Raw genomic sequence first — 71784 nt, 5'->3', positions numbered from 1 at the left:
GGAGATTTACGAGGATGTTGCCAGGACTGGAAAATTTTAGGTATGAGGAAAGATTGGATAGGCTGGGGTTGTTATCTTTGGAACAGAAGAGGCTGAGGGGAGATTTAATTGAGGTGTACAAAATGATGAGGGGCCTAGATAGAATAAGAACATAAGAAATAGGAGCAGGAGTAGGCCACATGGCTCCTCGAGCCTGCTCCGCCATTCAATAAGATCATGGCTAATCTTAGACCTCAACTTCACTTTCCCGCCCAATCCCCATATCCCTTGATTCCTCTAGAGTCCAAAAATTGATCTATCTCAGTCTTGAATATATTCAATGACTCAGCATCCACAGCCCTCTGGGGTAGAGAGTGAATAGGAAGGACCTATTTCCCTTCGCAAAGAGGTCAATAACCAGGGGCCATAGATTTAAAGTAATTGGTAGAAGGATTAGAGGGAAGTTGAGGAGAAATGTTTTCACCCAGAGGGTGGTGGGGGTCTGGAACTCACTGCCTGAAAGCGTGGTAGAGGCAGAAACCCTCAACTCATTTAAAAAGTACTTGGTTGTGCACTTGAAGTGCCTTAACCTACAGGGCTACGGACCAAGAGCTCGAAAGTGGGATTAGGTGGATAGCTCTTTGGCCGGCACAGATACGATGGGCCAAATGGCCTCCTTCTGTTCCGTAAATTTCTATGATTTCTATCTCATTGAAACAAACAAGATTCTGAGGGGGCTTGACAGGGTAGATGCTGAGAGATTGTTTCACCTGGCTAGAGAGTCTAGAACTAGGGGGCATAGTCTCAGGATAAGGGTCGGCCATTTAGGACTGAGATGAGGAGGAATTTCTTCACTCAGTGGGTTGTGAATCTTTGGAATTCTCTACTCCAGAGGGCAGTGGATGCTGAGTCGTTGAGTATATTCAAGGCTGAGATAAATAGATTTTTGGACTCTAGGGGAATCAAGGGATATGGGGATCGGGCGGGAAAGTGGAGTTGAGGTCAAAGATCAGCCATGATCTTTATGAATGTCGGAGCAGGCTCGAGGGGCCATACGGCCCACTCCTGCTCCTATTTCTTATGTTCTTATAGCAATAGATGCATTTAAGGGGAAGCTGGTTAAGCATATGAGGGAGAAAGGTATAGGAGGGATCCTGATAGGGTCAGATAAAGTAGGGAGGGAGGAGGCTCGTGTGACGTATATATGCAGGCATAGACCAGTTGGGCCGAATGGCCTGTTTTCTGTGCTATAGACTCGATGTAACATATTGTCTCGTTGGAGGCCTAACTGGGTAGCAGGTTCCTTTCCATGAAGGACATAAGTGAACATGTTTGGGTTTTTAAACAACCAAATGGCAGCTCATGCTCATTTTCCCTGATGCTCAACCCCATAAATTACGGGAATTACTGAATTTAATTTTGCACGTTTGCCGTGTCGGGATTCGAACCTGATCCTCTGTGGTGCATTCCGGTATCGAGACCGCTGCACTACTCTCTCCTCATTGGCGTCCTGTACGATGTGTTCACCCACCGAGCAGAATGGCCCTGGTTCTTTGGGGACATCCTTCTTTCTAATGGCTTCTTCCACCCACGCTCGATCTTGCTGAGCCCCCTCCTCCCGCCCGAGGACAACTGCCTCGACGGCTCACGATGTAACCTGGTGCGTGATTGGGGGGGGGGGGGGGGGGAGGTGGGTGGTTCGTGATTCAGGAACACACGTCCCACCAACCCTGTGTCCAGCTCATTGTCGAATTCCCCCTCCCCGCCCCCGGCACTCGCCCTCCCCGCCCCCGGCACTCGCCCTCCCCGCCCCCGGCACTCGCCCTCCCCGCCCCCGGCACTCGCCCTCCCCGCCCCCGGCACTCGCCCTCCCCGCCCCCGGCACTCGCCCTCCCCACCCCGAGATGTTGACTCTCGGTGGGGGAGTGTGGTCACCTTCTTGTACCTCTGCCGATTGTATGTTCCACACCTGTGAGCCCAGCTTCAGCCGTGGCTCAGTGGGTAGCACTCTTGCCTTTGAGTCAGAAGGTCGTGGGTTCAAAACCCACTCCAGAGACTTGAGCACATAATCTAGGCTGATACTCCAGTGCAGTACTGAGGGAGTGCTGCACTGGCATTGGTGCCGACTTTCGGATGAGACGTTAAACCGAGGCCCCATCTGCCCTCTCAGGTGGACTTAAAAGATCCCATGGCCACTATTTGGAAGAAGAGCAGGGGAGTTCTCCCCGTGTCTTGAACAATATTTATCCCTCAACCAACACCTAAAAAAACAGTGTAATCTGGTAATTTATCTCATTGCTGTTGTGGGATCTTGCTGTGCATAAATTGATTGCTGGATTTCGTACATTAAAACAGTGACTAGATTCAAAAGTACTTCATTGGATTTTCTTCGCTCCACCACTGGTGGCCGTGCCTTCAGCTGTCTCGGCCCAAGTCTCTGGAATTCCCTCCCTAAACATCTCCACCTCTCTCTCCTCCTTTTAAGACACTCCTTAAAACCTACCTCTTTGTCTAAGCTTTTGGTCACCTGTCCTAATATCTCCTCGGTGGCAAATTTTGTTTGATAATCGCTCCTGTGTAGCGCCATGGGACGTTTTACGACGTTAAAGGCGCTATATAAATGCAAATTCTTGTGGTTGAAATGTTTCAGGACATCCTGAGGTTGTGACGGGTGCTGTAATAATACGAGTCCTTTCTTTCTGGCCTTTTATGGTGCATCTGTCCAGCGGGCAGTGCCTTAACCCGCTGAGCTAGGGGCGGTGGGAGGGGGGGGGAGAATCTGCGGTTGAGTGTGATTAACAGATGTTAACACGATGTGCTCCGTTACACAGGACGAAGACAAAGGAATATCTGACGGAACCTGGCAGGGGAAGAGATACTTCGAGTGCGCTCCCAAAAGGGGAATATTCGTCCGTCTGGAATCCTGTCAGCCTGACACCCGGTTTCAGTCTCTAACCGAACCTCAGGAGAATTCGTCAGACCCAGAACGAACCAGTAAGACTGATGGGTTGGCCGACATCTCCCCGTTGAACTACTTAGTTACCGAGATACATTGGGGGGGGGGTCCCAAGGTCCATGCTGGGGGTCACACCACTGCGGGGGTGGGGGTGGGGCGGTTAAAAGTAAAGGACAATACGAGGTAGGTCAGGAAATAGTGATTAAGTAAAGTCAAACTTGGCTTTCAAAAGCCTTTAAATTGTGATTGGGGGAGAGGGAAGATAAGGTTTCCACAGGTTTGAAGTTCTGGGAAAGAATGGGTCAGAGGAGGAGATGTTGGAGGTGAGTTTCGATTTCAGCACAGAATTTAACACGAAGGTTCACTAGATTGATTCCTGGGATGAAAGGGTTGTCCTATGAGGAGAGGTCAAGTAGAATGGGCCTATATACTCTGGAGTTTAGAAGAATGAGAGGTGATCTCATTGAAACATATAAGATTCTGAGGGGGCTCGACAGGATAGATGCTGAGAGATTGTTTCCCTTGGCTAGAGAGTCTAGAACTAGGGGGCTTGGTCACAGGATAAGGGGTCGGCCATTTAAGACTGAGATGAGGAGGAATTTCTTCACTCAGAGGGTTGTGAATCTTTGGAATTCTCTACCCCAGAGGGCTGTGGATGCTGAGTCGTTGAATATATTCAAGGCTGAGATAGATAGACTTTGGACTCTAAGGGAATCAAGGGATATGGGGATCGGGCGGGAAAATGGAGTTGAGGTCAAAGATTAGCCATGATCTTATTGAATGGCGGAGCAGGCCTGAGGGGCCGTATGGCCTACTCCTGCTCCTATTTCTTATGTTCAGAGGGGATGAAGGGAGGAGAAGGATGGTGTAGGACAGGGTATCACGCCACATGCTAATAGAGGCTAGTGGAATATCAGCCTTTATCTCCAGGGGGCTGGAATACAAAGGGGAGGAAGTTATGCTTCAGGTGTATAAAGCCTTGGTCAGACCCCATCTGGAGCACGGTGTGTTCAGTTCTGAGCACCGCACCTCAGGAAGGACCTATTGACCTTGGATGGAGTGCAGATTCACCAGAATGATACTGGGGCTAAAAGGGTTAAATTATGAGGACAGGTTGCACAGACTAGGTTTGTATTCCCTCGAGTATAGAAGATTGAGGGGGGATCTAATTGAGGTGTTTAAAATGATTAAAGGATTTGATAGGGTAGATAGAGAGAGAAACTATTTCCTCTGGTGGGAGAGTCCAGAACAAGGGAGCGTAACCTTAAAATTAGAGCTCGGCCGTTCAGGGGTGATGTCAGGAAGCACTTCTTCACACAAAGGGGAGTGGAAATCTGGAACTCTTTCCCCCCCCCCCACCACCACCTCACCAAGGGGATCAGAAATACGGAGTGAGGGGGAGTTGGGCGTGGGGAGTGGGAGGGGAAAGCAGGGAGGGGGGATCGGTGTTTGGGGAGCATTGAGGGGGAGCATTGAGGGGGAGGGGGAGGGGGAGGGGGTGTGGAGTTGGGGAGCGTCGGGGGTGTGTGTGGGGCGTTTGGGGAGTGGCGAAGTTGGTGAGTGGAGAGTGAGGGAGCGTTGTGGGGGGTGGGGGGGTGTGGAGAGGGGAGTGGGGGAGCCTGTTGTTTGTACAACACTGCTTGGTCTTCACAATCCAAACTCTTCACTTTATTTCGACCGCAGACAATCGGGAAAGCTCGGTGGTCCCTCTGATCGTCCTCCCACCAAGGGGTGAAGATGCTGTCGGGATTCTGCAGGGAAGAATGCGAGGGATTCAGGGACACTGCAATTCCTGCTACATGGATTCTGCTCTCTTCAGGCAGGGGAGACTCCTAACCTTTATGATTCATCGTAATTTAATCCAAGCGAGTTTATATGCAGGGAAGGGCTGCGTCACCTGATATCAGACGCACGTCAGGAGAGGAGATAATGTTGGCCTCAGGACCCCTGGGATTCGGCTCACTGGGGTGTAGAGTCCCGGGCTCTAGTAAGGAGTCACCCGTTTCTCGGGGAAGGAGTGAGTTATTTTCCGGGAAAGAAAAAGTCACCTATTTATTTCTTGTGGGGAGAAATGAATAAATTTGGGAATTTCTTGCTCGTTTCCCTGGTTTGTGTGATACAGTTTGGACATTTATTATTGATTTTTTTTTTAAGAGGTTAATAAAGACAGAGGAGCAAATGCTGGATATCTAAAATAAAAATGGAAAATTCCAGAAAAACACCATTGGCCAATTGGTTCACTGGATAAACTCCCTGAGATGCTCATTACCCTCTTAGCTCATTACAAGCAGCGGAAGCAGATACCGGGGGCTGGGCCTCACCCGTCCGCCCCCGGTGTGGGGGGGGGGGGCGGGGGCGGGGGCTGGGCCTCACCCGTCCGCCCCCGGTGGGGGGGGGGGGGGGCGGGGGCTGGGCCTCACCCGTCCGCCCCCGGTGTGGGGGGGGGGGGCGGGGGCTGGGCCTCACCCGTCCGCCCCCGGTGGGGGGCTGGGCCTCCCTCGTCTGCCCCCGGTGGCGGGGGGGCAGGGGCTGGGCCTCCCTCGTCCGCCCCCGGTGGGGGGCTGGGCCTCCCTCGTCTGCCCCCGGTGGCGGGGGGGCAGGGGCTGGGCCTCCCTCGTCCGCCCCCGGGGGCCGGGGCCGGGCCTCCCCTGTCTGAACTCACAGCCAGAGATGGTGGAAACTCATGTACATCAGTTGTAAAACAATAGAAGCAGGTCCCACCCCCTCCCTCCCTCCCCAGTGCCTGACTCTCTCTCTTGTGACGGTGATTGTGTTTGTTTGGTGTTTCCAGCCTCTTCTCCTGCACATTGGTGCTGGACTCCATGTTGCACAAGTCCACTTCCTGCCAGAACGGATCCATTCAGCGAATATTACGGGAGGAAATCGTGAATCCTCTGCGCAGGTTAGTACATGGGGGGGGGGGTGGGAGAGGGGGGGGGAGGAGGAGGAGGGAGGAGGAGAAGGAAGGGAGTTGAGGTGCACTGTATCACAGCAGCTCACGGTATCATAAGAACATAAGAACATAAGAACATAAGAAATTGGAGCAGGAGTAGGCCAATCGGCCCCTCGAGCCTGCTCCGCCATTCAATAAGATCATGGCTGATCTGATCCCAACCACAAATCTAAAGAACACAAGAAGTCGGAGCAGGACCCGGCCACACAGCCCCTGGGCCCGCTCCGCCACCCACAGGGCCTTGACCGATCCGAACTCAGCTTCATGTCCAATTTCCTGCCCGCTCCCCATAACCCCTAATTCCCTTTACTTCTAGGAAACTGTCTATTTCCGTTTTAAATTTATCTAATGATGTAGCTTCCACAGCTTCCTGGGGCAGCAAATTCCACAGACCTACCACCCTCTGAGTGAAGAAGTTTCTCCTCATCTCAGTTTTGAAAGAGCAGCCCCTTATTCTAAGATTATGCCCCCTAGTTCTAGTTTCACCCATCTTTGGGAACATCCTTACTGCATCCACCCGATCAAGACCCTTCACAATCTTATATGTTTCAATAAGATCGCCTCTCATTCTTCTGAACTCCAATGAGTAGAGTCCCAATCTACTCAACCTCTCCTCATATGTCCGCCCCCTCATCCCCGGGATTAACCGAGTGAACCTTCTTTGTACTGCCTCGAGAGCAAGTATGTCTTTTCTTAAGTATGGAGACCAAAACTGTATGCAGTATTCCAGGTGCGGTCTCACCAATACCTTATATAACTGCAGCAATACCTCCTTGTTTTTATATTCTATCCCCCTAGCAATAAAAGCCAACATTCCGTTGGCTTTCTTGATCACCTGCTGCACCTGCATACCAACTTTTTGATTTTCTTGCACTAGGACCCCCAGATCCCTTTGTACTGCAGTACTTTCCAGTCTCTCGCCATTAAGAAAATAACTTGCTCTCTGATTTTTCCTGCCAAAGTGCATAACCTCACATTTTCCAATATTATATTGCATCTGCCAAATCTCCGCCCACTCACCCAGCCTGTCTATATCCCCTTGCAGGTTTTTTATGTCCTCCTCACTCTCTACTTTCCCTCCCATCTTTGTATCATCTGCAAATTTTGATATGTTGCACTCGGTCCCCTCCTCCAAATCGTTAATATAGATTGTAAAGAGTTGGGGACCCAGCACCGACCCCTGTGGAACACCACTGGTTACTGGTTGCCAGTCCGAAAATGAACCATTTATCCCAACTCTCTGCTTCCTGTTCGATAACCAATCCTCCCCCCATGCCAGAATATTACCCCCAATCCCGTGATTTTTTATCTTAAGTAATAATCTTTTATGTGGCACCTTGTCGAATGCCTTCTGGAAGTCTAAATACACTATGTCCACTGGTTCCCCTTTATCCACCCTATACGTTATATCCTCGAAGAACTCAAGCAAATTTGTCAGACATGACTTCCCCTTCATAAAGCCATGCTGACTTTGTCCTATTAAATTATGCTTATCTAAATGTTCCGTTACTGTCTCCTTAATAATAGACTCCAAAATTTTACCCACCACAGATGTTAAGCTAACTGGCCTATAATTTCCAGCCTTCTGCCTACTACCCTTTTTAAATAACGGTGTTACATTAGCAGTTTTCCAATCTGCCGGGACCTCTCCTGAGTCCAGGGAATTTTGGAAAACTATCACCAAAGCATCCACAATCCCTACTGCCACTTCCATCAAGACCCTAGGATGGAAGCCATCAGGTCCAGGGGATTTATCCGCCTTGAGTCCCATTATTTTACTGAGTACCATCTCCTGAGTGATTTTAATCGTATTTAGCTCCTCCCCCCCGAGAGTCCCCTGTTTGTCCAGTGTTGGGATATTCTTAGTGTCCTCTACTGTAAAGACTGAAACAAAATATTTGTTCAGCATTTTTGCCATCTCCATGTTTCCCACCATTAATTTCCGGTCTCATCCTCTAAGGGACCTATGTTTGCCTTAGCCACCCTTTTTCTTTTTATATAACTATAGAAACTCTTGCTATCTGTTTTTATATTTTTTGCTAATTTCTTTTCATAATCTAACTTCCCTTTCTTAATCAATCCTTTAGTTACTTTTTGCTGTCTTTTGAAGAATTCCCAATCTTCTATCCTCCCACTAAGTTTGGCTACCTTATATGTCCTTGTTTTTAGTCGGATACTATCCTTGATTTCTTTACTTAGCCACGGATGGCTGTCATTTCTTTTACACCCTTTTTTCCTCAGTGGAATATATTTATTTTGAAAGTTGTAAAATAACTCCCTAAATGAACACCACTGCTCATGTACCGTCTTACCCTTTAATCTATTTTCCCAGTCCACTTTAATCAATTCCGCTCTCATACCATCATAGTCTCCTTTATTCAAGCTCAGTACGCTTGTTTGAGAATCAACCTTCTCACCCTCTAATTGGATATGGAATTCAACCATGTTGTGGTCGCTCGTTCCAAGGGGATCCTTAACTAGGACATTATTAATTAATCCTGACTCATTACACAGGACCAGGTCCAAGGTTGCCTGCCCCCTTGTAGGATCAGTTACATACTGCTCAAGAAATCCATCCCTGATGCACTCAATGAACTCGTCCTCAAGGCTGCTCTGCCCAATTTGATTTGTCCAGTTAATATGATAATTAAAATCCCCCATAATTATGGCTGTTCCCTTATTACATGCCCCGACTATCTCCTGATTAATACTTCTTCCAGCAGAGTTGCAACTATTAGGAGGCCTATATACTACGCCCACTAATGTTTTTTTTTCCCTTATTATTCCTTATCTCCACCCAAACTGTTTCATTATCTTGATGCTTTGTCCCAATATTATTTCTCTGTATCACAGTGATTCCTTCCTTTATTAACATAGCCACCCCACCTCCCCTTCCTTCCTGCCTGTCCTTCCTGATTGTTAAATACCCTGGCATATTTAATTCCCATTACTCAGCTGTGTGTATATTCCTTCTAGCCCTCAGTGCTAATTTCCTCCTCCATTCCCCCTCCTCTCCTGAGTGGTGGGATCCATTTATTCCACCCCCACCCCCCACTCTCAGTACCTCTAACAAGTAAACATTCTTCATGAGCCCAGTCAGTGAGCTACTCAACTACAGGAGTAATTCATAACCTAGTTTTCACCCAATGTCCACATTGACCCTGGGGGGATATGGGGGAGGGGCAGTAGGAGAAGAGGGGGACATGTGCTCTTCCCCAACTGTGGTTTTTTTTGGGGGGGGTTTGTGTCCTCCTCCCTCCTTCTCCAAGTTCCAAAATACTGCAATGACTCATGAAGCTGGCAGGACAAAGTTGATAATAACTGTTAGAAACAGAAGATATAGGAGCAGGAGTAGGCCATACGGCCCCTCGAGCCTGCTCCACCATTCAATAAGATCATGGCTGATCTTCAACCTCAACTCCACTTTCCCGCCTGATCCCCATATCCTTTGATTCCCTTAGAGTCAAATTATCTATCGATCTCAGCCTTGAATATACTCAACGACTCAGCATCCACAGCCCTCTAGAGTAGAGAATTCCAAAGATTCACAACCCTCTGAGTGAAGAAATTCCTCCTCATCTCAGTCTTAAATGGCCGACCCCTTATCCTGTGACTATGCCCCCTAGTTCTAGACTCTCCAGCCAGGGGAAACAATCTCTCAGCCTCTACCCTGTCAAGCCCCCTCAGAATCTTATATGTTTCAATGAAATCACCTCTCATTCTTCTAAACTCCAGAGAGTATGGGCCCATTCTACTCAACCTCACCTCATAGAACAAGGCAAAAAGGCACACAGGATCGTGGGCTTTATAAACAGAGGCGTAGAGTACAAAAGCAAGGAAGTTATGCTAAACCTTTATAAAACACTGGTTAGGCCTCAGCTGGAGTATTGTGTTCAATTCTGGGCACCTCACTTTAGGAAGGAAGTCAAGGCCTTGGAGAGGATGTAGAAGAGAACTCAGATTTAATGTGATTGGCAAAAGAGCCAGAGGGGAGATGAGGAGACATTATTGACGCAGCGAGTTGTTATGATCTGGAATGCGCTGCCTGAAAGGGCGGTGGAAGCAGATTCTATAATAACTTTCAAAAGGGAATTGGATAAATACTTGAAAAGGAGAAACTTGCAGGGCTATGGGGAAAGAGCAGGGACGGCCTATAACGGTGTGATTGGGATGGATGAACATCGTTCTTCGTTCATAGGATGCATTCCCATTCCCCCAACACAGCAGGTCAATCGAGACGGGCAGAAAACAACCAGCGGACACTGTGCGTGAATCTGAAACAGACCTTCGCAGAACCTCGGGGAGAAACGTTTCAGCTCGGTTAATATCTGTGCTGTGATTCTCTTTCTCGATTTCTATACTAGGGACGGGTTCGTAGACTGCAAAAAGGTGATGAACCTGCGGAAGCAGCTGACGCAAGGCGGATATTGCATGGGTTTTACCAGCGAGGAGAAAGGTCAGCGATGAGGAGGGGCGTGGCGCTGTGATGTCACTGCGTGTACCGTGCGTTAGTGCGTTCAGTCTGCCTGTCACTGAAAGACAAGAACGAACTTGCATTTATCTGGCGCCTTTCGTGACCTCAGGATGCCCCAAAGCACTTTACAGCCAATGAAGTACTTTTGAAGTGTAGTCACTGTTGTAATGTAGGAAACGCAGCATCCAATTTGCGCACAGCAAGATCCCACACTGTGCTAATGACCAGATCATCTGTTCTTTATCCGTGATGTTGAGGGATAAGTATTGATCCAGGACACCTGGGAGAACTCCCCTGCTCTTCTTCCAAATCGTGCCGTGGGATCTTTTACATCCGCCTGAGAGATGGGGAGATGGGGAGGTGTGGCCTCAGTTTATCATGTCATTTGAAAGACGGCCCCTCTGACAGTGCAGCACTCCCTCGGTACTGCACTGGGAGTGTCCGCTTAGATTTTGTGCTCAAGTCTCTGGAGTGGGACTTGAACCCATGACCTTCTGACTCGGAGGAGAGAGTGCTACCCACTGAGCCACGGCTGACGCTCGATAGTATTGCTGCAGTCTGCCGTGGTCCAGGGGGAGGCGACGGTCGCAGGTTTCATTAGATTGGCCGAAATCCAGGTCTTCGGCCGAAGATTTCTTCCCAGAAGCGGCCGGTCGAACGTTCCCCCGATGCAGGGCAGCCCTGAAGGCTCAGCAGAGGAACACAAACCAGCAAGATCCCACAGCTCCCTCCCCGGCCTGTGCTAATCTTGGCCAGGGAGATTATTGTGGGTGGGGTTGGGGGCGGGGAGAGGGGGTTACACTTGGCCTCAGCATCCTTGCTTTAAGGAGGGGGAAATAATCGCAGCCCCCCCCCCCTTCCTCCTCCCCGCACCCCCTCCACTGCCACCACCCTTGGTTTATAATGATAAAATGTGATGCTCGTGTGGTGGAATAGCCTGTTTCACTCAGTGTCTGGGCTCGCACGAAGGGTGAGAGACTGAAGGAGGAGAGGGCGGGGAAATGGCACCCCAGCAAGGAGCCAACGTCTTCAGGGGTGGGAAGAATGAACCATCGCTGTCCGAGTAGTAATGAGCGTTCTGCTCTTCTGTTCCAGATCCTGAGGAGTTTCTGAATGTGATCATGCAGCGTGTTCTGGGACTGGAGCCCCTGCTCAAACTGAAGTGAGTCCCTGAACTGAGAGACAACTGAACGACATGAAAAACAATCGGTCCGTCACACTTAGCCCTGTCCACCATCTAACCCACCCTCTTTCCCCCGCCCCAAACGCCATGTCCCAACTCCCGACACACCATCACTCAATCTCCTGGGACAGCCAAAGAAAAATAAAAGAGAAAAGATAAATTCTGTGAAAATAAAAAACTTCTTACTTCAAATTTAATCCTCAAAATATTAGGCTTTGCAACATTAAATGTCAGACGTCGACAGGTTTATTAAGCAGACAATAATTAAACATACACTTAACAGGCAGCACTGATGACAAAACCTTGCAAGTTTCAGCCGGAGAATTCAAACACGTTCCAGTTCCGAGCTTGGTTTTATGTGTTGATTGGACCTTAATCGAATTTTGAAGTATCTGTTCCAACACCCACTTTTTATATCTTTATTCACCCCTTCTGCATTACCTAATACACCTCCCTACAAGGTGAACTTTAATGAGCCTCTTCCCTTGTCCCTTGTCAATAACCTTTTAGTTTTAACTTTTTCCGTAGACTGGCCCAACTCCCCAACACTCTTCCTCAGGCAGGTGCTTATCTTCAAGGCTATTCATGAACAAAGGAAGCTTCTCTGCCTGTATAAAGTCACTGGAATGTCTTTTAATTAGGTTTTATTGTCTAAACTGATCATTGATTTTAAGGTCAGTCTCAATTCAACAGTTCAGTGGTCACTGCACCTAAATTAACTTAAACTTCATCACTTAACAGAAAGAAGCTAAAGGTTACTATTACTACAATATCAAGAGAAATCTATTACTACAATATCAAGAGAAATCTATTTCTACAATATCAAGAGAAATCAGTCACAGTATAACATTAACAGATTTGTGGCTAGTCTGGTTAACCCTTTCCTTACAACAGGAACTAGCCTAGCTCCCCTTCTGAGCCCTTGTTTCGATGTCCCACTCACCGCCCGCACTGGTATCTGGTACCAGAAGTCACCGAGTCTCTGCCTGGTGTCTAACCTAACCTCATGCTTCTGCTGATGCCTCTTGGTTCTTCCGTCCTTGCCCAATTCAAGTAACCTGCCCAACTGCACAGAATCTACTCCCTTCAAAAATTTTAAAATCCCTCTTCACGGAAGAGGACACAAATAACTCCCCAGAAATGCTAGGGAACCAAGGGTCCAGTGAGAAGGAGGAATTAAAGGAAGTTAGTATTAGTAAAAAAATAGTGCTGGAGAAATTAATGGGACTGAAAGCCGATAAATCCCCAGGGCCTGATAATCTGCATCCCAGAGTACCAAAAGAGGTCGCCATGGAAATAGTGGATGCATTAGTTGTCATCTTCCAAAATTCTATAGATTATGGAACAGTTCCTGCAGATTGGAGGGAGGCAAATGTAACCCTACTATTTAAAAAAGGAGGGAGAGAGAAAACTGGGAACTACAAACCAGTTAGCCTAACATCAGTAGTAGGGAAAATACTAGAGTCTATTATAAAGGATGTTATAACAGGACACTTCGAAAATATCAACGGGATTAGACAAAGTGAACATGGATTTATGAAAGGGAAATCATGTTTGACAAACCTACTGGAGTGTTTTGAGGATGTAACTAGTAGAATAGATAAGGGAGAACCAGTGGATGTGGTTTATTTGGATTTTCAGAAGGCCTTTGATAAAGTCCCACATAAGAGGTTAGCGTGCAAAATTAAAGCACATGGGATTGGGGGGAATATACTGGCATGGATTGAAAATTGGTTAACAGACAGGAAACAGAGAGTAGGAATAAATGGGTCTTTTTCGGGGTGGCAGGCAGTGACTAGTGGGGTACCGCAGGGATCAGTGCTTGGGCCCCAGCTATTCACAATACATATCAATGATTTGGATGAGGGAACCAAATGTAATATTTCCAAGTTTGCTGACGACACAAAACTAGGTGGGATTGTGAGCTGTGAGGAGGATGCAAAGAGGCTTCAAGGCGATTTAGACAAGTTGAGTGAGTGGGCAAATACTTGGCAGATGCAGTATAACGTGGATAAATGTGAAGTTCTCCACTTCAGAAGGAAACACAGAAAGACAGAGTATTATTTAAATGGTGATAGATTGGGAAATGTTGATGTACAAGGGGACCTGGGTGTCCTTGTACACCAGTCACTGAAAGTAAACATGCAGGTGCAGCAAGCAGTTAGGAAGGCAAATGGTATGTTGGCCTTCATTGCAAGAGGATTTGAGTACAGGAGAAAGGATGTCTTACTGCAGTTATACAGGGCCTTGGTGAGACCAGACCTGGAGTATTGTGTGCAGTTTTGGTCTCCTTACCTAAGAAAGGATATACTTGCCATAGAGGGAGTGCAGCGAAGGTTCACCAGACTGATTCCTGGGATGGCAGGACTGTCATATGAGGAGAGATTGGGTTGACTTGAGTCGAGTTTAGAAGAATGACAGGGTATCTCATTGAAACATATAAAATTCTGACAGGGCTAGACAGACTGGATGCAGGGAGGATGTTTCCCCTGGCTGGGGGGGTCCAGAACGAGGGGTCACAGTCTCAGGATACAGGATAGGACATTTAGGACTGAGATGAGGGGAAATTTCTTCACTCAGAGGGTGTTGAACCTGTGGAATTCTCTACCACAGAAGGCTGTGGAGGCCAAGTCACTGAATATATTTAAGAAGGAGCTAGATAGATTTCTAGACACAAAAGGTATCAAGGGGTATGGGGAGAGGGCGGGAATATGGTATTGAGATAGAGGATCAGCCATGATAATATTGAGCAGGCTCGAAGGGCCGAATGGCCTACTCCTGCTCCTATTTTCTATGTTTCTATGTTTGTGCTTTTCCAATGTAAAAAAAAAATTCTCTAAGCCTGTTCCTGATCATTAAAACCCATGAGTGAGGTATTAATCTACTGTTGCTCCTCTGAACCTTTTCCAAGGATTCTACATCCCCCATTATGTGAGGGGACTGGCTGACACAGGGCCTTTGTATCAGACTGCTTGCTGCAGAGCTTAACTCATGTTGTACCTGCCCTGGGAGTGTTTGATGTGATCGTCCAGAGGAAGCTTTACTCTATATCTGACCCATGCTGTACCTGTCCTGGGAGTGTTTGACGTGACAGTCTAGAGGGAGCTTTACTCTGTATCTGACCCGTGCTGTACCTGAGCCTCTCTCACAGTTTGTTCTGTCTCCATGAGTAGCGGCTGTGTGTTGTTCATTTATTATATAAAGCTGCAACATCATACTCACCAGGCCTTCCGTCCGCTGGAACCCCTGTGACGTACTTGCTGCTCCGTAATCCAGTCCCGAGTGGCTGTTGACCGAGCTGCGATCCTGGGCTGTTCTCTTTCCCCCATTTCTTGCTTTCAATCAAAAAAACCTTTTTATTTAGGGAATGCCAGGGGGGAAAGAAAAGATTACCGATAGGGCCAACAGTTGTACTGACTAAATGATTCTATTCAATAGGGTCCTTCTCACTTCCACTCAGGGTCCTGTTGAAATAGAACCATTCGGTACGATATTCCCAGGAGATTACATGGCTGTGGGGGGGAGGGGGAGGGGGTGTTTAGTCACGATGCTCCGCCCATCGTGGGGTGGGGTGGGATTGATGGACCAGCTAGTCTGTTCCTGCCTGTCATTTTCGTACATTCGTAACGTTTGGGCCTGTGGTTTTTTCTTTCTGTGGCAGTTGGTTGGATCCCTCCGCCCGACCGAGCCCTGCAGCTTTCTTCGGACAAACGGTCGCTGAGTGACAGGAACGTGGGGGCCGTAGATACAAGGTTAAATGTAAGACATTTGGAGCAGAGGGCAGGAGAAAATTCTTCACACGCGAGAGCTGTGAGGCTGCGAAATTCAGTCCCAGGGTTAGTGGTTGAGGCAGAAACGATGTCAACGTTCAAGGATGAGATTGGGGAGGGTGGATGAAGGAGAAAGGGTTGAATGGATATGGGAACAGGGTGAGTAAATGGGATCGGAACTATTTTCTGGCGTGGGCGGGGGGGGGTAAACGGCGACAGGGACTGGTCGGAGGAACGGCCGGCTTGTGTGCCATTGCCTTCGACGTGTAACCAGTCTGTCTGATTGTTTCCCCAGGTCGGAAGGGCAGAAGGACCAGGAGTGTTACTGTCACCAGATATTTATCGACGAGGACGGAGATCTTCTTGTTCCCACCGTGCAGCAGCTGGTGGAACATTCCTTTCACAGCAACCACCTCAAGCTGGCCGAGGTGGGCAGGTCATGTCTCTCGGCTCCTCCAGACAGATTCCCCCGGGCCCCAGAATAATACTGGGCCTGAAAGGGTTAAATTATGAGGCCAGGTTGCATAATCTAAGCTTGTATTCCCTTGAATATAGAAGATTAAGGGGTGATCTACATAGAATTACATTGTGTCTACAACACAGAAACAGGCCATTCGGCCCAACTGGTCTATGCCGGTGTTTATGCTCCATACGAGCCTCCTCCCTCCCTACTTCATCTAACCCTATCAGCATTTCCTTCTATTCCTTTCTCCCTCGTGTGTTTATCTAGCTTCCCCTTAAATCCATCTCTGCTATTCACCTCAACTACTCCTTGTGGTAGCAAGTTCCACATTCTAATTGAGGTATTTAAGATGATTAAAGGATTTGATAGGGTCGATAGAGAGAAACTATTTCCTCTGGTGGGAGAGTCCAGAACAAGGAGGCAGAACCTTAAAATTAGAGCTAGGCCGTTCAGGGGTGGTGTCAGGAAGCAATTCTTCACACAAAGGGGAGTGGAAATCTAGAACTCTCTCCCCCAAAAAGCTGTTGGGGCTGGGGGCCAATTGAAAATTTCAAAACCGAGATTGATCGATTTTTGTTAGGCAAGGTTATTAAGGGTTACGGAACCAAGACGGGTAAATGGAGTTAAGATACAGATCAGCCATGATCTAATTGAATGGTGGAACAGGCTCGAGGGGCTGAATGGCCTCCTCCTGTTCCTATGTAACCAGTGACTTATAAAGGTTTAGCATTGCTCCCTTGCTTTTGTGCTCTATGCCTCTATTAATAAAGCCCAGGATCCCGTATGCTTTTTTAACCGCTTTCTCAACCTGCCCTGCCACCTTCAAAGATTTGTGTATGTGCACCCCCAGGCCCCTCTCTCTTCCTGCAAACCCCCTTTTAAACTTAATTCTTTTATTCCTCAGATTCCATCTTGCTTCATAATCCAGATGCCTCGTTTTGGGAAAAATTACAAAATGTTTGAGAAGATCGTCCCGTCGTTGGAGCTGGACATCACCGACCTGCTGTACGACAGTAGGTAAAAGCGGCCACGGTGCATGGCCACCTTTGTAGGGGGAGGGTGTTGGTTCACTGTCCCTTGTCTCTCAGTGCCGAGCACCCAGTCTCCGCACCGGTGCCCAGGAGCATGTCAGCCAGCGCTGTATGCCCTGTCACTCTCGGCGGCAACCGGCCGTGGGCCAGGTAAGAAATCACAAGAGAAGCAGGACAAGTTGAGAAGACTGTTTTTTAAAAAAAAAAGCATATGGGATCCTGGGCTTTATTAATAGAGGCATAGAGTACAAAAGCAAGGAAGTAATGCTAAACCTTTATAAAACACTGGTTCCATAGGAACAGGAGTAGGTCATTCAGCCCCTCGAGTCTGTTCCGCCATTCAATCAGATCATGGCTGATCTGTGTCTTAACTCCATTTACCCACCTTGGTTCCATAACAGAGGGAGAAACACTCTCAGTATAAAGTAGACCCCACCCCCACCACCGGTGAAGATGTATTTCCAGGAGTAAATTCTCAGCTTAGTGGAGAAAGCAAGTTGGTGACTGACAGGATTGACAACACTAATGCGTTACAGTGTCGCCCATTGATTTCAAACACGCTCTTAGGGACATAAGAACAAGAGTTGGCCTGTTATGCCATTCTATTAGATCATTGGCTGATCTGAACCTCTGTATCTCCTACCTCCCAGTCCTTTCTCTCCCTCTCTTTCACCTCACCCCTTGTTCTCTCTTTCCTCTTACATTCTATCTTAGTTTCTTTCACTTGTTCTCTCGCCCCTCGCGCCCGTCCCCTCGCGCCCGTCCCCTCGCGCCCGTCCCCTCGCGCCCGTCCCCTCGCGCCCGTCCCCTCGCGCCCGTCCCCTCGCGCCCGTCCCCTCGCGCCCGTCCCCTCGCGCCCGTCCCCTCGCGCCCGTCCCCTCGCGCCCGTCCCCTCCCTCGTCCTCTTTGTCTCTTTCTCTCCTTCCCTCCCGCCCTCGTTCCTTCCCTCCCGCCCTTCTCTTTTCTCTCCCATTTTACTGTGTATTTCTAGAGTTCTCCTGATTGTCCAGTGCTTAAAAGGCCTGTCCAGTGTCACCCACTCGAATACCCTGCTGACGCTCACTGCCAAGGCTCACATGAAGAATGGGCACCTGGGTGAGCAGTGGGGGAGAGAACCCCCATAGAACCGAACCCCCGCAAGGAGTCCACACTTGGCAGAGCAGAATCTGTCCCGAGGGGTTTTGCCACATAAGAACACAAGAAATAGGAGCAGGAGTAGGCCATCCGGCCCCTCGAGCCTGCTCCGCCATTCAGTAAGATCATGGCTGATCTTCGACCTCAAATCCACTTTCCCGCCCGATCCCCGTATCCTTTGATTCCCCCTAGAGTCCAAAAATCTATCGATCTCAGTCTTGAATATACTCAATGACTCAGCATCCACAGCCCTCTGGGATAGAGAATTCATCTCTTCACTTTCCTATCACAGATTCTTTCCCTCAGGAGACTAAATGTGCTGGGAGCACATTGTACCTGGACGTGTGGGAGGAGTGGGCTTGATGGGCCGAATGGCCTTTTCTCACTACCCCTTTCCTTATTAGCCATTGAATGAACAGGCTGGTACGTCACTCAACCGTGACTGGATGGTTGTAAAATACAATTTTTTTTAAAAAAGGACCCAGTTTTAGGGATGGACACCTCAAATCAAGGCCATAGCGGTTGGTATTTTAGATCTCCTTGTGGTACAAACCACATTGTAAAAATATTGTCAGCATTTTTTTTTCCTTTTTCTATAAATATCAGGATGTAGGGATGAGCGCCTCTGAACATCAATTTGTAAAAACCCACTGTTTGCCTGTCTCAGTTTTCCATAAACTCATTTTTCCGATTGATGTGAAACAGGAAAAGCTCCAGGGATTGTCCCCTCAACGATTCTGCGCCAAACACTGACCCGTCCGTGAACCATTGGCAGCCGTGCCTTCAGCTGCCCAGGCCCTCAGCTCTGGAATTCCCTCCCTAAACCTCTCCGCCTCTCTCTCCTCCTTTAAGATGCTCCTTAAAACCTATCTCTTTGACCACCTGTCCTAATATCTCCTTACGTGGCTCGACGTGAAATTTTGTTTGATAATCTCTCCTGGGACGTTTTACTGTGTTAAAGGCGCTATATAAATGCAGGTGGTTGTTGTTGTTATGTGTGTGTTGGTGACATGGAGGCTCTAGACAAGCCTGAAGGGCTCAAAACAAACAAATCCTGCAATGGGTGATATTTAATTTAGGCAACTACGGACCTAAATTTAAGTGTCAGCTGTGGCTCAGTGGGTAGCACTCTGGCCCCTGAGTCAGAAGGTCGTGGGTTCGAGTCCCACTCCAGAGACTTGAGCATGTAATCCAGGCTGACACTCCCAGTGCAGTACTGAGGGAGTGCTGCACTGTCAGAGGTGCTATGTCTCTCAGATGAGACATTAAACCGAAGCCCCCAACCTCAGCTCGCCTCTGGTTCTTTTGCCGATCACCTTAAACCTGTGTCCTCTGGTTACCGACCCTTCTGCCACTGGAAAGTTTTTCCTTATTTACTCTAACAAAACCCTTCATGATTTTGAACACCTCTCTCAAATCTTCCCCTTAACCTTCTCTGTTGTAAGGAGAACAGCCCCAGCTTCTCCAGCCTCTCCACATAACGGAAATCCCTCATCCCTGGCACCATTCTAGTAAATCTCTCTTGCACCCTTTCTAAGGACCTGGTGCTCTCGACCGTAATGACCAGGACAAGTCTAAATGTTTTCCATCCCCTCCAGGTCCGAGGGAATGCTGTCTGTGCGGAGAGCTGGCCACCCAGGAGTGTGACGAGTGTTTCAGGGATAAGCTGTTTTCGAAAACGGGCCTCAAGCAATACTGTGACATGTGCTGGTATCAGGTATGTGACCTGAGGCTTCTCCTGCTTTACTCTGGGATCGGACTGCGAGGGTATCACATGCCTGCCCGATGTCCTTCCCCCTCAAAGCAGGTGTCATGAGGATCAGAAACTGGGACAGGCGGGTTTTTTTTTTTGCAAAACCGAGTTTAAAAGGAATGTTTATTCATCTGAATCGACATAATCCTGAGAGTCTGTGAACGGGAAGCTCTTACACAAGCAGGGCCCTCGACTCTGCCTCAGACCCATGGATGGTGTTATAAATCTGTGTGGAGAAGATTCCCTCTACACGAACCATCAGGAAAAGCTTTATCATTAAATTATTCATTTCAGTTTAATATTAAACTCCTAAAGCACAATAATGTAGAAAGACTTGCATTTATATAGTGCCTTACACGACCTCAGGACATCCCCCAAAGTGCTTTACAGCCAATGAAGTATTTTTAAAGTGTAGTCACTGTTGGAATGTAGGGAAACACGGCAGCCAATCTGAGCACAGCAAGATCCCACAAACAATAATGAGATACGTGACCAGGTTCATCTGTTTTTAGTGATGTTGGCTGAGGGATAAATATTGGCCAGGACACCGGGGAGAACTCCCCTGCTCTTCTTCGAAATAGTGCCATGGGATTGTTTACGTCCAGCTGAGAGGGGAGACGCGGCCTCGGTTTAACGTCTCACCCGAAAGACGGCACCTCCGACAGTGCAGCACTCCCTCAGTACTACACTGGGAGCGTCGGCCTAGATTTTGTGCTCAGGCCTCTGGAGTGGGACTTGAACTCACCACCGTCTGACTCGGAGGCGAGAGTGCTTCCCACAGCTGAACACTCCTAAGTGCCAATCCTATTTTCTCCCCCCTCTCTCTTATTTTAAAATTTTTATTTTATTCTTCGAATACAATTTTGTTTGTTCGGACCTTCTCCTGCTGAGTAAACTTCAGTTACCCCGCCCCCTCGAGGAGCACGTCCGGATCAGTAAACCCCACCCTGTGTAGGTGACCCTGGTGTTTGAGAGGCTCCAGGAAGTGTCCCCCTTTTATATCGTTAGGAGTCGAGGCGACTGTTTGATTGAATCCAATTGGCGTTTAAACCCTGCGAGTCACTTCTCTCACGGGATGACGGCATTCCTGGATTTAACGTTCCCTCCTGTTTCTCTCCCCTCCCCCACCCCCGCCAGGTACATTCCCACTCCGCCAGAAGAAGCCACAAGTCCATGAAGCTCAAATGCCCGCCCGAGTACACGCGCAAAGGGACGGCGGCTGTGCCTCGGGAGAAGATGCAACTCTTCGCCGTGCTCTGCATTGAGACCAGCCATTACGTGTCTTTCATCAAATACGGACCTGAAGACCATCACTGGATGTTCTTCGACAGCATGGCCGACCGACACGGTGAGCACGAGAAACGGATGATGGGACAACAACTACTTGCGTTTATATAGCGCCGTTAACATAGTGAAACGTCCCAAGGCGCTTCACGGGAGCGATTATCAAACAAAAATTTGCCACCGAGCCACATAAGGAGATATTAGGACAGGTGACCAAAAGCTTGGTCAAAGAGGTGGGTTTTAAGGAGCGTCTTAAAGAAGGAGAGAGAGGTGGAGACGATTAGGGGGGGAACTTCCAGAGCTCAGGGCCCGGGCAGCTGAAGGCACGGCCGCCAATGGTGGAATTGAAGAAAATCGAGGATGCGCAGGAGGCCAGAATTGGAGGAGCGCAGAGATCTCTGAGGGTTGTAGGGCTGGAGGAGGTTACGGAGATAGGGAGGGGGCGAGGCCATGGAGGGATTTGAAAACAAGGATGAGCGGTATTTTAAGATGGCCGCTGTATGTCCGAGCGTCAAATGAAAACTCGCCCTTCCAATTTGATGCTGTAGAAAGGGCCTCAAACTCAACTGCCTGTCGGCATAACAGCAATATAGACTGGTGCAATACTCACATTGGGTCACTACGTGTCGCTAATGCCGTTAGTGTATAAGGTTATGTCCACAGTGCCCGTCGAGAACACCCAGGGGGCAAAACACCATTACTGCACCAGGGCCCTGACTCCTGGGATTCCAACATTGAACCTTCGCCTTCCATCTCGCTGGAACGTTTTCCCACTTTGCGCGCCGCTGCGTTCTCTGGCGGGCAGGGCCAGCGGCCGCGGAAGCAGGCTGTGTTTCATTCCATTGTTAATTTGAGGAGGAGAGGGGCAGGGGGGTGTGATCCTGCATGTCGTTTTGCGTCTCTCTGATATACAGCAACAGCTAACGTCAATCGTGCCCATTTGACGTAGGCCCCCAAGGTTGCTAGGCAGCGGTAAGTATCCCAAAGTCATGGAGAGGACAGGGGAGTCGAAAGAAAAGTTTGCCATTAGCCATTTCCCAACCATTTGTCGTCATTTAATTTTGTTTTTGTTTCTTTTTACCCACTGGTACACTTAAGTATCGTGAATCTTTGTGACATTGTTCCAACTTTTTTGCCCTCCTCTCCAATGGGCTTCCCAATGGGAACCCACCTACCTGTGTTTGAAGATGAGGAGGATCTGAGGAGGGATGCTCTGTGCTCACACCCTCAGGCAGAGGGGGACATACCTCGCTGGGGCAGACGATTGGATCCGGATCCTGGGACAGCAGTCCTGATAATAGCACTAAGCACTAAGACTCTCTGGATGTTTTTTTCAGAAATGTAGCCATCAGGGTGGGTACAGTCGTGTCGTGGTTGCAGTACTGGACTCGCAGCCCACAGGGTGTGAGTTCAAACCCCACCCCCCCTCAACTGTGGCAAGTTCCAAACATACTGACCTCCTCCAGCCCTACCTCCCTCAGATCTCTGCGTTCCTGCAATTCCAGCCTCTTGCGCATCCCTGATTTCTTTCTCCCCACTGTTGGTTCCCGTGCCTTCAGCTGCCTAGGTGTTAAGCTCTGGAATTCCCTCCCTAAACCTCTCTCCCTCTCGCTCCCCCTTTAAGTCGCTCCTTAAAACCTACCTCTTTGACCAAGCTTTTGTTCACCTGTCCTAATATCTCCTTATGTGGCTCGGTGTCAAATTTTGTTTGATTATCGCTCCTGTGAAGCGCCTTGGGATGTTTTACTATGTTAAAGGCGCTATATAAATGCAAGTTGTTTGTTTGTTTGTTTGTTTGTTTGTTGAACATGATGGGCAGAAAAAGACCAGCTGGTCCATCAAGCCTGCCCCACAATCATGATGACCGGAGCATTGTGACCAGGCCCTCTCACCCTCCCTCCCCCCGCCCTCCACGGCCTTGTAATCTCCCGGGAGAGGCAAAAAAAAAAGAGAAACCCCCCCCGGGGCCAATAAAGGACAAAAATACTCTGGAAATTTCCTCTCCGATCCCCCCCCAGGTGATGGAAACTGATCGAGGAGATCACATGGACCAAGTGTTATCTGTTAATCCACTTGCCCGGTATATGATGCGATCTCTGCCCCAGTCAAGAACTAGTCCAGCTCCCAGTTGTGAAACTGAATTCCATAAATCTGGCATTGAGGGTTAGGAATAAAATGAAAGCTGCCGAATTGTCGTCAAAAAAGAAAACCCCCCGACTGGTTCACTAATGTGTCACCCCTACCCAGCCTGGCCTACGTGTGACTCTACCCCCACACTACGTGTTTGACCCTGAAGGCCCTCAGTTGTCAAGGCAACTAGGGATGGGCAATAAGTACTGCTTGTGGTCACTTTTTTTTAAAAAAAGGTATGTTTTCAGCGACTGAGCTGGGGAACGTGGTGTGACAATGAGCCACCAAGGCCGCGGGTTCAATCCCCCGTCTGTCCGCTGGGTGTGACTCAGTGCTGGGGCCGTGCTGTGTGTGGGAGGGGCAGTAAGATTCAATGTTTTCAGGAGAAGGAAGGGAGAAGATCAGACGGGACCTGCTGGGTTACAGCTCCATCCCGTTGGCGTGTGAGGCTGGACAGTGAGCGTCGGCCGGCGGGCTGTCACGGCCGAGCCCAATCTTGCCCTCACCTGAGCCGCGTACAGTGTGCAATTCCAGCAGGGGTCACTGCATCACCATCAGGAGTGGGAATGTTGGCTGGTTTACTTCCTTTCACCCCTCCCCCCATCCCCCGCCCTGCCCCCGTTCCTTCAGCCGGGGATACTGAGTCCAGTTACAGTGGCCCTACGCCTGTCCCAATGGTGTAGTGGTTATGTCACGGCACCTGGAATACTGCATACAGTTTTGGTGTCCATACCTAAGTAAAGACATACTTGCTCTCGAGGCAGTACAAAGAAGGTTCACTCGGTTAATCCCGGGGATGAGGGGGCGGACATATGAGGAGAGGTTGAGTAGATTGGGACTCTACTCATTGGAGTTCAGAAGAATGAGAGGCGATCTTATTGAAACATATAAGATTGTGAAGGGGCTTGATCGGGTGGATGCGGTAAGGATGTTCCCAAGGATGGGTGAAACTAGAACTAGGGGGCATAATCTTAGAATAAGGAGCTGCTCTTTCAAAACTGAGATGAGGAGAAACTTCTTCACTCAGAGGGTGGTAGGTCTGTGGAATTTGCTGCCCCAGGAAGCTGTGGAAGCTACATCATTAAATAAATTTAAAACCGAAATAGACAGTTTCCCAGAAGTAAAGGAATTAGGGGTTACGGGGAGCGGGCAGGAAATTGGACATGAATATAGATTTGAGGTTAGGATCAGATCAGCCATGATCTTATAGAATGGTGGAGCAGGCTCGAGGGGCCGATTGGCCTACTCCTGCTCCTGTTTCTTATGTTCTTATGTTACTGGACCAGTGACCCAGAGGCCTGGATCAATAACCCAGGGAATGTGAATTCAAATCCCACTGTGGGTAGTTTGAGAATTTGAATTCAATTTTTAAAAAAATCTGGAAATAAAATCAGTAAAAGTGACCAATGAAGCTGTCGGATTGTCGTAAAAAAAAGAAAACTCCCAACTGGTTCATCAATGTCCCTTTAAGGAAGGAAATCTGTCCTCCTTACCTGGTCTGGCCTATACGTGACTCCAGTCCCACCCCAGCGTGGCACTCAGTTGTGTCAAACCCGCTAGATGGAAAAGACAGCAAACTGGGCACAGACTGGGAACCGAATGTGATGACTCCAGATTGATACCGGGGCTTAGCGGGTTAAATCACGAGGACAGGTCGCACAAACTTATCATAGAAAGGTTACAGCACGGAAGGAGGCCATTCGGCCCATCGGGTCCGCGCCGGCTCTATGCAAGAGCAATCCAGCCAATCCCACTCCCCCGCCCTATCCCCGTGGCCCTGCAATTTTTATTTTCCTTTCGAGCACTTATCGAGTTCCCTTTTGAAGGCCATGAGTGACTTGGCTTGTATTCCCTCGAGTATAGACGATTGAGGGGTGATCTGATCGAGGTGTTCAAAATGTTAAAGGGATTCGATAGGGTCGATACGGAGGAGCCATTTCCTCTTGTGGGGGAATCAAGAACGAGGGGACATAGTCTTAAAATTAGAGCCAGGCCGTATGGAAGGGGAATCAGGAAGCACTTTCTCACACAAAGGGTGATGGAAACCTGGAATTCTTTCTTCCCCAAAAGGCTGTGGATGCTGGAGGTCAATTGGAGCTTTCAAGACTGATTTTTGTTGGGTAAGGGTATGGAGATATGGAGCTACGGCGGGTAAGATGGGGTTAAGATACAGATCGGACATGATCCCTAATTGAATGGTGGAACAAGCCCAAGAGACTGAGTGTTCCTGTGGTACTCGCTGGGCGAGCACACCGAGCCAGGCTGGGGGGAACTTGTCTTGTAATAACCTAACCGTGTCCCTAGACTGTCTGTACTTATTTTTTTTGTCTTGTCTAACTGCCCGGTCTCTTCCCCCACCCCCCCCTTCGCAGGTGGCGAGAGCGGGTACAACATCCCCACCGTGACCCCCTGCCCGGAGGTGGCGAAGTACGTCAAGTATCCGGCCGCCCGGTTGGCCAAAGAGCGGCCCCGAGACATGGAAGGAGTGGCCAAGCGGCAGTTCTGCGACGCCTACATGTACCTGTACCAGAACCCGAGAATGGCCGTGTACAAATGACACGATGGGTCAACGCGCTGGGCTGAGGACTTCACCGGCTGGGGCGGGGCGGGGGGAGGGGGGAGTTCATTTTAACAGGAAGAACAAATTAAGTTGAACTTGCACTTGCACATTGCTAACGGACGGCCAGGAAGAGTTGGCGAGGGGGGGCGGCCGATTAACAGGACAGAGCTGGAAGTGTGGCACTGAGTGATGGGCCGAAGGGAATGGAATGATGCTCTGAGCTGGAGGAGGAGCAGCTGCTGGAGTCCGCAGCCAGAAATGTACTTTGCGTTGAGGGCTCTGTACCTATATACAGCCGCGGGATTCAGCTTCTTGTATTGTGTGATTAGTCCAGCTAGTCCCAGTTCCCTCCCCCTCCACCCCGGAGGTCACCCTTGTACGTCCAGGTTTACGTTCTCGTCCCATGCTTGCTGCAAAAAAAAGCTGCTTCTTTTCCGGGACAGAAATGCCGGGACAGTGGGACTGTCCCGGGGGGCTTTACAAACAAAGTGCTTGGCGACCACCCTCTCGGTAATGTGTTGATAAAGTTTTTTTTTGCTAATTTATTCTCGGGTTGTGGGCAGCGCTGGTACGGTTGGCATTTATTGCCCATCCCTAGTTGCCCCTTGAGAAGGTGGTGGTGAGCCGCCTTCTTGAACCGCTGCAGTCCGTGTGGTGAAGGTTCTCCCACTGTGCTGTTAGGAAGGGAGTTCCAGGATTTTGACCCAGCGACAATGAAGGAACGGGGATATATTTCCATCCCACCCTCCCCCCTCCTCTCCACTGCATTGCTTAAGGACCGGCTGTGTTCAAAGCACTTAATCACTTATGGCTTTTTTTTTGAGGGGTGTGTTGGTGGGTGGGGGTAACCGGGCTATTTGACTACGGGAGGCATTACATCCAAACAGTAGGCATGTTCCAGGCAGAGTAGGGAGGTGGTGGGGGATTTGGGGGTAATGATTAGAAGCGGATACTCTGGGAGTAGTTTCTCCCTCGGTCGTTTTGGGGGTGGGGGGTGCTGAGGCGGTCTCTACTACCTCCCCCTCCCTCCACCCCGCCCCGCCCCCCCCCCCCCCCACCGCTTCCCACTCGGAGTCCCACCAAAGATCAGCCAACTCGTAGCGGCCTCCCAGAAAGGTCCTGGTCTGTCGGGGCACAGAGACTCACCGGGCAGTGAGCTAACTCGCTGAGTGTGTTGGTACATGGAATGTAATCAAAAACCCGCCCGAGAATTGAGAATAGCCTCGACTTTCCCCCACTCCGGAGTGAGGATAACTCTGGGACTGTGTCAGGTTTTTTTTTTGTCTTTTGTCGTGCAATATTCAAATATTATGCAAATTTAACGAATAATGCATACGATTTTATCTCCGCACATTTTACAGTGCGAGGCGCTGTCTTTCCGCTGTTCATTTCCTCTCCGCGCACCCAGAGCCTTTCTCCGCAGCCGATGACACCCCCGACTGGCTTTTCTTTGTTTTTGTTTTCCAATAATGACTTTTGTCAGATTTATATTTTGAAATAGTTTTATGTTTATAAATAAAAAGATTTATCTCAATTTTTACTTTTTTTGGGGTGGGGAAGGCCATTGAGATTCATTGTCAGGAAGGTTCAGGCCAGTGGTTTGGTCTCCGTACCTCAGGAGGACAACACCTTCCATGGGGCTTTTTGTTGCTTTACTTATTTTTACTTTGTCAACAAAAAAAAAGAGGCCTTTTTAATCTAAAAGAAGGTAAATTGTATATGCTGAAAATGTGAAACACTGACAGAAAATGCTAGAAATCAGAAACATCTCTCTCCTCTCCCCCTCCTCCCCCTCCCGCCTCCTTTTCTTTCTCTCCCTCGTCTACTCGCTTTCCCCTCCACTCTCTTATCTCTCCCTTTTTCTCTCTCTCACCCCTCATCTCTCCCTCACCTTCTCTCTTTCCCCTCTCTTCTTTCTCCTCTCTCCTCCCTCCAACTGCAGCTATCTGATCTAATCCCATCCCCTGCCCTTATCTTAGTAGGTACAGCACAGGAGGAGGCCATTCTGCCCATCATGCCTAACCCCAACCCTTCTCAAGGGCAATTAGGGATGGGCAATAAATGCTGGCCTTGCCAGCACTGCCCACATGCCATGAACGAATAAAAAAAAAAGCTCTTTGAAAGAGCTATCCAATTAGTCCCATTCCCCTGCTCTTTCCCCATAGCCCTGTAAATTTTTTCCCTTCAAGTATTTATCCAATTCTGCTTCCACCGCCCTTTCAGGCAGCGCATTCCAGATCATTACAACTCGCTGCGTAAAGAAAATGTTTCCTCATCTCCCCTCTGGCTCTTTTGCCAATCATCTTAAACCTGTGTCCTCTGGTTACCGACCCTTCTGACACTGGAAACAGTTTCTCCTTATTTACTCTATCAAAACCGTTCATGATTTTGAACACCTCTGTCAAATCTCCCCTTAACCTCCTCTGCTCTAAGGAGAACAATCCCAGCTTCTCCAGTCTCTCCACATAACTGAAGTCCCTCATCCCTGACCATAAGAGATAGGAGCAGGAGTAGGCCATTCGGCCCCTCGAGCCTGCTCCACCATTTAATGAGATCATGGCTGATCTGATTTTTACCTCAACTCCAGTTTCCCGCCCTTTCCCCATATCCTTTGACTCCCTTGCTGATCAAAAATTTGTCTAACTCAGCCTTGAGTGTATTCAATGACTCAGCCTCCACAGCTTTTTGGGGTAAAGAATTCCAAAGATTCACGACCCTCTGGGAGAAGAAATTCCTCCTCATTTCGGTCTTAAACGGGTGACCCCATATTCTAAGACTATGCCCTCTAGTTTTAGATTCCCCCATGATGTTAGGCCATCTGGTCTATAGTTACCTGCTTTCTGTCTCACTCCCTTCTTGAATAGGGGTGTTACATTTGCGGTTTTCCAATCTGCTGGGACCTTTCCAGAATCTAGTGAATTCTGGAAGATTACAACCAATCCCTGGAACCATTCTAGTAAATCTCTTCTGCACACTCTCTAAGGCCTTGACGTCCTTCCTAAAGTGTGGTGCCCAGAATTGAACACAATACTCCAGCTGAAGCCTAACCAGTGTTTTATAAAGGTTTAGCATAACTTCCATGCTTTTGTACTCTATGCCTCTATTAATAAAGCCCACAATCCCATATGCTTTTTTAACAGCCTTCTCAACTTGTCCTGCTACCTTCAAAGATTTGTGTATGTGCAGCCCCAGGTCTCTCTGTTCCTGCACCCCATTTAAAATTGTACCATTTAGTTTATATTGCCTCTCCTCATTCTTCCTACCAAAATGTATCATTTCACATTTCTATGCATTAAATTACATCTGCCATGTGTCTGCCCATTTCACCAGTCTGTCCATGTCCTCCTGAAGTCTGTTACTATCCTCCACATTGTTTACCACATTTCCACGTTTTGTGTCCTCTGCAAAGTTTGAAATTATACCCTCTATACCCAAGTCCAGGTCATTAATATATCAAAAAGAGCAGTGGTCCTAATACTGACCCCTGGGGAACACCACTGTATACTTCCCTCCAGTCTGAAAAACAACCATTCATCACTACTCTCTGCTTTCTGTCCCTTAGTCAATTTTGTATCCACGCTGCCACTGTCCCTTTAATCTCTTGGGCTATAATTTTGCTAACAAATCTATTATGTGATACTTTATCAAATGCCTTTCTGAAAGTCCATATACACAACATCAATCACACTATCCTTATAATTAAATTTCATCTGCCATGTGTCTGCCCATTCCACCAGCCTGTCTGTGTCCTCTTGAAGTCTATCACTATCCTCCTCACTGTTCACTACCCTTCCAAGTTTTGTGTCATCCACAAATTTTGAAATTGTGCCCTGTACACCCAAGTCCAAGTCATTAATATATATCAAAAAGAGCAGTGGTCCTAGTACCGACCCCTGGGGAACACCACTGTGTACCTTCCTCCAGTCCGAAAAACAATCGTTCACCACTACTCTCTGTTTCCTGTCACTTAGCCAATTTCGTATCCATGCAGCCACGGCCCCTTTTATTCCATGGGCTTCAACTTTGCTGACAAGCCTATTATGTGGCACTTTATCAAACACCTTTTGAAAGTCCATATACACAACATCAACTGCATTACCCTCATTGGCCCTCTCTGTTACCTCATCAAAAAACTCAATCAAGTTAGTTAAACACAATTTACCTTTAACAAATCCGTGCTGTCTTTCCTTTATATTAATCCACACTTGTCCAAGTGCCTATTAATTTTGTCCCTCATACTCTCTCTTTGCCCCTCTTATTTCCTTTCTTTATATCTCCTCTGCACTTTCTGTATTCAGCTTGGTTTTCTACTATAATAAGCCTCCTTTTTCTGTTTTATTTTAATCTCTATATCTTTAGTCATCCAGGGAGCTCTAACTTTGGATGCCCTTCCTTTCCCCCTCGTAGGGATGTGTCTAGTCTGTACCTGAACCAACTCCTCCTTGAAGGCCTTCCATTCTTCAATTACTGTTTTTGATTCCGATCCCTTATTAACTCACTGAAATTAGTCCTCCTCCAGTTAAGTATTTTCACATTTAATTTATATCCTTCCTTTTCAAACACTTATCCAATCTAATTTTCAAAGCAACGTTCCATTCACCTCTGTGCCCACTATCTGTGTTCTAATGATAATTCCTGCGTCAGTGCCCCTCGTTGTCGACCAGTGTTAATACCGGCCCCAGATTCCTTCGGGAGTCCCCACGGTAACTGTGCCGGAAGCCTGGCCGGACCCACCAGAAAACGGCCAGGATCGAAAATCCTGGATGGTGGAAATCGGAAACAAAATCAGAAAATGCTGGAAAGGCTGGGCAGGTCGGTCAGCACTGGTGGGGAGGATCAGAGGAGTTAACGTTTCAGGTTTGGACTCTGGTCAGAACTGGAAAATATTACACGTGGACGACATTTTTTAAAAAAAAGAAACCGAACAGGGGCAAGGGGGGGAAACAAAACTCACGCGCACACACACACATAAAGAGAAGAAATCAAATGATCTGTAAAGTGCTTAAGTGGAAAACGGGAGATGGTTAAATTGGCAGAAGTGATGTTAGCATGAGACAACAGGGGGCAGAATGAGAGGAAAAGAAACGGAGAGGGGGCTGGGTGGGGGGGGGAAGACACAAAATGTGGGTGCGATGACCCCTCACCCCACCCTCACGCCCACCCCCACCCAGCCAAGGCATTTTGGCCTCACCTGTCCCAATCCCGGGACCTGCGTTTATAGAGCCCTCCGGTGTTCCCGGACATGTCAAAGGAGGACCTGTTTTCACCATCTCTGCTTCACAAGGAAGGTTGCAACAGAGGCCTGTGGTCTGCTCATAACAACCTGAGGGGATTAAAGCTTGCAAACAGATTCTTTTAGAACGTGCTGGATGATGGCTCAAAGCCATATCAACCAGGCTGTGAAGAGATATTAAAAAGACAAACGGAGAGTAAATAGTTGAAGAATGGGCAGACTGTGGTGGGGTGTCAGTGGAAAAGTGTCGAGGACATAACGTACAGGGTGGATAAAGGGGAACCAGTGGACGTAGTGTATTTAGACTTCCAGAAGGCATTTGACAAGGTGCCACATAAAAGATTATTGCTCAAGATAAAGAATCACTGGATTGGGGGTAATATTCTGGCATAGGTGGAGGATTGGTTATCTAACAGGAAGCAGAGAGTTGGGATAAATGGTTCATTGTCGGACTGGCAACCTGTAGCCAGTGGTGTTCCGCAGGGGTCGGTGCTGGGTCCCCAACTCTTTACAATCTATATTAACGATTTGGAGGAGGGGACCGAGTGTAACATATCAAAGTTTGCAGATGATACAAAGATGGGAGGGAAAGTAGAGAGTGAGGAGGACATAAAAAACCTACAAGGGGATATAGACAGGCTGGGTGAGTGGGCGGAGATTTGGCAGATGCAATACAATATTGGAAAATGTGAGGTTATGCACTTTGGCAGGAAAAATCAGAGAGCAAGTTATTATCTTAATGGCGAGAAACTGGAAAGTACTGCAGTACAAAGGGATCTGGGGGTCCTGGTGCAAGAAAATCAAAAAGTTAGTATGCAGGTGCAGCAGGTGATCAAGAAGACCAACGGAATGTTGGCTTTTATTGCTAGGGGGATAGAATATAAAAACAGGGAGGTATTGCTGCAGTTATATAAGGTATTGGTGAGACCGCACCTGGAATACTGCATACAGTTTTGGTGTCCATACTTAAGAAAAGACATACTTGCTCTCGAGGCAGTACAAAGAAGGTTCACTCGGTTAATCCCGGGGATGAGGGGGTGGACGTATGAGGAGAGGTTGAGTAGATTGGGACTCTACTCATTGGAGTTCAGAAGAATGAGAGGCGATCTTATTGAAACATATAAGATTGTGAAGGGGCTTGATCGGGTGGATGCGGTAAGGATGTTCCCAAGGATGGGTGAAACTAGAACTAGGGGGCATAATCTTAGAATAAGGGGCTGCTCTTTCAAAACTGAGATGAGGAGAGACTTCTTCACTCAGAGGGTAGTAGGTCTGTGGAATTTGCTGCCCCAGGAAGCTGTGGAAGTTACATCATTAAATAAATTTAAAACAGAAATAGACAGTTTCCTGGAAGTAAAGGGAATTAGGGGTTACGGGGAGCGGGCAGGAAATTGGACATGAATTTAGATTTGAGGTTAGGATCAGATCAGCCATGATCTTATTGAATGGTGGAGCAGGCTCGAGGGGCCGATTGGCCTACTCCTGCTCCTATTTCTTATGATGTGGAGATGCCGGTGATGGACTGGGGTTGACAATTGTAAACAATTTTACAACACCAAGTTATAGTCCAGCAATTTTATTTTAAATTCACAAGCTTTCGGAGATTTTCTCCTTCCTCAGGCAAATGTTTCAAGATCTCCTTGAAGCCTACGCATTTATACATATTGAACAATAATAAATGGTGTTTACAGACTGCCTCTGCAACTGCCCGTTGCCAAGGCAATCACCGTGTTCAGACAGAGAGGTGTTACCTGCAGAACCTCCGAATACACATTCAATAAAAAAACAAACAGGGAAAAAAAAACAGAGAAAAAAAAACACAGAGAGAGGCAGAAACATCCGGAAGGCAGAGAGAGCCAGCAAATGACCCATTATATTAAAAACAGATAACATTTGTTCGCTGGTGGGGTAACGTGTAGCGTGACATGAACCCAAGATCCCGGTTGAGGCCGTCCTCATGGGTGCGGAACTTGGCTATCAATTTCTGCTCGACGATTTTGCGTTGTCGTGTGTCTCGAAGGCCGCCTTGGAGTACGCTTACCCGAAGGTCGGTGGATGAATGTCCATGACTGCTGAAGTGTTCCCCGACTGGGAGGGAACCCTCCTGTTTGGCGATTGTTGCGCGGTGTCCGTTCATCCGTTGTCGCAGCGTCTGCATGGTCTCGCCAATGTACCATGCTCTGGGGCATCCTTTCCTGCAACGTATGAGGTAGACAACGTTGGCTGAGTCACAGGAGTATGAACCATGCACCTGGTGGGTGGTGTCATCTCGTGTGATGGTGGTATCTGTGTCGATGATCTGGCATGTCTTGCAGAGGTTACCGTGGCAGGGTTGTGTGGCGTCGTGGACGCTGTTCTCTTGAAAGCTAGGTAGTTTGCTGCGAACGATGGTCTGTTTGAGGTTGGGTGGCTGTTTAAAGGCGAGTAGTGGAGGTGTGGGGATGGCCATAGCGAGGTGTTTGTCCTCATTGATGACATGTTGAAGGCTGCGGAGAACATGGCGTAGTTTCTCCGCTCCGGGGAAGTACTGGACGACAAAGGGTACTCTGTTGGTTGCGTCCCGTGTTAGTCTCCTGAGGAGGTCTATGCGATTTTTTGCTGTGGCCCGTCGGAACTGTCGATCGATGAGTCGAGCGTCATATCCCGTTCTTACTAGGGCGTCTTTCAGCGTCTGTAGGTGTCCATCGCGTTCCTCCTCGTCTGAGCAGACCCTGTGTATTCGCAGGGCCTGTCCATAGGGGATGGCCTCTTTGACGTGGTTAGGGTGGAAGCTGGAAAAGTGGAGCATCGTGAGGTTGTCCGTGGGCTTGCGGTAGAGTGAGGTGCTGAGGTGCCCGTCTTTGATGGAGATTCGTGTGTCCAAGAAAGAAACTGATTCTGAGGAGTAGTCCATGGTGAGCTTGATGGTGGGATGGAACTTGTTGATGTTATCGTGTAGTCTCTTTAGTGATTCCTTGCCGTGGGTCCATAGAAAGAAAATGTCGTCGATGTATCTGGTGTATAGTGTTGGTTGGAGGTCTTGTGCAGTGAAGAAGTCCTGCTCGAACTTGTGCATGAAAATGTTGGCGTATTTCTTATGTTCTTAAAAGTCTCTCTCTCCTCTCTCTGACATTGCATCATATCACAGCTCTCGTTCTCACCTTGTTTCTCTCTCCTTCACTCTATTGCCTCTCTCTCACCTTTCTCTCCCTCTTGGCTCTTCTCCCATCTCTCCTTTTTGCTCTTCAGTCCTTCTCCCCCCCCCCCCCCACCACCCCGCCTCAGTCTCTCTTCTTTTCACTTTGTCTCTTTCTCCTGTCTCTCTCTCCTCTCCCTCCCTCTCCTGCATATTTTCCTGTGTTTTCCATTTTTTCTCTCTCTTCTCCCCTTCTTCTGTTCCTCCCAGTCTGCCTCTCAACCTTTCTCTTTTCCCCACTTTTGTCTCCTATTTTTCTGTTGTCTTTTTGTCCCCCTCAGTTCATTTCTCTCAGCTTTTTCCCCACTTTTTTCCACCCCTCCCCCTTTCTCACCTCTTTCTGTTCACTCACCCTTTTTTCTTCCACCTTTTTGTTTTTCTCACCTTATTTTTGTCTGTTTTCTTTCTCACCTTTTTAGTTTTCTCTCTCTCCTCATCTTCCACTCACCTTTCTTCTTCCCTCTCCTCTTCTCTCTATTTCCTCATTCATTGTCTCTCTGTTCTTCCTCCTCATCTCTTTCTCCATCTCGACTCTTTTCTCCTCTCCTCACTCACTTTTCTCTTTCTCAGCTGCCACACCATCATTTCTCCCTTACCTTCTCATCCTTACTTCCTCCCTTCTCTGTTCTTTTCTCGCCTCTCCCGCATTTCCCGCCTCCATTTCTAATCCTCTTACTCTTTCCACCAGCCATCTCTCACCTCCATCCCTTTCTCACCTTTCTCTGCCTCGCAAATCCTCGATCTTTTCCTTGCCTCAATCTATTACCTCATCTTCTCTCTCAAGTCTTTGATCTCTCTAACCTACATTATACCTCCTGGGCACTTTTAGAAATACACGGGTCTAAATTTAACCCCGTATTATGGGCCTAAAATAGGAACAGGAGTAGAGCCATTCAGCCCCTCGAGCCTGTTCCGCAATTCAATTAGATCATGACTGATCTGTATCTTAACTCCATCTACCAGCCTTGGTTCCGTATCCCTTAATACCCTTGCTGAACAAAAATTGAACCCCAGCCTCATCCGCTTTTTGGGGGAGAGAGTTCCAGATTTCCAGATGTGAAGAAGGAGGTCATGCCCCCTTGTTCTGGATTCCCCCACCCGAGGAAATAGTTTCTCTCTATCTACTCTGTCAAATAGGGTTGCCAACTCTGGTTGAATGTATTCCTGGAGGTTTCATCACGTGGCTTCCTGCCTCTAACCTCCCCGCCCCCACCCTCCCACCATTGGTCGCCCAACACGTCCATCCTCGCGCGCTCCGCCATTCCACGGCCAATCGGACAGCGAACAGACTCTTCATTACCCAATTGGATGGTTCTTGACTGTCAGTCAAACAGCCTTTTCCCCCATCTCCAATATTTTTATAACTAATAAACAGGAAGTGGTCAAAGAAATTGAAAACAACACACAATCTTTTTTTAATGATTTTTCTCCCAGGTGTTGCTCCCAGCAATGTCCTGAAGATTAATCTTCAATTCCTGGAGACTCCAGGGCAATCCTGGAGGGTTGGCAACCCTACTATCAAATCCTTTAATCATCTTAAACACCTCAATGGGCGCAACAATAACCAATTTAGCAGGGCAGAGGTCGAATCTGCATGGGCAGTCGAGCCACTGCTAAATTGGTCATGGGCCTTTATTTAGGTGGCCCTGGCGGCCGCCTGAAATGAGTGCGGCCCTCATTTCAATTTGACCCAGACTCTGAAATAAATTTGCCCTGGTCACAGCTTGCGATGCACAAGCTCAAAAAGGGTCCAGGAACTTTGAAAATGTTCGAATGTTGTGGAGTCAGAGTGTTCCTCCTGGGGTCCACAATACATCTGCAGGCCACTTGCCCCCCCCTCCCTCCCTCCCGATCACCTCTCCTCCCCTCCCGGATGTACCAGTGGGCCTTGGCGTGGGTTGAAATTGGTAAGGCCCCCAACAGGTGAGCTGCGTCTAGCTGCCTGATTGGCCGGAGGATGAATTTAATCTGGTCCATTCCGGCTCGCTGTCAGAATCACAACCGGTTTGGGTCATTGAGTAATTTAGGCCCCAATGAGCCAAGTAATGGATAACGTAGGGAGCTAGGGTTCAAAGCTAAATCTGTGCTGTGGTCTATGTGCCAAAGGCACCGTTTGGTGCAGTTCGAAGCCAAATGGAGGTTCCAGGTTTGGCCCCTGGACTGTGCTGTGTTACCCAATCTCAGCTGGTGCACCAGTTGGTGCCACTGCAATTAGCCTCAAACCTCCTGCACTGTCAAAAGGGGAGAAATCAGCTGGAGTCCAGCTCCCAGTCACTAGCCAGGTCAAAAATACAGAAATGTAGACACTGGGTAAGGACAGGATGAGCTTGAATGGGATTTTGACCCAGCGACGATGAAGGAACGGCGATATATTTCCATGTCGGGATGGTATGTGACTTGGAGGGGAACGTGCAGGTGGTGTTGTTCCCATGTGCCTGCTGCCCTTGTCCTTCTAGGTGGTAGAGGTCGTGGGTTTGGGAGGTGCTGTCGAAGAAGCCTTGGCGAGTTGCTGCAGTGCGTCCTGTGGATGGTACACACTGCAGCCACAGTGCGCCGGTGGTGAAGGGAGTGAATGTTTAGGGTGGTGGATGGGGTGCCAATCAAGTGGGCTGCTTTGTCCTGGATGGTGTTGAGCTGCTTGAGTGTTGTTGGAGTTGCACTCATCCAGGCAAGTGGAGAGTATTCCATCACACTCCTGACTTGTGCCTTGAAGCACCTCCCAGCCCCGTGACCTCTAACGCCGAGATGGACGAGAATAGCAAGATCATGGGAAACTTTACCAAGTTCCCCGCCAACTCACACACCATCCTGACTTGGACAATGACCGACACTCCCTTCATGGCGGCTGGATCAATATCCTAGAACTCCCTACCAGCGCTGTGGGAGCACCTTCACCACACAGACTGCTGCGGTTCAAGAAGAAGGACCACCACCACCTCCTCAAGGGGCAACTAGGGGGTGGGCAACCAGCTCACAAAGGTCAGCCATAACCCTAGAATGAACGAAGCAAAATTCAATTAAAGTGCGGAATACTTTTCAGAATTCGTCCAAGAATGCTTGGTAGATCAGCATGTTTCGAGTCCAACTACGAAAGAAACATTGCTTGATAATAATTCTGGGAAATGAAGTGAAGCCAAATAACTGATGTGAGAGTCGGAGAACAATTGGGAAATAGCAACCACAACGGAATTAGATTGAAGGCAAGAATAGAACAGGATAATGGAACAGTCAAAGATAAGGACGCTGGACTGGCAAAAGACCAAATTTCAGTCAGACAAGGAACCCGGCCCAAATTAACTGGTTCAAATGCATGACTGCAGGTAGGTAATGCCATTAAAAAAAAATGGCCAACAGCAGTTTGGGCAGAACAGGCTCGAGGGGCTGAATGGCCTAGTCCTGTTCCTATGTTTTATAAATAGTGGCATAGGGAACGAATAACCAAGTAATGATAAATTTGTACAAAACACTGTTCAGTGAGAATACTGAGTGCAGTTTTGGCAGCCAATTTGTGCACAGCAAGGTCCCACAAATAGCAAAGTGGTAAATGAGCAGATAGTCTGTTTTAGTGATGTTAGTTGACAGATAAATATTGACCAGGACACCGGGGATCTTTTACGTCCACCTGAGAGGGCAGATGGGCCTCGGTTTAACGTCTCATCCAAAAGACGGCACCTCTGACTTTGCAGCACTCCCTCAGTACTGCAATGGAGTGTCTATCTAGATTTTTGTGCTCAATTCTCTGGAGTGGGACTTCAACCAACAACCTTCTGACTCAGAGGCGAGAGAGGTACCCACTGAGCCAGGGGCTGAGACCTACACAACGGTCACTGGGGCCCGACTGCTCAGCCTCCTCCTCCGGGCTACTAACCAGTTCTGGTGTACTGCTGAGCACCAATAAAGATGAAGAATGTGGGGATTGTTATGTGTCCGTTCATACGTTACAAACTAAATCTGTGGCGTCTTATCAGAGTTGTGTGCTGGAAGGGAGCCGTGTCAGGACACTGATAGGCCTGATAAATGTTTCATTGTGCTGTCAGATGCTGCTGTTCTTTCTGGGGCTCAGATGGTATCTCGGACCAAAGTGTTACTTCACCCAGTTTTATGCTGACTTCAGGGAAATGAAAGGCATTCGTTTTGTAATCAGAGCCTTGACCTCTCTGTGTGAGGATTAACACTGAATACTCTGGGCAACGTTTAAAGGGCATCGTCTTCACAAATGGGTTCGGCAAACGGTTCTCATCGTTCGTTCTCAAACACAACACGGAGACACAAACGACACCGTGGTCCCCTTTAAACTATCGGGTTACACCCCGTGAAGGCAAGAAGGGCTTAGAGGGTTAAATTATGAGGACAGGTTGCACAGACTAGGCTTGTATTCCCTCAAGTATCGAACATTGAGGGGTGATCTAATTGAGGTGTTTAAGATGATTAAAGGATTTGATTGGGTAGATAGAGAGAAACTATTTCCTCTGGTGGGGAGAGTCCAAGGGGGCATAATCTTAAAATTAGAGCCAGGCCGTTCAGGAGTGAAATCAGGAAGTATTTCTTCACACAAAGGGTGGTGGAAATCTGTAACTCGCTCCCCGAAAAGGCTGTGGATGCTGGGGGTCAGTTGGAGTGTTTAGACTCGGATAGACCAATTCTGGCTTCTTTCGCATCCCCGATTTTAATCGCTCCACCATTGGCGGCCGGGCCTTCAGCTGCCTAGGCTCGAAGCTCTGGAATTCCCTCCCTAAACCTCTCTACCTCTCTGTCCTTTGTCTCCTTAAAACCTACCTCTTTGACCAAGCTTTTGATCACCTGTCCTAATACCTCTTTAAATGACTCGGTGTCAAATTTTGTTTGATAATCGCTCCTGTGAAGCGCCTTGGGACGTTTTACTACGTTAAAGGCGCTATATAAATGCAGGTTATTGTTGTTGTAAACACAACAGCCGTTTTGTGCTCAGTAAGGACCCACAAACAAGCAACGTCACCGATCGGAAGCAGGAACACTGATTTTACTTTCTCTGACCCGGGAGCAATGAAGCCAAGCGTAACAGGCTGAGTGTCGCCTGAGGAGACTAGCTAACTGGGCACAGACCGGGGATCGAGCCTGTATCCCTCCTGGTCTGCAGCTATGACGCTGGAGCCCTATATTATTGAGCATAGAGGCCTTGAGCTTCCTCCATAGCAGCAGTTGCGATCGGGGGGGCACGTCTCCTCTCGTCAAGGCCAGGATATTTACGTGAGTGAGGGGTCCCTGTCCATGATGAGGCTGAAGTGCCCGAGGAACTCTTCAGATCTTCAGCGCCTGGTTGAAGCAGACGGGCTTGCCGGGTGTACCCTCCCTCCCTCCGCACCCCTCGTTGTGGGACCTCTTGCGCCATTGGCCTCCAAAGCCCTGTTCAGCAAATCAGGCTGGTTCCCCCGAGCCAAGTTTTATATTTATATAAAAATAAACAAGCGCAGCTTTAAGGGCGGACAGCGGACCTTTAACAGCTGCTGGGCACACGGTAATTCGACAGCTCCCTGTGCGCACCCCGGCATCACACACACCCAAATCATCGCCGAATCCCCCACCATCGCCAAATTCCCCACCATCAACATCCTGGGGGTCACCATTGACCAGAAACTTAACTGAACCAGCCATATAAATACTGTGGCTACAAGAGCAGGTCAGAGGCTGGGTATTCTGCGGCGAGTGACTCACCTCCTGACTCCCCAAAGCCTCTCCACCATCTACAAGGCACAAGTCAGGAGTGTGATGGAATACTCTCCACTTGCCTGGATGAGTGCAGCTCCAACAACACTCAAGAAGCTCGATACCATCCAGGATAAAGCAGCCCGCTTGATTGGCACCCCATCCACCACCCTAAACATTCACTCCCTTCACCACCGGCGCACAGTGGCTGCAGAGTGTACCATCCACAGGATGCACTGCAGCATCTCGCCAAGGCTTCTTCGACAGCACCTCCCAAACCCGCGACCTCTACCACCTAGAAGGACAAGGGCAGCAGGCACATGGGAACAACACCACCTGCACGTTCCCCTCCAAGTCACACACCATCCCAACTTGGAAATATATCGCCGTTCCTTCATCGTCACTGGGTCAAAATCCTGGAACTCCCTTCCTAACAGCACAGTGGGAGAACCTTCACCACACAGACTGCAGCAGTTCAAGGCGGCGGCTCACCACCACCTTCTCAAGGGCAATTCGGGATGGGCAATAAATGCCGGCCTCGCCAGCGACGCCCACGTCCCATGAACGAATTTAATAATTATGTTAATGACCTGTCCCTGCCTTGCTGGTGAGGTCAGCCTGTGACCCCCCTCCCCCCGCCCCCCCGAGACCTCACAGCGCCCGATGAGGAGCCTGGCGCAGTTCCACTGGCACCACATTATCAACACCATCGTGTCACTGAGATGTGGAAACTTCTAGTCCTTCCGCACCCCCTCTTTCCCCCACCCCCCACCAAAAAATATTTCCAAACAGGTCTCTAAATGTTAGGGTGTCACTCGTGGCTCAGTGGGTAACACACTCGTCTCTGAGTCAGAAGGTCGTGGGTTCAGGCCCCACTCCAAAGACTTTGAGCACATAATCCAAGCTAACACTCCGGTCCAGTACTGAGGGAGTGCTGCACTGTTGGAGGTGTCGTCTTTTGGATGGGACGTTAAACCGAGGCCCCTATCTGTCCTCTCAGGTGGACATAAAAGATCCCACGGCCACTATTTCAAAGAAGAGCAGAGGAGTTCACCCTGGTGTCCTGGCCAATATTTATCCCTCGTCCAACATCACTAAAAACAGATGATCTGGTCATTATCACATTGCTATTTGTGGGACCTTGCTGTGCATAAATTGTCTTCCACATTACAACAGTGACTACACTTCAAAAGTACTTCATTGGCTGTAAAGCGCTTTGGGACATCCTGAGGTCATGAAAGGGGCTTTCGAAATGCAAATCTTTCTCAAGCACTGGAGTTCATTTCTAGAGGGATAGGATTGAAAAGCAGAAAGGATAAAGAGGCACTTGAGAAGGATGATAACAGAACTGAGAGGTTATACGTATCAGGAAAGAAATAGGAGCAGGAGTCGGCCATACGGCCCCTCGACCCTGCTCCAACATGGCTGATCTTCGACCTCAACTCCACTTTCCTGCCCGACCTCCATATCTCTTGATTCCCCTAGAGTCCAAAAATCTATCCATCTCAGTCTTGAGTATACTCAACAACTGAGCATCCTCAGCCCTCTGGGGTAAAGAATTCCAAAGATTCACAACCCTCTGAATGAAGAAATTCCTCCTCATTTCAGTCTTAAATGTCTGACCCCATATCCTGCGACTATGCCCCCTAGTTCTAGACTCTCCAGCCAGGGGAAACAATCTCTCAGCATCTACCCTGTCAAGCCCCCTCAGAATCTTATATGTTTCAATGAGATCACCTCTCATTCTTCTAAACTCCAGAGAGTATAGGCCCATTCTACTCAACCTCTCCTCATAGGACAACCCTCATCCCAGGAATTAATCTAGTGAACCTTCGCTGCACAGCCTCTAAGACAAGTAGATCCTACCTTAGATAAGGAGACCAAAACTGTACACAGTACTCCAGGTGAGGTCTCACCAAAGCCCTGTACAATTGTAATAAGACTTCCTTACTCTTGTACTCCAACCCCTTTGCAATAAAGGCCAACATACCATTTGCTTTCCTAATTGCTTGCTGTACCTGCATGTTAACTTTTTGTGTTTCTTGTACGAGGACACCCAAGTCTCTCTCGACGCCAACACTTAATAGTTTCTTACCATTTAAAAAATATTCTGCTTTTCCTGCCAAAGTGAATAACCTCACATTTCCCCACATTATACTCTATCTGCCACCTTCTTGCACACTCACATAACCTGTCTTTATCCCTTTGTAGACTCTTTGTGTCCTCCTCACAGCTTACTTTCCCACCTAGCTTTGTATCATCAGCAAACTTGGATACATTACACTCGGTCCCTTCATCTAAATCATTAATATAGATTGTAAATAGCTGAGGCCCAATCACTGATCCTCGCGGAACCCCACTAGTTACAGCCTGCCAACCTGAGAATGACCCTTTTATCCCTACTCTCTGTTCTCTGTCCGTTAACCAATCCTCTATCCATGCTAATATATTACCCCCAACCCCATGAGCCCTTATCTTGTGTAACAACCTTTTATATGGCACCTCATCGAATGCCTTTTGAAAATCCACATATATTACGTTCACTGGTTCCCCTTTATCTACCCTGCTAGTTACATCCTCAAAAAACTCTAATAAATTTGTCAAACACTATTTCCCTTTCATAAAACCATGTTGACTCCGCCTAATCATATTATGATTTTCTAAGTGCCCCGTTACTATTTCTTAATAGTGGATTCCAGCATTTTCCCGATGATGACATATAAATGTAAGTTCTTTCTTTTCAGATAAAGACCGTCCCTTTTATGAACTTAATGCCTCAATTGAGACCGTCTCTGTTCAGATTGACACTGATCGCTGAACCCAAATCGAGACAGCTCCTGACCACGAGGGAAAGTGTCAGCCAGTTCACCCTGAAAGGTCCCATCAGTTTTTTCAAAAATCCTTCTATTCGCGGAGCTCCCCGTACGGTTCTGAAGCTGAAAGTTATGAAGGGAGCTGCAGTGTATTGATCGTACACGGCGGGGAATCTGTGAGATCCCAGTCTGCCCGTTCTCCTGCGGAACTGCTGCTGCAGCCTTCGAAGGGTTAATCTTCAGCCAGAGCGAATCTTGAAACTGTAACAACCACCTCCAGTCCCTCCCAGTCAGTTGCTTGTAAGTCTCTGCCCTTCCCCTGCCCTGGTTGCACTCTCTCGGCCGTGCTGCTGCGAGACCTCTCTCTGAGGCTTTTTGGTGAGGATGGAAGGCAGAGCTTCAGACAAGGAGACGACTTGTGTGGTGTGTGTCTCCCACTCCCAGGACGCTGTGCTGCTGCCCTGCGACCACAGCGTCTGTCCAAAGTGCTGCGATGCGCTGCGGGCAGCGGGCGAGGGCGAGGGCCAGTTAGACTGCCCGCAGTGCGGCAAGAAAGACGACTCCAATCCCAGCCCGGAACCGAGAGCCAATCTGAGCAACCCAGCGCAGCAACGCCAACCAGACCAGTTTGCTGCCGACTCTGCCCCCGCTGCCCACCTCACCCCCGCTGGAGACCCACAAGAGGCCAATAAACACGACGCTCCCATCGAGGCTGCCACCGAACTAACGGGGAGACAGTGCCCCGAACATAAGGAGGCTCTGGAGTTTTACTGTGAAGACGATGGAGATTGTGTGTGTGGCCCCTGTACAATAACAGGGAGACACAAATCCCACACACTGATGAGCTTGGACAAGGCACAGGCTGAAATAAAGGTGAGTGACAATGGGATGAGGGGCTTCGGAGAAACTGGGATTGTTCTCCTTGGAGCAGGGAAGGTTATGGGGAGATTTAATAGAGGTGTTCAAAATCATGAAGGGTTTTGATAAGAGTAAATAAGGAGAAACTGTTTCCAGTGGCAGAAGGGTCGGTAACCAGAGGACACAGATTTAAGGTAAATAAAAACAGAAAATGCTGGAAAAGCTCAGCGAGTCAGGCAGAGTCTGTGGAGAAAGAAACAGATTTAACGTTTCAGGTCGAAGACCCTTCGTCAGATTTAAAGTAATTGGCAAAAGAACCAGAGGAGAGAGGAGGAGACAATTTTTTAATGCAGCGAGTTGTGATGATCTGGAATGCGCTGCCTGAAAGGGCGGTGGAAGCAGATTCAATAATAACTTTCAAAAGGGAATTGGATAAATACTTGAAAATGAAAAGTTTGCAGGGCTATGGGGAAAGAGCAGGGGAGTGGGACTTATTGAATAGCTCTTTCAAAGAGCCGGCACAGTCAAGATGGGCCAAATGGCCTCCTGTAAGATTCTATAACATGAATCAGAATGATTAGATAAAAATTTAAGGAAAGTTTTTTAAATCACTGATGTGATTGAGTCGGTGTGGATTTAGCCGTGTTCCTGCTGGGCCGGGCTGAGTTCACTGCCGATCGGTTGTTTCCTTCTCCTTGGGGGTGAGGCCGAGAGGACGGGCAGTCACTGGAAGCTGAGAGTGTCCCAGGGCCGCTGTCCCTCCGCTCTGGTCAGCACCTCCCGCTCGCCCCGCTGTGGAGGTGAGAGACTCGCGGTGTGAGGACCTGGGAAAGTGCGACCCACGGGATAGAGCAACCCCCCCACTCCGGGACACCCACCCCCCACTCCGGGACACCCACCCCCCACTCCGGGACACCCACCCCCCACTCCGGGACACTCACCTCCCACTCCGGGACACCCACCTCCCACTCCGGGACACTCACCTCCCCACTCCGGGACACTCACCCCCCCACTCCGGGACACTCACCCCCTCACTCCGGGACACTCACCCCCCCACTCCGGGACACTCACCCCCCACTCCGGGACACCCACCTCCCCACTCCGGGACACTCACCCCCCACTCCGGGACACCCACCCCCCACTCCGGGACACCCACCCCCCACTCCGGGACACTCACCCCCCCACTCCGGGACACCCACCTCCCCACTCCGGGACACCCACCCCCCACTCCGGGACACTCACCCCCCCACTCCGGGACACCCACCTCCCCACTCCGGGACACCCACCTCCCCACTCCGGGACACCCACCTCCCACTCCGGGACACTCACCCCCCACTCCGGGACACTCACCTCCCACTCCGGGACACTCACCCCCCACTCCGGGACACTCACCCCCCACTCCGGGACACTCACCCCCACTCCGGGACACTCACCTCCCCACTCCGGGACACCCAACCCCCCCACTCCGGGACACTCACCCCCCACTCCGGGACACCCACCCCCCCACTCCGGGACACCCACCTCCCCACTCCGGGACACCCACCCCCCACTCCGGGACACCCACCCCCCCACTCCGGGACACCCACCTCCCCACTCCGGGACACTCACCCCCCCACTCCGGGACACCCACCCCAACTCCGGGACACTCACCCCCACTCCAGGACACCGACCCCCCACTCCGGGACACCCACCCCCACTCCGGGACACTTACCCCCCCACTCCGGGACACTCACCCCCCACTCCGGGACACTCACCCCCCACTCCGGGACACCCAGCTCCCGACTCCGGTACACTCACCCCCCACTCCGGGACACCGACCCCCCCACTCCGGGACACTCACCCCCCCACTCCGGGACACTCACCCCCCACTCCGGGACACTCACCCCCCACTCCGGGACACCCAGCTCCCGACTCCGGTACACTCACCCCCACTCCGGGACACCCACCCCCCACTCCGGGACACACACCCCCCCACTCCGGGACACTCACCCCCCACTCCGGTACACTCACCCCCCACTCCGGGACACCCACCCCCCACTCCGGGACACACACCCCCCCACTCCGGGACACTCACCCCCACTCCGGGACACTCACCCCCACTCCGGGACACCCACCCCCCACTCCGGGACACCCAGCTCCCGACTCCGGTACACTCACCCCCACTCCGGGACACCCACCCCCCCACTCCGGGACACACACCCCCCCACTCCGGGGCATCACCCCCACTCCGGGACACCCACCCCCACTCCGGGACACTCACCCCCCACTCCGGGACACCCACCTCCCCACTCCGGGACACTCACCCCCACTCCGGGACACCCACCCCCCCACTCCGGGACACACACCCCCCCACTCCGGGGCATCCACCCCCACTCCAGAACACCCACCCCCACTCTGGGACGCTCACCCCCCACTCCGGGACAACCCCCACTCCAAGTCTGGGACAGCCACCCCCCCCCCCCCCCCACCATACTGGGACACCCCCCTCCCACCCCTGGACACCCTCCCCCATTCATCGCGCGGCTCCTACACCCCCACTGGGACACCCAGCCCACCCCCCAGGACTCCCACACCCCACTCCAGGACAGCCCCCACCCCGGGGCAACCATTCGCCCCAGGACACCTCCCTACCCCACCCTGCTGTGATTCCTGGGATTCTATGTTCAGTGGCCAGAGGCTGACAGTACGGGTACCAGGGTCTGGTTGAATGTATTCCAGGAGGTATCATCACATGACTTCCTACCTCCAACTGCCCTGCCCCGCCATTGGTCGCCCTACACGTCCATCGTCACGGCGACCCGCCTAACCACCCCAATCGGAAAGCGAAAAGACTGCGGATCTACTCTCTTTACAGGGAAAGTTGATAAGTGGTGTGAGGGTTCTCCAACAAACTCAGCAGAATTGTCACTTCAAGCACCAGGACCTGGAGAAATTGGATGTTTCTGGACAGTCGGCCAAACGGGCTTCCTTTTCCCATCTCCAATATTTATAAACAGAAAGCGTTCAAAGAAAATGAAGTAAACGCACCATTTTTCTTCACTGCCCCTGTGATTTGTCTCCCGGATGTTGCTCAGAGCGGTGTCCTGGAGATTAGTCTTTAATTCCTGGAGACTCCGGGGCCAATCCTCGCGGCCCTGAACCGCTTTGCACTCACGCACAGGGGAGACGCCGCTGGTAGGTGAATCTTTTTTTTTTGACGTTTAAATTCACGCTGAAGTTCGTCTACTCTCTCCACAGGGAAAGTTGATAAGCGGTGTGAGGGTTCTCCAACAAACTCAGCAGAATTGTCACTTCAAGCACCAGGACCTGGAGAAATCAACAGCTGAAATAAAGGTAGAGAGGGGATGGCCTGGGGCTGGGGGGTAGAAGGGACTTCTCGTGGAGCGGTTTCTCTGGTTACGTTGGGTTCTCCGGGGGTGCGGTAGTGTCGTGGTTAATGTTACTGGACTAGTAATCCAGTAGAACATGAGTTCAAAGCCCCGCTGTGGGCAGCTTGAGAATTTAAATTCGGTTTTAATCTTCAAAACTTGGAAATAAATAAACCGGTATCAGTAGAGGTGACCGTGAAGCAGTCGGATTGTTGTAAAAACCCAACCGGTTCACTAATGTCCCTTTAGGGAAGGAAACCTGCCGTCCTTACCCGGTCTGGGCCCATCTGTGACTCCAGTCCCACACCCAACGCGGCCGACTCCTATCTGCCCTCTGAAGTGGCCGAGCCAGACACTCAGTTGCATCAAACCCGCTACCAACGGTTCAAGAAGACGGCGGCCCACTGCCACCTTCTCAGGCCAACTAGGGACGGGCAATAAATGCCAGGGATGCCCACATCCCCAGAATGAATAATGAAAGATAAGATGGGGTGGTGGTAGGTTCTCTGATATCACACTCCCAGTAGATGAGCCAGGGTTTCAGGACCTGGTCAGGGACCTACACTCCCTCCGAGCACCATTCCCTGCTGGGAGGGCCGGATCATGGAATCACTCTCCATTAACCCATCACCAGCTGCCTGCGCTCCTCTGGAACCGACCCAATCAAAGGCTAGATTCGGAAACGGTGACCTTGCAGCCATCACCGCCCTCAGCAATTTACTGATACTTTTTCTCAGTTCCTCTTCCTATTTTTGAAAACATCACGTGAATGGCCTCAAAGTCTCCCCTTTGCTGAAGAAAACAAGACCAATTCCCTTCTACGTTCCTGATAACAGCAATTATTGCTGTTGCTCACTCCTGTATTTTTTTTGAGGACAATCGTATCCAGCCCATAATCTGGTGACCAAGAGTCTCTGGATCTCTTTGCTCTTACAGTAGGAGCTACTGGTTGGCACTCAGTGGTAGGATTCCTTAGTTCTCTGATACACCTCTTTTCCAGAGAAAACAAGCCCAGTTTTCTCCTGACAACAAATGTAACCCCCAAATTTGGCCGAGATTAAGTAACTCAGCACAAGCCGAGAGTTGAACCGGGGACATTTCCGACCCGAATGGCTCAGTAAGATCCCACTAACAGCAATGATTTAAATGACCAGATAATGTCTTTCTTAGTGATGTTAGTTGAGAGCAGGGGGAGTTCTCCCCGATGTCCTAACCAATACTTAGGTATTGGTTAGGACATCGGGGAGAACTCCCCCTGCTCTTTTTCAAAATAGTGCCATGGGGAATCTTTTACATCTGCCTCAGAGGGAAGCGGGGCCTCAGTTTAACATCTCATCCAAAAGACGGCACCTCTGACAGTGCGGCACTCCCTCAGTACTGTGAGTGTCAGCCTGGATTATGTGCTCAAGTCTCTGGAGTGGGACTTGACCCCACGACCTTCTGACTCAGAGGCGAGACGTGCTACCCACTGAGCCATGGCTGACACTTAAGCCTGTTGATTCCCTGACCTGCAGATCAACAAATACCGTCCACTATAGGAAGGATATTGAGGCTTCAGAAAAGGGAGCTGGACCCATCTGGGCCACCACAACTTTGGCACGTTCAGTGGAAGAAGCCTCAAGGAAACTCCTCCCTGTAATGTTTCAGTACGCCTACAGTAGGCTCTATCTGGTCCCTTGTGGAGTCACCTGCTTTGTTACAGGTCCTGCTGCAATTCTTGGCTCCCATCCACTGGTCACGGCTGGTGAAGGCACCCCCAGTCGGCTAAGATCTGGTCACCCAAGGCGGAAGTGCCTCCAACTAATGGTGGGGTAGCAAAATTCAACAGCAGGCCCCACCTTACTTCTGCTCGGGATTTTACCTGTCCCAGTGCGCACGTTATCTCACCTAGACAAGCATAAAATGCACACTCAATATCATCCATCAAACGGTGATTCCCGCTTTGTATAAAACTGATCGTCCTGTAAAGTGCTCCGTGTTCACAGGGTAACCAACCAGTTTGTAATCATAGAAACATAGGAACCGGAGGAGGCCATTCAGCCCCTCGAGCCTATTCCCCCATTCAATGAGATCATGGCTGATCTGTGTCTTAACTCCATCGACTCTTCGTGGTTTCATAACCCTTAATGTCCTTGTCAAATAACAATCTTTCAATCTCAGTTTTGAAATTTTCAATTGACCCTCAGCCTCAACAGCTTTTTGGGGGAGAGGCGTTAATATCAAGAGGACTAGGATACAAGGGGGCAGAAGTTATCCTACAGCTAGACTAAGCCCTGGTTAGACCACACCTGGAGTACTGTGTTCAGTTCTGGGCACCGCACCTGGGGAAGGATATAATGGCCTTGGAGGGAGTGCAGCGTAGATTTACTAGAATGATACCTGGACTCCAAGGGTTACATTACGAGGAGAGATTACACAAACTAGGGTTAAAGTCCCTGGAATTCAGAAGATTAAGGGGTGTATTGATCAAAGTTTTCAAGATATTAAGGGGAACTGATAGGGTGGATAGAGAGAAACTATTTCCACTGGTTGGGGAGTCTAGGAGTAGGGGATATAGCCTAAAATTAGAGCCAGGACTTTCAGGAGTGAAGTTAGGAAACAATTTTACTCACAAACGGCAGTTGATGCTAGCTCAATTGTTAATTTAAAATCTGAGATTGATAGATTTTTGTTAACCAAAGGTAATAAGGGATATGGGGCTAAGGCGGGTATATGGAGTTAGGTCACAGATCAGCCATTGAATGGCGGAACAGGCTCGAGGGGCTAAATGGCCTACTCCTGTTCCTATGTTCCTATGAGAGAGTTCCAGAATTCCACTCCCCTTTGTGTGAAGAAGTGCTTCCTGACATCACCCCTGAACGGTCTGGCTCTAATTTTAAGGTTATGCCCCCTTGTTCCGGACTCCCCCCTCACTATCTACCCTATCAGATCCTTTAATCATCTTAAACAATCAGACTGTGGTTTTGGATTTTCAGACGCAAATCGATCAGCTGAAAGGAAATCTATCGAAGAAGTTCTCCGAGTGGAGGAAGAGCCTGGAGGAAGATGAAGACGATGCCTTGAAAATGATCGAGGAGGAGGGGCTGCGATTATTGACACAGAGCACCAACTGTTCTGAAGAGTTGAACAAGAGGATGAATCTGATTAAACTGATAGACGACGAAACACAGAGTCTGGACTCAAAGGACCCTCTCTCGGTTATCCAGGTACCTCCATTTATAACACATCACAATGCACACTTCATGCCAACTTCTCGTACATTATAAATTGCTACGTCAACATTGAGGACAGAAACTGCCTCTGTAAACACGTCCTCCTCCCACAGGTGGCGCTGTAGTGCCACCACTAGTTGGCTGGTGGAATTACAACGTGGGAGGGACGGTTTCCATTCGAAATGTGGAAACTGAAATTTGTAATGGATTTTTATAAAAATTAAGGCCAGGGATGACTTTAAAACGAGGACTGAATTATATCTACACACCCTGCCCTGTAACACCTTCACCTGAACACCACACCTGGTCTTGTCTCCCCATGTGCAACTCCATGGGAGGTCGACTAGTAACATATCAAAAATCTCAGATGTGCGTGCACTTCCTGTGTACAAAAACCTTACTTCCTCTTTTTGTCACCTTTTTGTCCCCATCATAAATTCCTGTGCCCATATTTATAATGGAAACTGCCTCGGTAAACTTGTCAGGCTGTAATTATGCCCTGCGACCAGCGGCAGGGCTGTAGCATCTCAGTTTTGCACCTCCCAGCCCCTTGGTTTGTACGGCAGAGAAATTCCTAAGTTCTAACCAACTCCACTTCTCAAATTGCTGGGAATTTTTTGGTATTTAACTATTAATAAAATCCGAGCTTTAGATAAAAATAAGGGACAAAATGTATGACTTTAAAATGGGGGCTGAACTATATCCGGGTGCAATTATTCCCTGCCCTTTAACCTTCGCTTCACCTGAAGATTGCACTTAGTCTCGACTCCTCATGTGCAATTCCGTGGGCAATCAACTGGGACTATATTAAAAATCTGATGTGGGCACACGATCCCCGTTCACAAACTTTAACCAGCCATATAAATACTGTGGCTACGAGAGCAGGTCAGAGGCTGGGTATTCTGCGGCGAGTGACTCACCTCCTGACTCCCCAAAGCCTTTCCACCATCTACAAGGCACAACTCAGGAGTGTGATGGAATACTCTCCACTTGCCTGGATGAGTGCAGCTCCAACAACGCTCGAGAAGCTCGACATCATCCAAGATAAAGCAGCCCGCTTGATTGGCACCCCATCCACCACCCTAAACATTCACTCCCTTCACCACCGGCGCACCGTGGCTGCAGTGTGTACCATCCACAGGATGCACTGCAGCAACTCGCCAAGGCTTCTTCGACAGCACCTCCCAAACCTGCGACCTCTACCACCTAGAAGGACAAGGGCAGCAGGCACATGGGAACAACACCACCTGCACGTTCCCCTCCAAGTCACACGATGGGCCGAAGGGCCTCTATCCGTGCTGTATGACTCTATGACCATCCCGACTTGGAAATATATCGCCGTTCCTTCATCGTCGCTAGGTCAAAATCCCAGAACTCCCTTCCTAACAGCACTGTGGGAGAACCGTCACCACATGGACTGCAGCGGTTCAAGAAGGTGGCTCACCACCACCTTCTCGAGGGCAATTAGGGATGGGCAATAAATGCCGGCCTCGCCAGCGACGCCCACATCCCATGAACGAATGAAAAAAAAAATTGTCACGATGTTTTGGTCACGCCTTTTATATCAACAGTCATCAGTGAAAATTCCGGTGTAGTCGGCTGCCGTGGGAATTTCCCGTGAGAACAGGTCCTGGTGAGGCTGTGGTGGCAGGCTGGGGCCAGTAGGTGGCTCCACTGCGTCCCCGTACTGCTGCGTCCTCTGTGAGCAATGCCATGGGAGGTCAGCAAACGCACATCACCTGCTGGTGAATGAGGCCTTTCTCTGAGGCTGGCCCTTGTTGGAGAATTGCCAACGTCACCCAGCATTGCTGCTGAGGCCTCACACCTGACCCAGGGACCCTGGTGCCGCCTCATGTTTGATGATTGTGTGACTGTGACTCACTCTGATCCACTGAACTCTCTAATATCAGACTGATTTTGTTGCATTGATCGACCTGTTAACTCAATGGTCTAACCTCCTCTCTCTCTCTCTCTCCCTTTTCCCCCACAGTACTCTAAACAGCTCCTTTCGAGGTAAGTTTCTTTCAATTGTACAGTAAATAAAAGCTGCCGCTCGGGAACCTGGACCCACGTCTGTCAGAAGGGTTATCAAAGTTCCAAAACCCACGGGGGGGCCGAGTGTCCTCTTCAGTGCTCGGGCGTAAAGAGTGACCTGGGAGGAGAGGAAAATGGGCTGGGAGGATCACAAGACAGCTGGAAGAGAGCCCGCCTGATTTCACACAACTTAACAATATTTAGTGATGTTAGAAGTCCCTTTTACACTCACCCGTGTAATTCTACATATCTGGGGAGAAGGACCTCCGGGTGCCTTGCAACCTCCTAATTAGATATTTTGTCTCAGATCTGTGAGCTCACTATGTGTCCGGCTCACACTGACTGCCCAGTAAAAGTGTTAAAAGTGCAGCCCTTGAAATACATATTTCACCATGTTGGTATAATTTATCCCAGCAGATTTGTATCATAAATAATTGATTTAATCTATTGAGCAGGATTTAACGTCCTGAGTGTATGTTATTGACCCGAGATCGGCCCTCCCGTAATTGTTATTGACCTGGGACAGACTCCTCGTGTCCTTGTGATTGACCCGGGACAGACTCCCCGTGTTCTTGTGATTGACCCGGGACAGACTCCCCGTGTACTTGTGATTGATCCGGGACAGACTCCCCATGTACTTGTTATTGACCTGGGACAGACTCCCCGTGTACTTGTGATTGACCTGGGACAGACTCCCCGTTTCCTTGTGATTGACCCGGGAGAGACTCCCCGTGTACTTGTTATTGACCTGGGACAGACTCCCCGTGTACTTGTTATTGACCTGGGACAGAGTCGCCATGTACTTGTGATTGACCTGGGACAGACTCCCCATGTACTTGTGATTGACCCGGGACAGACTCTCCATGTACTTGTGATTGACACGGGACAGACTCCCCGTGTACTTGTTATTGACCTGGGACAGACTCCACGTGTACTTGTTATTGACCTGGGACAGAGTCCCCATGTACTTGTGATTGACCTGGGACAGACTCCCCATGTACTTGTGATTGACCCGGGACAGACTCTCCATGGACTTGTGATTGACCCGGGACAGACTCCCCGTGTACTTGTTATTGACCTGGGACAGACTCCACGTGTACTTGTTATTGACCTGGGACAGATTCCCCGTGTACTTGCAATTGACCCGGGACAGACGCCCCGTGTACTTGTTATTGACCTGGGACAGATTCCAAGTGTACTTGTTATTGACCTGGGACAGATTCCCCGTGTACTTGCAATTGACCCGGGACAGACTCCCCGTGTACTTGTGATTGACCCGGGACAGAGTCCCCGTGTACTTGTGATTGACCCGGGACAGACTCCCCGTGTACTTGTGTTTGACCCGGGACAGACTCCCCGTGTACTTGTGATTGACCCGGGACAGACTCCCCGTGTACTTGTGATTGACCCGGGACAGACTCCCCGTGTACTTGTGATTGACCCGGGACAGACTCCCCGTGTACTTGTGATTGACCCGGGACAGACTCCCCGTGTACTTGTGATTGACCTGGGACAGACTCCCCGTGTACTCGTTATTGATCTGGGACAGAGTCCCCGTGTACTTGTGATTGACCCGGGACAGACTCCCCGTGTACTTGTGATTGACCTGGGACAGACTCCCCGTGTACTTGTTATTGACCTGGGACAGAGTCCCCGTGTACTTGTGATTGACCCGAGACAGACTCCCCGTGTACTTGTGATTGACCCGGGACAGACTCCCCGTGTACTTGTTATTGACCCGGGACAGACTCCCCGTGTACTTGTGAGTGACCCGGGACAGACTCCCCGTGTACTCGTGATTGACCCGGGACAGACTCCCCGTGTACTTGTGATTGACCTGGGACAGACTCCCCGTGTACTTGTGATTGACCCGGGACAGAGTCCCCGTGTACTTGTGATTGACCCGGGACAGACTCCCCATGTACTAGTGATTGACCCGGGACAGACTCCCCGTGTACTTGTAATTGACCCGGGACAGACTCCCCATGTACTTGTTATTGACCCGGGTCAGACTCCCCGTGTACTTGTTATTGACCCAGGACAGACTCCCCGTGTACTTGTTATTGACCCGGGACAGACTCCCCGTGTACTAGTGAGTGACCCGGGACAGAATCCCCGTGTACTTGTGATTGACCCGGGACAGACTCCCCGTGTACTTGTTATTGACCCGGGACAGACTCCCCGTGTACTAGTGAGTGACCCGGGACAGACTCCCCGTGTACTTGTGATTGACCCGGGACAGACTCCCCGTGTACTAGTGAGTGACCCGGGACAGACTCCCCGTATACTTGTGATTGACCCGGGACAGACTCCCCGTGTACTTGTGATTGACCCGGGACAGACTCCCCTTGTACTTGTGATTGACCCGGGACAGACTCCCCGTGTACTTGTAATTGACCCGGGACAGACTCCCCATGTACTTGTTATTGACCCGGGACAGACTCCCCGTGTACTTGTTATTGACCCAGGACAGACTCCCCGTGTACTTGTGATTGACCCGGGACAGACTCCCCGTGTACTAGTGATTGACCCGGGAGAGACTCCCCGTGTACTTGTTATTGACCTGGGACAGACTCCCCGTGTACTTGTTATTGACCTGGGACAGAGTCCCCATGTACTTGTGATTGACCTGGGACAGACTCCCCGTGTACTTGTGATTGACTAGGGACAGACTCTCCATGTACTTGTGATTGACCCGGGACAGACTCCCCGTGTACTTGTTATTGACCTGGGACAGATTCCCCGTGTACTTGCAATTGACCCGGGACAGACTCCCCGTGTACTTGTGAGTGACCCGGGACAGAGTCCCCGTGTACTTGTGATTGACCCGGGACAGACTCCCCGTGTACTTGTGTTTGACCTGGGACAGACTCCCCGTGTACTTGTGATTGACCCGGGACAGACTCCCCGTGTACTTGTGATTGACCCGGGACAGACTCCCCGTGTACTTGTGATTGACCCGGGACAGACTCCCCGTGTACTTGTAATTGACCCGGGACAGACTCCCCATGTACTTGTTATTGACCCGGGACAGACTCCCCGTGTACTTGTTATTGACCCGGGACAGACTCCCCGTGTACTTGTGATTGACCCGGGACAGACTCCCCGTGTACTAGTGAGTGACCCGGGACAGACTCCCCATGTACATGTGATTGACCCGGGACAGACTCCCCTTGTACTTGTGATTGACCCGGGACAGACTCCCCATGTACTTGTGATTGACCCGGGACAGACTCCCCGTGTACTTGTAATTGACCCGGGACAGACTCCCCGTGTACTTGTGATTGACCCGGGACAGACTCCCCGTGTACTTGTTATTGACCCGGGACAGACTCCCCGTGTACTTGTGATTGACCCGGGACAGACTCCCCGTGTACTAGTGAGTGACCCGGGACAGACTACCCGTGTACTAGTGAGTGACCCGGGACAGACTCCCCGTGTACTTGTGATTGACCCGGGACAGAGTCCCCGTGTACTTGTGATTGACCCGGGACAGACTCCCCGTGTACTTGTTATTGACCCGGGACAGACTCCCCGTGTACTTGTTATTGACCCGGGACAGATCCCCGTGTACTTGTGATTGACCCGGGACACACTCCCCGTGTACTTGTGATTGACCCGGGACAGACTCCCCGTGTACTTGTGATTGACCCAGGACAGACTCCCCGTATCCTAGCGAGTGACCCAGGACAGATCCCCGTGTACTTGTGATTGACCCGGGACAGACTCCCCGTGTACTTGTGATTGACCCGGGACAGACTCCCCGTGTACTAGTGAGTGACCCGGGACAGACTCCCCGTGTACTTGTGATTGACCCGGGACAGACTCCCCGTGTACTTGTGATTGACCCGGGACAGACTCCCCGTGTACTTGTGATTGACCCGGGACAGACTCCCCGTGTACTAGTGAGTGACCCGGGACAGACTACCCGTGTACTAGTGAGTGACCCGGGACAGACTCCCCGTGTACTTGTGATTGACCCGGGACAGAGTCCCCGTGTACTTGTGATTGACCCGGGACAGACTCCCTGTGTACTTGTTATTGACCCGGGACAGACTCCCCGTGTACTTGTGATTGACCCGGGACAGATCCCCGTGTACTTGTGATTGACCCGGGACACACTCCCCGTGTACTTGTGATTGACCCGGGACAGACTCCCCGTGTACTTGTGATTGACCCAGGACAGACTCCCCGTATCCTAGCGAGTGACCCAGGACAGATCCCCGTGTACTTGTGATTGACCCGGGACAGACTCCCCGTGTACTTGTGATTGACCCGGGACAGACTCCCCGTGTACTAGTGAGTGACCCGGGACAGACTCCCCGTGTACTTGTGATTGACCCGGGACAGAGTCCCCGTGTACTTGTGATTGACCCGGGACAGACTCCCCGTGTACTTGTGATTGACCCGGGACAGACTCCCCGTGTACTTGTGATTGACCCAGCACAGACTCCCCGTGTACTAGTGAGTGACCCGGGACAGACTCCCCGTGTACTAGTGAGTGACCCGGGACAGACTCCCCGTGTACTTGTGATTGACCCGGGACAGACTCCCCGTGTACTTGTGATTGACCCAGCACAGACTCCCCGTGTACTTGTGATTGACCCAGCACAGACTCCCCGTGTACTTGTGATTGACCCAGCACAGACTCCCCGTGTACTTGTGATTGACCCAGCACAGACTCCCCGTGTACTTGTGATTGACCCAGCACAGACTCCCCGTGTACTTGTGATTGACCCAGCACAGACTCCCCGTGTACTTGTGATTGACCCAGCACAGACTGCCCGTGTACTTGTGATTGACCCAGCACAGACTCCCCGTGTACTTGTGATTGACCCAGCACAGACTCCCCGTGTACTTGTGATTGACCCAGCACAGACTCCCCGTGTACTTGTGATTGACCCAGCACAGACTGCCCGTGTACTAGTGAGTGACCCGGGACTGATTCCCCGTACACCAAATCCCATTTACCCATCACCCCTGTGCTCGCTGTCCTACATTCTATTATGAGCATCTCTTAACTGTGACCTCCAGCTGCTCTGATGGTGACGTCAGTGTGCGACTGAGTCATGAGTGGGATTTTAACCCCTCCTCACTGGTGGAAACCGGGCCGGCGGACAGTTAAAATACCCCTGGGTTACAAAGGCGTCTGGATCGCGCCGTGCCCAATTTTAACCCGCCTTACTTGCTGAGGGGACAGCAAAGACACCCACCTGAAGCTGGCAGGGTCCTGACAGACATATGCGGACGATGGGGGGGAGGGGGGGAGGGGGGGAGGGGCGGGGCGTTCTGATGATGTCGATGGAAATCCAACGGTGTTGTAACTCGGGCCTGAGCGGAGAAGCCACCGAGTGTTCCTCCGGGCCCCCACAAGGAATGTTTAGGCCTCCCCTGCTCCGAAATGCCCCCGCCCCAATTCCATCCTCCGCAACCCTCCCATGAAGCCCCTTCCCCACACCTACCTGCAGGCAGGCAGCGATGGGTCGCTCGATTTCCGCCAGGCGGTGCGGTAATGAGGCCTGACGGTTAGAATCTGTGAGGGGACTCACGCAGCCAATGGGCGGGCCGGAAACTAACCGACTCCCGCCGGGAAGCCGTTGGGAGTTCACACCCATCTCGTACAGACCGAGGCCTGGATGTCCGTTGGCCTGTTGGACTTGCCTCCCGGCACCTGACTGCATTTTCTTGGGAGGGGGGTGCCCTCGTTCAGTAGGTGGGAATCCCGGGGCTGAATATCCCTCCACCGCCTGGAGGGAGGGAAATTCGGTGTGGATGCCGCAGTGAAAACGATGCTGGAGCTTCAGGAGTCAGAGGGCAGTCCGAGTCGTAAGGGGGCAGAGACAGAGCAAGAGCAGAGTGAGGGGAGAACAGCAGAAGATGGACCAGCATCGAGGGGGGACGTCTGCTGTGGGCAAGGCTCTCGGTGGCTTCTGTGAAGGTTTTGCTTGCAGAGGTAAAGGCAAGGAGGACAAGTCATAGGAACAGGAGGAGGCCATTCAGCCCCTCAAGCCTGTTCCGTCATTCAATTAGATCATGGCTGATCCCCCTGTAGCTTAACTCCGTTTTCCCGCCTTGGTTCCGTAACCATTAATACCCATGCCTAACAAAAATATTGGAAACCCAAGACAGCAAGCCCCAGATAAGGGTGGTGGTGCAGGAAGTCAGTGCCACAGGCGGTCAGTGCCACAGGCGGTCAGTGCCGTAGGCGGTCAGTGCCACAGGCGGTCAGTGCCACAGGCGGTCAGTGCCACAGGCGGTCAATGCCATAACAACCAGCCCATGAATGGCAATACAGTACCGGAAACATTTTAATGACCTCACCAGGTTGGCCAAGGTAAGTAAAGGCACAGGAATCTTGACTCACCTCCAAATCATCTACATCCACACAGTGGAAATGAAGAGGTGAAAGAGAAAGTTAATATGTGTACGACACCTTGCCGGAATCCCTCTCCCACCGTTCCACTGTTCCTTATTCCACTTTCTGAGAGCAAGGGTGCAGTGTTTGAGTGAAAAGTGAAGTGAATGCTGTGTAACTTACACCAGAAAGGACGATTGCTCCGGAATGTCTGCAGTTACCTTGGTGACGTTCGATATTGAATCAATCACCAGCCGTTCCGAATCCATATTTTCCTTGAAAATGGGCAAGGTCTTCCATAATCAGCGGCAAAGAAGTGGAAGAGGTTGGAGAGGGGTAATCATCAGGCCCCTGAGGGGACATGAGAACACCGGGCAGAAACACCAGGGAGGCAGTGAGAGGGGGTGGGGGAAGAAGTCACATTTGGATTTGTGATGGGATGGATTGTATAAACATGGCCTCTGGAACATAGGAACAGGAGTAGGCCAATCAGCCCCTCAAACCTGTTCTGCCATTCAATTAGATCATGGCTGATCTGTATCTTAACTCCACCTACCCGCCTCGGTTCCGAAACCCTTAATTCCCTTTGCTTAACAAAAATCGATCAACCTCAGTTTTTAATTTTTCAATTGACCCCCAGCCTCAACAGCTTTTTGTGGGAGAGAGTTCCAGATTCCCACTACCCTTTGTGTGAAGAAATGCTTCCTGACTTCACCCCTGAACGGCCTAGCTCTGATTTTAAGGTTATGCCCCCTTGTTCTGGATTCCCCCCACCAGAGAAAGTAGTTTCTCTCTATCGATCCTATCAAATCCTTTAATCATCTTAAACATCTCAATTAGATCACCCCTTAATCTTCGTACTCGAGGGAATACAAGCCTAGTCTATGAAGCCTGATCTCATAATTTAACCCTTTTAGCCCTGGTGTCATTCTGAATTATTATTAACTCTGCCAGAGTTGCGGTGACAGAGCTGGAGAAACCCCAAGGAAGTTCCCAATGTAAGAGTCAATCCCGTAGTGTGGGACAGGAGTCACATGTAGGCCCGACTGGGTTGGGCTTTGGGACGCCCTGAGGTTGTGAAAGGCACTATATAAATGCACGTTCGTTCTTCTACAGCGTTGCTGGTTGCTCGAACAAGTGAAGCTTGCTCTCAAGTTGCATCAGAATGTAGTGGCAGGTTGGACTTTCCAGCTTGCAGGTTTGGTACGAACAAATTAAAAAACATTTAGGACCAGTATTCTCCTGCTCTCCTGCTTTCCTTTTTTAAACATTTAGTAAGTGCTTTTCTGTTAGGGCAATGGTAGAATGCAAATTCAGCATAGTTTCCCAATAGAAGCCTTTTTGGCATCTGATTGTGTTCAGGATGTCTGTGCAACCCTTTGTCTTTTGATCTGAAGCTGAGGTCTTGATCTCATTGAATGACAGAACAGGCTCGAGGGGCTGAATGGCCTACTCCTGTTCCTATCTTTCCTATGTTCCACTGATAATTCTAGCCTCTTCTGCATCCCCGATTTCCTTCACTCCTCCATTGGCGGCCATGCCTTCAGCTGTCTAAGCTCTGGAATTCCCTCTCTAAGCCTCTCCGCCTCTCTACCTCTCTCTCCTCCTTTAAGATGCTCCTTAAAGCCTACCCCGATGGATGGAGAGTCCATAACCAGGGGTCACAGTCTCAGGATACGGGGTATGCCATTTAGAACTGAGATGAGGAGAAATTTCTTCACTCAGAGGGTGGTGAACCTGTGGAATTCTCTACCTCAGAAGGCAGTGGAGGCCAAGTCATTAGATGTATTCAAGAAGGAGATAGATATATTTCTTAATGCTAAAGGGATCAAGGGGTATGGGGAAAAAGCGGGAACAGGGTACTGAGTTAGACAATCAGCCGTGATCACAAAATGATTCTATGTTTCTATGTTGTGGCTCGGTGTCAAGTTTTGTCTGATATCGCTCCTGCGAAGCACCTTGGGACGTTTCACTACGTTAAAGGCGCTATATAAATGCAAGCTGTTGTTGTTGATGATGATGATGATGATGATGATGATGATGATGATACGAGCATTGTTTCCTCTTTCATTCCAGGGCTGCTGAAATTCAGAAGCAACAAAATCCAGGTGCTCACAAGGATACGCTGAATATTCGTTCTATATCCGAACACATCAAGAAGAACATCGATAAATCCATGATGTACCACACAGTCATATTGAGCATGATTGGTAAGAGAGTTCAATCTTTATAAATAAAAAGAACCCACTGTAATTCTGTCCAGTATCCTGGCAACATCCAGAAACACTTCAAGAAATAAGACAGACTTTGGCCGACACAGAAACATAATTGGAGACAGTCAGACAGACACACAGGCACACAGATAGACATAGATAGAAACAGACGCAGATCCATGGGCCAGAGGCATGGATACAGACACAGATGCATAGAAATTGACACGGAAACCCACAAATACATAGAGATAGATGTTAGACTCAGATTTTGAGAGACAGCCAGCGCAGAAACATAAACACAGGCAGACAATCAGACGCAGAGACCTCGGGATAGATTTTCCATTATGGGCGTTCTACCGAGGGCAGGAACCGTTCACAGATGGACATCCGCCCAACCGTTTGTCCACAGCCATTCCCACTGCTGGTGCTGTCAGGTTAAGCCCTCAGTAAATATGCGAGGAGGGAGCCTGTCATTACAGGGGGCTGCCTGTAGGAGCTGGGATAGGAAATACTGCTGCAGGTATTTAAAGGGCTGCAGCAGCAAAATACAGATTTATTTTCTCCCCCCTTGGCATACAGCAATCACGGGTCACATCATGTAACTGGTGAAAGAAATCAAATTACAGCTGGCACTTTATACAGCACAGAATCAGGCCATTCGGCCCAACTGGTCTGTGCCGGTGTTTATGCTCCACACGAGCCTCCTCCCATCCCTACTTCATCTCACACTATCAGCATATCTTTCTATTCCTTTTTCCCTCACGTACTTATCTAACTTCCTTTTAAATGCATCTGTGCTATTTGCCTCAACCACTCTATCTGGTAGAAAGCTCCACATTCTAACCACTCTCTGGGTGAAGAAGTTTCTCCTGAATTCCTTATTGGATTTATTAGTGACTATCTTATATTTATGGCCCCCAGTTTTGGACTCACCCATAAGTGGAAACATCATCTCTGCATCTACCCTATCAAACCCTTCCATAATTTTCAAAACCTCTATCAGGTCACCTCTCAGCCTTCTCAAACTAGCCCCAGCCTGTTCAGTCTTTTCCTGATAGTGAAAACCACTCAGTTCTGTACAGTAGGAAAAAGAGGTAGACAAACAAGGAAAGTGATGGCACTGTTTCACCCACATTAAAGATCTCTGAGTCATGAACACAGTGAACCAAGACATCCCATGCTATGATGATCCTGAGTGTTCAGCGTCTTCCAATTACTTGCTTGCATTTTGCCCGAGAGGCAGAGATTTTAATGGCGATGAGATTTCTTTTAAAAGCACCTCGGTGGGTTGCAAATGTAGCGATGAACTAGCTACAGGAAAAGTTTTATCTAAGGTACCCTAATAACCCATAAGGAATGAGGGACTGGAGAAGCTGGGATTGTTCTCCTCAGAGCAGGGAAAGGTTAAGGGGAGATTTAATAGAGGTGTTCAAAATCATGAAGGGTTTTGATGGAGTAAATAAGGAGAAATTGTTTCTACTGGCAGGAGGGTCGGTAACCAGAGGACACAGATTTAAGCCAAATGGCAAACGAAACAGGTGGGAAGGTGAGGAAACATTTTTTTTAACGCAGTGAGTTGTAATGATCTGGAATGCACTGCCTGAAAGGGCGGTGGAAGCAGATTCATCAATAACTTTCAAAAGGGAATTGGATAAATACTTGAAAAGGAAAAATTTGCAGGGCTATGGGGAAAGAGCAGGGGGAGTGGGACTAATTGGATAGCTCTTTCGAAGAGCTGGCACAGGCACGATGGGCCGAATGTGTTTCTGTGCTGTAAGAATCAATGGTAAAATGAATCGATTTAGGAAAAGTAGGAAAGGTTTTGAAATTCAAGTCGATAAATCCTCTGTCCATTGGACGCTGCTTCTAAAATCACTCACTGGCTGCTCTCCAGGGTCAGAGAAACCTGCAGGAAATTACCACCGTTCTCTCTTGTTGCTAAAATCTGAAACAAAAATGTGACATTTTCAAGGGTGGTGGACACGGGATAAGATGCAGAAATAAAGATTACAAATAGTGGTGCTGCAAAACAAAGGCCAAACAATCACTCAAATACACGGGCAATTCAGCAGAGAACCAGTGCCGCAATGTAGCAAACCAGATTAGCAATTAGTCAGCACAAACTGTCTCTCAGATGTAACAAGCGACTGTAGCAAACAGCCATCCTGAACTGTCCCTCAGATGTAGCAAAGAATAGAGCCCAGAAATTAATCTTTTTGCAGGAATGAAAGGTTAACTGAGAATCGCTCCTGCTTTTTCAGCATCCTCGGGAATGGAGTTTAATTCCATTTTGTTTAAGTGAGGAATCACACAGTGAGATGCAATGAAGGGCTAAAGCAGCCACTTAACACTTTCAATAAAGCAAGTTGTCTCAGTGCTGCTGCTTCTTGATAAACTGTTCCCAGTGGCGGGTCGGTCGGTAACCAGAGAACACAGATTTAAGATAATTGGCGAAAGAACCAAGGGGGACATGAGGAGATATTATTTTCCACAGCGAGTTGTTATGATCTGGGAGGGCGGTGGAAGCAGATTCAATAGTAACCTACCCGAAAAAGAAAAAAATTGCAGGGCTTTGGGGAAAGAGGGGGAGTGGGACTAATCGGATAGCTCTTTCAAAGAGCCGTCACAGCCACGATGGGCTGAATGGCCTCCTTCTGTGCTGTAAGCTTCTATGATTTTACTGTGGAAATGGAAAGTAAGAGGCACAGGATGTCCCATTTCGATGACCAGGCGCTTAAGGGTCTGTTTGCATGAGAATGGTGACATGAGGAACAGAGGGACATGCCCATCACAGGTTTACCAAGAATGGAAAGGAATCTAAGCAGTGAATGTTGTCTCATAAACCTGCCAGATCTGGGGGAGGGGCTGGGGGTGAGGGAGGGCAGGGGGAGGGTCAGAATCATCCACAAGAAGGGGGACCCGATAAATCCACCATTTCTACCTTATTCAACAACAACCCGCATTTATATAGGGCCTTCAATGTAGTAAAACAAAATTTGACACTGAGCCACATAAGGAGATATTAGGACAGGTGACCCATAGCTTGGTCAAAGAGGTAGGTTTTAAGGAGCGTCTTAAAAGAGGAGAGAGGGGTAGAGATACAGAGAGATTTAGGGAGGGAATTCCACAGCTAAGGCACGGCCGCCAATGGTGGAGCGATTAAAATCGGGGATGTGCAAGAGGCCAGAATTGGAAGAGCGCAGAGATCTCGGAGGGTTGTAGGGTTGGAGGAGGTTACAGAGATAGGGAGGGGCTTAGCCATGGAGGGATTTGAAAACAAGGATAAGAACTTTAAAATCGAGGCGTTCCCGGACCGGGAGCCAATGTAGGTCACCGAGCACAGGGGTGATAGGAGAACGGGACTTGGTGCGAGTTAGGATACGGGCAGCAGAGTTTTGGATGAGCTTGAGTTATGGAGGGTGGAAGATGGGAGGCCATCCTGGAATACTGGAATAGTCAAGCCTAGAGGTAACAAAGGCATGGGTGAGGGTTTCAGCAGCAGATGAGCTGAGACAGAGCGGAGATGGGCGATGTTACGGAGGTGGAAGTAGACGGTCTTGGTGATGGAGCGGATATGTGGTTGGAAACTCATCTCAGGGTCAAATAGGACGCCAAGGTTGCAAACTGTCTTGTTCAGCCTCAGACAGTGGCCAGGGAGAGGGATGGAGTCGGTAGCTAGGGAACAGAGTTTGTGGTGGGGACCGAAGACAATGACTTCAGTCTTCCCAATATTTGGTTGGAGGAAATTTTTGCTCATCCAGTACTGGATGTCAGACAAGCGGTGTGGCAAATGAGACAGTGGAGGAGTCAAGGGAGGTGATTGTGAGGTAAAGCTGGGTGTTGTTGGTGTACATGTGGAATCTGACATTGTGTTTTCGGATGATGTCGCCCAGGGGCCTCAAGTAGGTGAGAAATAGAAGGGGCCAAGGGTAGATCCTCGGGGGACTCCAGAGTTAACGGTGCAGGAGGGAGAAGAGAAGCCATTGCAGGTGATTCTCTGGCTACGCCTGGATTGATAAGAATGGAACCAGGCAAGAGCAGTCCCACCCGGCTGGACAACAGAGGAGAGGTGTTGGAGGAGGATGTTGTGGTCAACCATGTCAAAGGCTGCAGACGGGTCGAGAAGGATGAGGAGGGATAGTTTACCACAGTCACAGTCACATAGGATGTCATTTGTGACTTTGATAATGGCCGTTTCAGTACTGTGGGAGGGGCAGAAAGCTGATTGGAGGGATTCAAACATGGAGTTGTTTGCAAGGACAGAGGGTCAAGGGTGAATTTTTTGAGGAGGGGCTGATGGTGGCAGATTTGAAGGGGAGAGGGACAGTACCTGAGGAGAGGGAACCATTAACAATATCAGCTAACATGAGGGCCAGGAAGGGAAGTTGGGTGGTCAGCAGTTTAGTGGGAATAGGGTCGAGGGAGCAGGAGATGGGTCTCATGATCAAGGTAAGCTCAGAGAGGACATGAGGACAGATTGGAGAGAAACTAGAGGAAGATGCAAGTTCAGGGCTAGGGCAGGGGGGAACTGTAGAGGAAATTTGGCTTGGTGGGCTAGGGGAAGGGAGGGAAGCAGCTGAGGCAGCTGAACAGATGGTCTCAATTTTAATGACAAAGAATTCCATGAGCTCCTCGCACTTGTTATTGAAGGTGAGGGTGGAGGGGGCAGGGGAGAGGGGTTTAAGAAGACAGTTTGTAGTGGAGGAGAAGCCGGGGGTTATCTTTGCATTCCAGGATGATCCTGCAGTTTTGACAGAGGAGAGCAGGACCCGATAGTGCTTTATGTAGTCCAGCCAGATCTGGTGATGAATGGCTAAACTAGTTATCCGCCATAAACGTTCAAGTCTGTGTCTCTTGGACTTAAGGGAGTGGAGATGAGGGCCGTACTGGGGGGATCGACCGGGGTGAGAGAGTAATGGTTTTAATGAGGACAAGGGCATCAAAAGGTGGAGGTGAGCAGATTGGTATCTGCAGAAATGTCGTGGTGAACGGAGGGTCAAAGGCTAGACAGTTGGGAATTTGAAAGTGCAATTGTAAGTGACTTGGGGGAGAGTTTATTCCAGGGGCGAATACAGATGGAAGTGGGGTTGGGAGGGGGAAGGGGGATGTGGGTGGAGAAGAATACAAGGAAGTGATGAGAGACGGCCTGATTTGTGATTGACACGATGGGAGTAGAAACTTTGGGAAGGATGTGAAGACCTTAGAGAGGGTGCAGAAGAGATTTTTTTTATTCGTTCATGGGATGTGGGCATCACTGGCAAGGCCAGCATTTATTGCCCATCCCTAATTGCCATAAGAGTCCATAAGACCATTAGAGATAGGAACAGGAGTACGCCATTCGGCCCCTCATGGCTGATCTGATTTTTACCTCAACTCCACTTTCCCGCCCTTTCCTCATATCCTTTGACTTCCTTGATGATCAAAAATTTGTCTAACTCAGCATTGAATGTATTCAATAACTCAGCCTCCACAACTTTTTGGGGTAAAGAATTCCAAAGATTCACGACCCTTTGGGAGAAGAAATTTCTCCTCATTTCCGTCTTAAACGGGCGACCCCTTATTCTGAGACTTTGTCCCCTAATTTTAGATTCCCCCATGAGGGGTAACATCCTCTCAGCATCTACCCTATCGAGTCCCCTCAGAATCTTGTATGTTTCAATAAGATCTCCTCTCATTCTTCAAAACACCAGTGAGTATAGACCCAACCTGTTCAATCTTTCCTCATAAGACAACCCTTCCATACCCGGAATCAACCTTGAGAAGGTGGTGGTGAGCCGCCTTCTTGAACCGCTGCTGCAGGAGTTCCTCAGGGCAGTGTCCTAGGCCCAACCATCTTCAGCAGCTTCATCAATGACCTTCCCTCCATCATAAGGTCAGACGTGGGAATGTTCACTGATGATTGCACAGTGTTCAGTTCCATTCGCAACCCCTCAGATAATGAAGCAGTCCGAGCCCGCATGTAGCAAGACCTGGACAACATCCAGGGTTGGGCTGATAAGTGGCAAGTAACATTCATGCCAGACAAGTGCCAGGCAATGACCACCTCCAACAAGAGAGAGTCTAACGACCTCCCCTTGACATTCAATGGCATTACCATCACCAAATCCCACACCATCAACATCCTGGGGGTCACCATTGACCAGAAACTTAATTGGACTAGCCACATAAATACTGTGACTAAAAGAGCAGGTCAGAGGCTGGGTATTCTGCGGCGAGTGACTTACCTCCTGACTCCCCAAAGCCTTTCCACCATCTACAAGGCACAAGTCAGGAGTGTGATGGAATACTCTCCACTTGCCTGGATGAGTGCAGCTCCAACAACACTCAAGAAGCTCGACACCATCCAGGACAAAGCAGCCCACTTGATTGGCACCCCATCCACCACCCTAAACATTCACTCCCTTCACCACCGGTGCACCGTGGCTGCAGAGTGTTCCATCTACAGGATGCATTGCAGCAACTCATCAAGGCTTCTTCGACAGCACCTCCCAAACCTGCGACCTCTACCACCTAGAAGGACAAGGGCAGCAGGCACATGGGAACAACACCACCTGCACGTTCCCCTCCAAGTCACACACCATCCCGACTTGGAAATATATCGCCGTTCCTTCATTGTCGCTGGATCAAAATCCTGGAACTCCCTACCTAACAGCACTGTGGGAGAACCAGCAGGAACTCCTGCAGCAATGTCCTGGGGCTGGGATGATTGGCCTCCAACAACCACTACCATCTTCCTTTGTGCTAGGTATGACTCCAGCCACTGGAGAGTTCTCCCCCTGATTCCCATTGACTTAAATTTTACTAGGGCTCCTTGGTGCCACACTCGGTCAAATGCTGCCTTGATGTCAAGGGCGGTCACTCTCACCTCACCTCTGGAATTCAGCTCTTTTGTCCATGATTGGACCAAGGCTGTAATGAGGTCTGGAGCCGAGTGGTCCTGGCGGAACCCAAACTGAGCATCGGTGAGCAGGTTATTGGTGAGTAAGTGCCGCTTGATAGCACTGTCGACGACACCTTCCATCACTTTGCTGATGATTGAGAGTAGACTGATGGGACGGTAATTGGCTGAATTGGATTTGTCCTGCTTTTTGTGGACAGGACATACCTGGGCAATTTTCCACATTGTCTGGTAGATGCCAGTGTTGTAGCTGTACTGGAACAGTTTGGCTAAAGGCGTGGCTAGTTCTGGAGCACAAGTCTTCAGCACTACAGCTGGGATGTTGTCGGGGCCCATAGCCAGTGCACTCAGCCGTTTCTTGATACCACGTGGAGCGAATCGAATTGGCTGAAGACTGGCTTCTGTGATGGTGGGGATATCGGGAGGAGGCCGAGATGGATCGTCCACTCGGCATTTCCCTCATCCCTGGAACCCTAGAATGATTCCAGGGACGAGGGATGTCAGTTATGTGGAGAGGCTGGAGAAGCTGGGATTGTTCTCCTTAGAACAGAGAAGGTTGTGAGGAGATTTGATAGAGGTGTTCAAAATCATTAAGGGTCTAGACAGAGTAGATAGAGAGAAACTGTTCTCATTGGCGGAAGGGTCAAGAACCAGAGGACACAGATTTAAGGTGATTGGCAAAAGAACCAAATGAGGAAAAACGTTTTTACGCAGCGATTTTTTTATCATCTGGAATGCACTGCCTGAGGGGGTGGTGGAGGCAGATTCAGTCGTGGCTTTCAAAAGAGAATTGGATAAGTACTTGAAAGGAAAATATTTGCAGGGCTACGGGTAAAGGGTGGGGGAGTGGGACTAACTGGATTGCTCTTGCAAAGAGCCTGCACAGGCTTGACTGGCCGAATGGCCTCCTTCTGTGCTGTAACCATTCTATGATTCTAAAGGCCACGTGAGAAACATAGGAGCAGGAGTAGGCCATTCAGCCCCTCGAGCCTGTTCTGCCATTAAATTAGATCATGGCTGATTTGTACCTCAGCTCCATTACCGGCCTTGGTTCTTATCCCTTAATATCCTTACCCAACGCAAATCTATCGATCTCAGTTTGGAAATTTTCAATTGACCCACAGCCCGGACAGCTTTTCGGGTGAAGAGAGTTCCAGATTTCCACTCCCCTTTGTGTGAAGAAGTGCTTCCTGACATCACCCCTGAACGGCCTGGCTCTAATTAGCTCTCAAACTGCCTGAATCTGTTCCCAGAACCTTTTTTTTTCGTTCACAGGATGTGGGCATCGCTGGCGAGGCCAGCATTTATTGCCCATCCCTAATTGCCCTTGAGAAGGTGGTGGTGAGCCGCCTTCTTGAACCGCTGCAGTCTGTGTGGTGACGGTTCTCCCACAGTGCTGTTAGGAAGGGAGTTCCAGGATTTTGACCCAGCGACGATGAAGGAACGGCGATATATTTCCAAGTCGGGATGGTGTGTGACTTGGAGGGGAACGTGCAGGTGGTGTTGTTCCTATGTGCCTGCTGCTCTTGTCCTTCTAGGTGGTAGAGGTCGCGGGTTTGGGAGGTGCTGTCGAAGAAGCCTTGGCGAGTTGCTGCAGTGCATCCTGTGGATGGTACACACTGCAGCCACAGTGCGCCGGTGGTGAAGGGAGTGAATGTTTAGGGTGGTGGATGGGGTGCCAATCAAGCGGGCTGCTTTATCTTGGATGGTGTCGAGCTTCTTGAGTGTTGTTGGAGCTGCACTCATCCAGGCAAGTGGAGAGTATTCCATCACCTCCAATCTGATCTCCTGCCAGATAATCGTCGAACTTCTTTTTTTTTAGAAAGGGAACTCAGTGAATTAGCACTGACTCTGATGGATGTCCTTTGCACATGTCAGCCAATGCTAGAGTAGATGCCAAATTGTGTACATGGACTGAGAGTTGGCTTAACAACAGAAGGCAGAGGGCCGTGATAAAGCAGGAAAACCTCTCCGGCAGAAAACGTAACCAGTTCTGTTTCTGGAACATGTGAATTGATGAAGCTCCCCCTTGTAGGTCTGGCAACGCCTCAGATTTTAAACTCTCATCCTCCTGTCCAAATCCCTCCACGGCCTCGCCCCTCTCCATCTCGGTAACCTCCTCCAGCCCTACAACCCTCCGGGAATTCTGCATTACTTCAATTCTGGCCTCTTGCGTATCCCCGACTTCCTTCTCCCCGCCATTGGCGGCCGTGCCTTCAGCTGCCCAGGCCCTAAGCTCAGGAATTCCCTCCCTAAACCTCTCCGCCTCTCTAACTCTCTCTCCTCCTTGAAGACGTTCCTTCAAACCTATCTCTTTGACCAAGCTTTTGGTCACCTGTCCTAGTATCTCCTTATGTGACTCGATGTCACGCTCCTGTGAAGCGCCTTGGGACCTTTTACTACATTAAAGGCGCCATATAAATGCAAGTTGTTGTGTGTTGTTGTAATACAGGGCTCCGCGCTGGTAAAGACCGAGAATCTTGTCCTGAAGCCGTTAGCCGTGGATAGCAATGTAACAGAAATCTGTTTCTCTCTCGTCCTCTAGGTGAATGGGCACGGCTCACCCTGGACCCCAAGACTGCTTACTGGTTCCTGACTCTCTCTGATGATGCCAGGTCACTGACGTTCGGATATGATTTGCAACCCTACCCGTCCAATCCCGAGAGGTTCAGGACGCACCGCCAGATCCTCTGCTGCCAGAGCTTCTCCTCGGGCTGCCACTCTTGGGACGTGGAGGCCGACGGGATAGCCTGGGGAATAGGGATCGCCTACGGGAGCATAGAGAGGGAGGGAGGGAGCTCGGATCTGACAAACAGCAAGAAAGCATGGTGCCTCCACTTTAATCACGGCACTCTGACAGCCAGTCACTACACGCTACATGTCAATATCATTTGGGACTCAGCGTACAACAAGTTCCATGTTGAGTTAGATTATGAGTCAGGGTGTGTCTCATTTTACCAGATCGGTGACACTCAGCGACACTTGTACACATTTAAAACCACCTTCACCGAACCAGTGTTTCCAGCATTTTCTTGTTTCTACATTTCCTCTTTAAAACTGTGCTAAAATGGATTGTTACATAGAATTTCACTGTGCAGAAACAGGCCATTCGGCCCAACTGGTCTATGCCGGTGTTTATGCTCCACACGAGCCTCCTCCCTCCCTACTTCATCTAACCCTATCAGCATATCCTTCTATTCCTTTCTCCCTCATGTGTTTATTTAGTTTCCCCTTAAATGCATCTATGCTATTCGCCTCAACTACTCCTTGTAACCACTCTCTGGGTAAAGAAGTTTCTCCTGAATTCCTTATTGGATTTATTAGTGACTATCTTATATTTATAGCCTCTAGTTTTGGTCTCCCCCTCAAGTGGAAACATTTTCTCTATGTCTAACCTATTAAACCCTTTCATAATCTTAAAGATCACCTCTCAGTCGTCTCTTTTCTACAGAAAAGAGCCCCAGCCTGTTCAATCTTTCCTGATTGTTATATATATCAGTGGGGAAGTGGTCGATCTTTTTTTTATTATTCATTCATAAGGTGTGGGCATCGCTGGCATGGCCAGCATTTATTGCCCATCCCTAAAAAAAATCCAACATTTTTACATGAAGATAACCCACTGTTACTGGTAACAGTGCGATGTACCAAACTAACGACACACTGCGCTAATGTCTGTTGTACCACATTTATATTACCAACGTCTCTCGTACTGTTTTTTTTTTGCCTAGAAGTGGTTCCAAGTCCAATTCCCCTGCAGGATTAGGAAACGACAGGTAACTGCTCATGTGCGAGATTTGTGCGCACACTGCTGCTGTCGAAGTCACTCCGCCATTTTGCAAGCTTGCCAAGCCCAGCTGGGACCTTCCTGGTTGGAGAGAGGTCCAAACCCACCAGCAAACCAATGTGATCACTGAGCCTTTAAGGGTATGCTGAGAGCACAGTCCCACCCGAGCCCCCTCCCCTGTGTCGCAAAGGTTCGCACTTATATAGCCCACGTCATGTCTCTCAGAAATGTCCCAAAGGGCTTCACATGCTAAGAATTACTTTTAGGTGCTCTGTCTCTCTTAATTAGGTAAATGCAGCAGCCAGTTTGCGAATAGTAAGATCCCACAAGCACCAACCCGATGAAAGACCAGTTAATCTGTATTGGAGGTGTTGGTTGAGGGAGGAACGTTGGCCAGAACCACCTGTTATATTAATTCACCACCCACTGCCCAACTGTCAGCCACACCCTGCGAATCTCCCTCTCATTGGGAGCCTTGGTGCCTTGGCT

General features: G+C 49.5%; 2 protein-coding genes across 2 annotated transcripts in view; both read left to right on the top strand.

Moving 5' to 3' along the window:
• Positions 1–27204, top strand: part of cyldl (cylindromatosis (turban tumor syndrome), like) — a 41210-nt gene extending 14006 nt beyond the window's left edge. The window contains 10 exon segments of the mRNA XM_067996423.1: positions 2811–2973; positions 4619–4754; positions 5727–5837; positions 10253–10344; positions 11458–11524; positions 15611–15743; positions 16683–16791; positions 19542–19660; positions 20834–21044; positions 25483–27204. Of these exon segments, the coding sequence (XP_067852524.1) occupies positions 2811–2973; positions 4619–4754; positions 5727–5837; positions 10253–10344; positions 11458–11524; positions 15611–15743; positions 16683–16791; positions 19542–19660; positions 20834–21044; positions 25483–25667 (1326 nt within the window). The 3' untranslated portion in view covers positions 25668–27204.
• Positions 27205–42957: 15753 nt separating this feature from the next.
• LOC137332508 (E3 ubiquitin-protein ligase TRIM7-like) lies at positions 42958–70577 on the top strand. The gene is made up of 6 exons (XM_067996412.1): positions 42958–43446; positions 46669–46764; positions 49775–50005; positions 52002–52024; positions 60477–60610; positions 70057–70577. The coding sequence occupies exons 1-6, from the start codon at positions 42958–42960 to the stop codon at positions 70575–70577; spliced, it is 1494 nt and encodes a 497-aa protein (XP_067852513.1).
• The last annotated feature ends 1207 nt before the right edge of the window (positions 70578–71784 follow it).

Source organism: Heptranchias perlo, chromosome 2, assembly GCF_035084215.1.
Source record: "Heptranchias perlo isolate sHepPer1 chromosome 2, sHepPer1.hap1, whole genome shotgun sequence".
In the NCBI taxonomy this organism is placed as follows: Eukaryota; Metazoa; Chordata; class Chondrichthyes; order Hexanchiformes; family Hexanchidae; genus Heptranchias; species Heptranchias perlo.
Note: the sequence above shows the minus strand (reverse complement) of the source record. Positions and strands in the feature narration are given on the sequence as shown.

Coding starts and splice junctions, on each gene's coding strand:
- LOC137332508 (XM_067996412.1), top strand. CDS start 42,958: ATGGAAGGCAGAGCTTCAGACAAGGAGACGACTTGTGTGGTGTGTGTC. Junction 46,765..49,774: donor AATCAACAGCTGAAATAAAG/GTAGAGAGGGGA, acceptor TTGGATTTTCAG/ACGCAAATCGATCAGCTGAA. Junction 52,025..60,476: donor TCTAAACAGCTCCTTTCGAG/GTAAGTTTCTTT, acceptor CTTTCATTCCAG/GGCTGCTGAAATTCAGAAGC.